Source organism: Carya illinoinensis, chromosome 14 (assembly GCF_018687715.1).
Source record: "Carya illinoinensis cultivar Pawnee chromosome 14, C.illinoinensisPawnee_v1, whole genome shotgun sequence".
In the NCBI taxonomy this organism is placed as follows: domain Eukaryota; kingdom Viridiplantae; phylum Streptophyta; class Magnoliopsida; order Fagales; family Juglandaceae; genus Carya; species Carya illinoinensis.
Window position 1 is genome coordinate 7,371,533 of NC_056765.1, and position 61,232 is coordinate 7,432,764.

The 61,232-nt window shown below is 34.1% G+C and overlaps 1 protein-coding gene, 1 long non-coding RNA gene and 2 pseudogenes across 2 annotated transcripts; 1 reads left to right on the forward strand and 3 right to left on the reverse strand.

The window, feature by feature from the left end:
• Positions 1–8,660: 8,660 nt before the first annotated feature.
• On the forward strand, positions 8,661–15,541 carry LOC122294820. The gene is made up of 3 exons (XR_006237745.1): positions 8,661–9,708; positions 9,859–9,973; positions 15,343–15,541. It is a non-coding gene; the product is annotated as an uncharacterized LOC122294820 (long non-coding RNA).
• Positions 15,542–15,609: 68 nt separating this feature from the next.
• Positions 15,610–18,203, reverse strand: LOC122294817 (annotated as a pseudogene).
• A 9,325-nt stretch (positions 18,204–27,528) lies between these two features.
• Positions 27,529–30,841, reverse strand: LOC122294818 (annotated as a pseudogene).
• A 12,619-nt stretch (positions 30,842–43,460) lies between these two features.
• LOC122294816 (cytochrome P450 714C2-like) lies at positions 43,461–46,044 on the reverse strand. Its single transcript, XM_043103802.1, has 5 exons — positions 45,668–46,044; positions 45,294–45,520; positions 44,752–44,999; positions 44,307–44,664; positions 43,461–44,134 (listed from the first exon to the last, which is right to left on the reverse strand). Exons 1-5 carry the CDS (start codon positions 46,035–46,037, stop codon positions 43,709–43,711), a joined length of 1,629 nt encoding a protein of 542 aa, XP_042959736.1. The 5' UTR covers positions 46,038–46,044; the 3' UTR covers positions 43,461–43,708.
• Positions 46,045–61,232: the final 15,188 nt, after the last annotated feature.

Below are 61,232 nucleotides of genomic sequence, written 5' to 3' on the forward strand. Positions count from 1 at the left end.
AGATAGACTGGACTTGATATGGAAGAAGTGATTGTGGTGAGGGAGGAGATTGAAGTGACCATATGGTCAGTACCTCCTATGTCAAGTATCCAAGGGCGAAGTGAACAAGATGCAGAAAAAGAGTAGGAAATACCTGAGAGATTGGTGGGAGTCTGAGAAGAAAAAGGTTGTAAACTACCTGCAGCGGCATGATTAACCATAGGCTGTGGAGAGGAGGTATTGAAAAGACCAAGAAGTTGGTCACATTGCTCCTTGGTGAAAGGAAGTTAAGGTATGGTAGTGGTAACATCAATACCTAAAACTTGATTAATTGAAGATGGTTGATGAAGTTGATGTCTAGGAGGATAGCCATGAAGCTTGTAACAACGATCAGTCGTATGGCCATGAATACGACAATGATTGCAAAAAGGCGCTCACGTTTAGAGGTGGAATATGAAGCATCTCATTTAGACTCAGAGTGAGTTGTAGGTTGATTGATGTGGCTGACTAGAGCAGCAGGTTCCACAGCAGAAGCACTGATGGAGGCAACTTCATGTGGACATTCTTACAAAACAAGGGAGAAAACTTTATTGATAGTTGGAAGAGGATCCATCAAGAGAATCTGTCCACGAACAGAAGAAAAAGACTCATTGAGCCCCATTAGAAAATACATGACCTTCTCCTCCTGTTGATAAGCTAGAAGTGTTTTGGAGGCACCACAAGTGCAGTCTAGTATAGGCCGAAAATTATTAATTCATCCCAAAAACCTTTGAGTTGAGTGAAGTAAAGGTTGACAGATGTTTGATTTTGAGACAAGGAAGAGATAGCCTTTTGGATTTGAAATATATGAGGAGCATTGCTTTGAGAGAAACGTTCCTTGAGATCATTCCACATAACAGTGGCTGTGTCAATGAAAATGATGTTGGCAGCAAGGTCTTTGGAGACAGAGTTTAAGATCCAAGAGAGAACCATGTTGTTGCAATGAGACCAAATGTCAAACAAGGGATCAGTACGTTGAGAGGGATGAGGAAGAGAACCATCAATGAAACCAATTTTGTTCTTGGCACTAAGGGCAATGAACATGGAGTGGCTCTAGGTGGAGTAATTTTCACCAATTAAGGGTTGAGACACCAAAAGTGTGCTTGGGCTATCACCATTGTGCAAGAAGTAGAGGCTAGAGGGATTATCAGTCAAATTGTTGGAAAGAGAAGCCATCTATAGTAAGGATCGACTCTTTGATACCATAACAAATATTGAAACTTGTGGAGAAAACTCTTACTTTCTTTATTGTGAAGTACGTACAAATATATAGATGTTATAGATCATGTAGATCTTGAATGTACATGATAAGGCATAAAAACTGAAATACAAAAGAATATGTTTATTTTATCACAACTAAGTTTGTTAGAGATAATGTCTAGAGAAATATGGCTTAATGACTCTAATAGCTCATGTGATCTTGATCGATGGCAACCATTACTTAATGGCACATAGTTTATTGAAAAAACTCCAAAAAACTATATTCAAATTAAAAGGGTTATTGAAAAGATGAATGCTACAGTTACAAAAATATTATACAAAAATAATTTCATAAACTAACGTAACTTCATGTGATATGTCAGATCTGCTTTACAATAAAATTAACTTTATAATCTAACAAATTATATCAAGTTACGTTAGTTTATGTGATTATTTTTGTGTGATCATTTTGTGATAGATTATTTCAATTTTAAAAATACAAAAGAGAAAATTAAAATTCTAGACTTTCATTACATTTTTTGTATTTAGATTTTTAATTTTTTTTAATGGACCACTTGATCACATCACATGATGGTAGGATCCATTTCAACAATAAATCCTAAATAGCCAAAAATGATTATTGTATTAAATTATTATATTCTTTGGTCTTTTCTTTCCTTGAGGTTAGTTGGAACGAATTATTGTATTAAATTTTGGAATAATTTATCTATTCAATCGGTTCTTTGAACTAAGAGAAAAAGAACATTAAATTTTAAAAATATTTTTATAGTTTGATGAATCACTACATCAAGACACATTAGTTTGTGAGATTATTTTTATATAATTTCATTGGGGCTAAAGTATTTTTCAACAAATAGTTGTGCATCTACTCCGTCCACTCACTCTACATATATAAGATTAAATGCAGTAACATGATTTGTATGATTTGTCTATTCTTTCTCTAAAAAGAAATAGATCATTCAATTCCATACAAATAGCTAGCAATATGTTAATGATTATTGGATTCAAAGATGAGATAGTTTTAGATGAAAGTTGAATAAAATATTATTAGAATATTATTTTTTAATATTATTATTGTTTTGAAATTTGAAAAGATTGAATTGGGATTTGAAAAGGTTGAATTGTTCATTATATTTTGTATAGGAGTTTGAGAAAATTGTAATAATGAGATGAGATGAAATGGTCTCTGAATCCAAACAGGCTTAATCTACTAATAATAGTTTGGGCCACCACATAATTTTCTTGCCTCACTTTTCAAACAGTGGCCCACATTACCAAAGAGGTGAATTATTGGTTACACAGATGTCTATGTTATTATAGAAATATAGTTTTAAATGCTAACATTAACAACTTAGCTTCATGATTAAATGTGGAACTATTACAAGGCGACAAAAGTCTTGTACACATAATTTATTTATGTGTGATTTAATGATTAAATTTTGTGTGAAAATTTGAATCTATGCTCACTTTTAACATTGTTCTCTTTTTAATACGATGATAATTAATTATAACATAGCAAAGGAATTTGCAAAATCTTCTCCTTACTCTTCTTCTCAGGATGTGCAGTCGCCAGAGATGTAGGGAAATGAGTCAAAGGCCATAAAGGGGGCTGTGGATGTTACAACGGATGATGGTGGTGGGTTTTGTTAGTTTCAAATTCAAACTGTAACAGATGATGCGGTTACAACGACTTTAATGGACGAAAGGGTTGCTGAAATTCAGGAGAACATGGGTGCTAAATTAATGGAGAAGGGGAGTAGGCAAGTTGATGGGGGCGCGTTTACATGGTTAGTTGTAGAAGATAAGGGATTCAGAAAGGTGGATGTTTGTGTAACTGACTTGAATAATGTTAATATTGATCCTGGGCTGATGGGTTTTTAAAGATCGAATTTAATGTCGATAGGGATGAGCTTAACAGGCCCGTTGAGAACAAGCTCAATGGGCTATCTAGTAGGAAATGGAAGAGAGTGTTGTCTCTTAATGAAACGATACACCCATTGTCAACAATTGTTTAACCATCAAAAGTTGCTAGTAAAGTTTCTTATCAGATGAATGTGGATTTGACTAAGGAGTATAATGCTGATGATGTGAAGGAAACTTTGCAACAAATGAATCCTACAAAGGCCCCTGGTCCTGATGGCATGCTACTAATATTTTTCCAAAAGTATTGGCATGTGGTTGAGAATTATATTACCTCAGCAATTCTACAAGCTTTAAATTTAGGTGTTTTTCCTTCTTCACTAAACCATACTCATATTACCCTTAGTCCTAAAAAGAAGTGTCATGTTAAAGTTGCTAACTATAGGCCCATTAGTTTGTGTAGTGAGGTTTATAAACTCATTTTCAAGATTCTTTCTAATAGATTGAAAAATGTCTTATCAAGGGTTATTAGTGAGAGTCAAAGTATTTTTGTTCTAGGCGCCTCATTTCTGATAATGTATTAATTGCTTATGAATTGGTACATTATCTTAAACAAAAAAGGAAGGGGGAAAAGCAATACATTCTTTAAAGTTAGATATGAGTAAGGCTTATGATAGGGTGAGTGGGGGGTTTATAACATCTGTTATGGAGGTGATGGGTTTCATCAGAGTTCGATAGAGTTGGTCATGTGTTCTGTTAGGTCTGTCTCCTTTTATGTTTTTATCAATGGAGAGCCTAAGGGTCCTATCATACCAACTATGGGTTTGAGACAAGGGGACCATTTTCCTTTTATCTGTTTCTCATTTGTACTAAGGGTTTGATCTCCCTTTTAAGTTAAGGACTGCTAGGTTTTGGAAGGATATTTCTAATATAAAAATCTGCATATGGGTTCCTCATATTAATTATCTACTCTTTGCCGATGATAGTGTTGTTTTTTGTAAGGCTGAGGTGGATGAGAATAAAAAAGTGCAAAAATTGTTGGAGACATATGAATTTGTCTTAGGTCAGAGGATAAATAAGGAAAAAGCTATGATTGTGTTTAGTGGTAATGTAAGTGTGGAAGCTAAGAAAGAAATCAAGAATCTGTGGAGTAATTGTGAAATTCAACAATGTGAGAGGTAGCTTGGACTTCCACCTGTTATTGGGAGGTCAAAAAATAGAGTTTTTTAGTCTATAAAACAAAGGATTTGGCAAAATTTCAATCTTAGAAAGAAAAGTTGCTGTCACAAGGTGGTAAGGAAATTTTATTGAAAGCAGTAGCTCTATCAATCCCAATATACACAATGAGTTGTTTTCTTCTTCCTTTTAGTTTGTGTTATGAGTTGGAGGGTATGATGTCAAAATTTTGGTGGGGCCAAAAGGATAGTGAGAGGAAGATTCACTAGTTGAGCTGGAATAAAATGTGTCAAAGGAAATCTCAAGGTGGGATGGGGTTTAAAGATTTAAGAATTTTCAAGTTGGCTTTATTAGTAAAGCAAGGGTGGAGATTATTTCAAGATGAGAGCTCTTTAATGCACATATTATTAAATGCTAAATACTTTCTTGATACTAGTTTTATGCGAGCAAGATTGGGTAAATGTCCATCTTATACATGGAGGGGCATTTGGGAAGCTAGAAAATGGCTTGTGGCAGGGTGTAGGTGGAGAATAAGAGAGGAAAGCCTGTTAAGATTTGGCTGGATGAGTGGGTTCCAGGGCATCATTCTTTAGTTTCTAAAGGGGTTGTGGTTAGGGAGGAAACTAGATTTGATTTAGTAGACTCTCTTTTTGTGGATAATGAAAAAATGTGGGATATTCATAAACTTAGATCTCTCTTCAATCCAACTGTGGTAGCTGATATACTTAAAATACTGTTATGTTCTGCTGATGTCGAATATAAGAGGGTTTGGTCTCATGAGAGAAATGACATGTTCAATGTTAAAAGCTGCTATAGGTTTATTTATGCTCAGGTGGGATCTCAGATTGCAGAAACCTCAAATGTGCAGGGTCAATGTGTTCTCAGGAAGTAGTTGTGGAATATGCCAGTTCCAACCAAGATAAAAATCTTTGCATAGCGTGCATGCAAAGATGGATTACCTACTGGAATGAACTTAGTGCAGAAACATGTGTTAATTGATGCAACATGTACATTCTGCTTATCAGAAAGTGAGGATCTTCATCAGGCTTTGGTGAGTTGTGTTACTCTCCAGAGGATTTGGCAATCTTATTACCCTGGGCTAGTCATTGACAAAAGGATGATAGTATTTGAGTTAGCTCTGAAAATTTGTGAAGGGACAATGAGTGAAAAGTTGCCTGTGTTTTTTGCTTTGGCTTGGAGTTTCTGTTATAGAAGAAATAAATATGTGCATGATCAGTTGTTGCTTAGTCCTAAACATGTAGTTGATAATGCTTTAACTATGTTGAGAAGTTATGATCAAGTGAAGCCAAAGAATTGTTTACAGATTAATCAACATTACAGATGGTAACCTCCTCAATTTGACTGCTTGAAGTTAGATGTTGATGGTGCAGCTTTTACAGCTTTGGGAAAAATAGGTGTTGGTGCTGTGTTGAGAGATGCTTTAGGCCTAGTGCTTATGGCTGTGAGTAAATCTAAGGTTGAGGTTGAAGACACTGCAGCTATAGAATTATTGGCTTTTCAGAGGGTTGCAATTGTGTGCTAGTATGGTAATTTCATAGCTTATGGTGGAGAGTGAGAGTTTGCTAATCGTGGAAGCCTTGCAGGAAAATAGCATGGATAATTTTGGGTTGGGAGTGTTATATCATGAAATTAAAAAGCTTTCCTTTTGCTTTGGTAGTTGTCTTTTTTCACATGTTTATCAGGAGGGCAATATGGCAGCACATACACTGGCTAAAAATGCTTGTAAAGTTGAAAGTATTAATATGCGGTGGGATTATATTTCAAACTGTATTTCTCAAGTCATATGGCTTGATAATTATCTGTAATCGTTTTTCCTTTTGATTAATGAAGTTATAATTCCTAAAAAAATATAAATAAATAACAATCGAACTTCTTAAAAATCCCTTACCCTCTCTCTCTCTCTAAACAATAAAAATAAACACATAATTTGGCCTTGCCGTACTGCATTCATAGTACTCCATGTAAATCTGCTCTTGCACAATTCATTTTCCCCTATTTCATTCATCCTTAATTCCCACAAAATTATCTACATTATAGATTTATTTTGGGAGTACTAAAATTACGATTCCCAAATCAATATTTGATGCGGCATTAGAATACTCCATACTGTTTGTTTGTCGATCAAGCTAGATCTCTAGTTGAAAATAAATAAATGAATAAAATCTCTTCAGTCTTACTAGTTGTTTGAATTATACAAGTTCATGAGACACGTGGGTTTGACAAAAAAAATAATTTGGTATAAATATCTTTTAAGTTGTATAATAATGATAAGGAATAATCCTTAATCCCAAGGGATAATCCTTAATCAAAAGTCCAACTTAAAGATGATGCAAGAGATCGTTAATAACAATCTAGGAAAAGCCGATAACAAAAATATTGTTGACATAAATCTGTTGGTATTCTAAAGATGAAAAAAGAAATTATCGATTTTGAAGTCTAGAACCCAAATTCAGAGAGATCCACAACTTAGCCATAAACTCGGTGCAAGATTGGAGTTTGTCTGAGCCCATAAATTACTTTCTTTAGTTTGCAGACATGATGAGAAAATTGAGGGTGGGCCACTGGGCAAAGCTTGGTGGTTGAGTCATGTGCAAAAACTCAACAAAAGATCATCATACAAAAGGGCAATATGCTCGTGGAGTTGGATTGTCAACAATATATACAAAAGAGGGTTAATGAGTCCCATGATTCTTGGGATACTTGTCTTTTATATGATACAATATAATAAAGAAAAGCTTGCTATAATTCCATAAACTATGGGGGATTCCAATTAACAAAAGTAACTCGAACTCTTTCATGCATTTCCAATTTGAAGACCCATGTCACATAGGAGGCACGTGTGGCCCATGGTTACAAGCATGTTGGCATGGCTAACGCCATGGCCTGCCGAGCTGCACTTTACTATGATCAGTAGCTTGACTTCGTTCCAACCCACGGAAACCATAAGGCCAGTACTCCATGATATATTAGTGAACATAATTCACTACAAAAATTAAGGCATTTTGCATCCATGTACTTTCGCCACAAATGTCTACATTTCGCCGCAAATTAATTCACCCAACCCAAATCGGTTGTCGGGAAAGTGGTCAAAAGTAAAATGTCTGGGTTGATCAATTGCGGTGACCTTTGGATTGCGTCTGATGTAATAACTTTTACCACGAAGACAACTCATGTTCATGCCAGGTTTACTTTTGATCAACAGTTAAAAAAAGGAGGAATTAGGATTCACCGCAAATAAAAATTGAAAAGCAGTGGTTCTACACAACACTACACCTAGAGGGGAGTGAATAGGTGTAATCCAATTTTTATGGCCTTTTGAAAATTAGTCAAACAAGCAGTTAATAAATGAATCAAATAACACAAATAATCAACACATGATTTGATCACGAAGTGGAAACTCATTTGAAGAACATGTTCAAAATCTAAAACCACTCTGGGTGTAAGACACCACCTCAAATCCACTATAGAAATTTTAGTTCGTTACAACCAATTTAGATACACTCACAAAACCTTTGTAGTAGCTAAACTTGGCTTGCAACACCACGAGTGACCCACTCGATCTCTACACACATGTAGTGTCGGAACTCCGACCTTCTTATAGCTTCCCACGAGAACCTCTCGATCTCTGCATCAACAGCAGCTTCGGACTCTTCCGGCCAACAAATATGTCCACTTCAATGGACTCAAGTAAGAGTTGGTGAGTGTTTTGTGGTGGATAAGTGTTTATCCAAGAGAGAATCAACCAAATGGGGGAGAGTTTGCTCTAAAAAGATCTTGGAGGCCCTTAGGGTTTTAGCTCTGATTCTCCACCCTTAGAACAGAAGTTAAGTTGTTCTATTTATAGTTCCCATCAAATGAGGCGCTTCAAAACCCTACATTGTAAGATATCTGAAACATTGGCTCGAGCGAAGGTCGAGCACCACAATCTGCCTGAGTTCACTCGAGCTGAGCGTCGAGCGAGTGTCAAGCGACACACTCTGCCTGGGTTCGCTTGAGTTCAGTGTCGAGCGAGGGTCGAGCGGTTGACTCTGCCTAAGTTCGCTCGAGCTCAGTGTTGAGCGAGGGTCGAGCGGTGCAATCTGCCTAAGTTCGCTTAAGTTGCATGTCGAGCGAGGGTCGAGCGGTGCAATCTGCCTAAGTTCGCTCGAGCGCCCTGTTAAGCAAGGGTCGAGCGAAGTCACGTGTTCTGACCAATAACAGGCACACTTCAAGCACGCTTCAAGCCTTTCCTTAACAACACTTATTACAACACTATTTTACACAAATTTTCACAAGAATATGCCAATACGCTCATTTTTTCCTCAACAAAAATTATCCCAAAAATATATATATATATATGTTGTAAACCAACTTGTATTATATGATCACATTTAACCATCGTAATTGATCAAGTTGTAATCGTCAATTAAGATCTTTATACCCCTATATATATGAGTGTTTCTAAGTTTGGAATATACCATTACTACAAGAAGCTCTCTCGTTCTCTCTACCTCTTTGAGCTCTCTCTCTTTCTTCCTCTTTTTCATATATTCACAATACGTTATCAGCACGAGCATAAAGAAATTTCCACCTCCCAACTTCAATTTCTCTCTTATCTCTCTCCCCGGGTTTTCTAGTAAGAGATTTGAGAAGCAGCTCGAAACATTTGATGTTTTTAATTCTGTAGTGTTTGAATTGCTTTCTGGGTTTATTTCCCAGATTGTTTTCATTTTTCATTTTCCCATTTTTCTTTCTTCGAATAATCTCTCTCCATTTCTAAACCTTTACTCGGTTAGTACTACTCAAGGCTCAAAACCAGCTCGCCTTTAGTACGTAGCACAAATCCAACTTTAGTAGCCCAAACCTCCCACCGGGCAAGACCGGTTACCCCATGATCGGCGAGAGCCTCGAGTTCTTGTCCTCCGGATGGAAAGATCATTCGGAAAAATTCATCTTCGACCGCATGGCTATTGTTCTCGTCCAAAGTTTTCAAAACCTCTCTGAGCTAATATTGACCGCTCGGCGTGGTGATCTGGCTGCCATGAAGCAGATCCACAACGGATCCGCAAAAAAACCAGCTGCTGATTATAGGTGGTGGCCATAGCCACCAGAAAGTCGGCGGTGAAGGTGGAACTCTCGGAGTCGGACCACCTGGTGCCGATTTAGTGTGGACCCCGTAAGGGCCGGGAGAGAGGATCGGACGGTGGAGGTTGAGCAGTCTACGAGGAGAGATCAGGCCGGCCTCATAACACCCATCGACGCCACATCGTCGTTCCGTAAGCAGCTCCTATACCTGAAAAATTGCAAGCACCATGACCCTGGACGAGAAGAACCCACGTCGGATTTTCGAGGGTGAAGCTCTTCTCAGGAGGATGAACAGTTCCCAATTTTCTTCACGAAGCTGCTGGGATATTTTGAAGAGAACCTGTGCGGGTACGGGACGGTTTTCAACGATGCACTTGGTTTATGTCCAATTTCTTGAACCAGATTTTTGGTTCTGGTTTCTAGTGACGTGGATTCCTCGACTACTATTAGCTGTCGATTAAAATTAACCATCTGATCTCTTCACCTCTCCGATAACAGGAGCGGGAATTTAAGGAAGAAGACCCAGGCAAGTCTCTATTTTCATTGGCTCACCAACAAAGGATTTCAGGTCTCGAGTGATGGCTGTGAAAGGTAAAGTCAAAAATGGCTTCAGGTACATACGTCTCTTTCATCCCATCATTTCAGGCACCATGAAATCTGCTGAAATATTGCTGTGTATTATTGTCGTTATCCCTTGTATTCTAAAACTTTGGAAAGTTCAACACGTTACGCACGCTTTTAACACGTGGGGGCCTAACTTTGTTAGGCATCAATATTAAAATCAAGATGAGGATAACGTAAATATTAAAGAAAGATAAAAGTATAGACAAAACTAAAGACTTTTGAAGGGATGACATGAGGGATGACGTCATCTTCTCCCATTTATCAACCTAGGTGTCAGATTTCTTCACAATTGATTAGATGGTGATACTATCAACTATGTTAGCCTCTGAATATGCTTGTCCACGTAGGAATAATACACCTTAGTGGCTAAACACGAGCTTCAAAGATGTGATCAGATTCATTAGTCAAATATAGCATTATAAAATTTTATATTTATTTACATAATTTACATGTCAGTTATATCTGGTGAATTAAAATTTAGATAATTTATATTTCAGTTATATTTATAATAAATTTTTATTCACATAGTTTATATATAAATTCTATTTATTTTTTTATACTTGTTATGAATTATTGATGTTAAATTTTATATTGAAATAGAAATTGAGCATCCCTAAAGGATCGCTTTAAATCAATAATTTTATTGAGTATCTCATAGTTTAAATGAGTGATACGTGTACCAAAAGCTCATTATGATTAATGCACTTGAAGTTGTATGATTGAAATTGTGTATTGAAAAGCCACTAAAAAAGATATGTTTATAATGAATGTCTCGAATATACTCCTGAAGTAACAATATTGAGTATGCTCCTGAAGTAGCAATATCGAGTGTAAAAGTTCACAATATATTCTAAATCTATATCTGGTCTTTTAGTGGCTAAGCAAAATAATAAGCTTTTGATAAGAAATCATTAGTCACGTCCTAATAGTTCCACATTATTCCCTGAAGTGAATGATATTGAATTTATATCATTTTATTCCCTGAAGTGAAAAGAATGATTCATTTTATTCAAAGAAACCAATAGATTTGACGTGATATGATTTCGGGCCAGAAGCTCGTATTAAAAAAACTACTAGCTTTCTCTTTGAGATGATATTATACGATTATTAATATATGCCTCGAATATATGTTTATAATGAATGCCTCGAATATACTCCTGAAGTAACAATATTGAGTATGCTCCTGAAGTAGCAATATCGGGTGTAAAAGTTCACAATATATTCTAAATCTATATCTAGTCTTTTAGTGGCTAAGCAAAATAATGAGCTTTTGATAAGAAATCATTAGTCACGTTCTAATAGTTCCACATCATTCCCTGAAGTGAATGATATTGAATTTATATCATTTTATTCCCTGAAGTGAAAAGAATGATGCATTTTATTCAAAGAAACCAATAGATTTGACGTGATATGATTTCGGGTTAGAAGCTCGCATTAAAAAAACTACTAGCTTTTTTTTTTAGATGATATTATACGATTATTAAATTAAATATTATGATGCATCAAAAGTGATATAATTAAAAATATTTGTATCCTTTTATGATTATCTTGATCATCCAAAATCAATTACGATAAGTCGAATAAAATTTCATATGGAAGTCCATAAAAGAACGAGAAGATTCTTTTACTATAAACTCTTACCACCAGAAGTGGAAAGAAAAATTTGTTAGAAGCAAATAAAATGAAATAATTCGACGTTATCTTGATTATTATATGTGAACTGGAAGTTCACATGATAATTAAATTATGGATGTAATAAGATAAAAATGTCTCATATTTTAGCTGCAAAAATCCCAGCGAGGATTGAAGTCCTTATAGGACAATTAAGAAATTCAACAATCTAATGAACATAAGACATGTCTAAAGACATGTGAGACTTATTGATACAAAATATAGGACATCTCGAAAGAGAAAAGCACAAATAATTTGGTGCTCCTGAAGAGGCCATACCCACAAAACAAGCAATAAAGTCCATCCAAATTTTCTGTATAAAATTCTCCTATATAAACTCTTGAAGAGTATAAATCTCCTAAAAAGTGCCTCCTGAAGAGGTTTTTCATGAAAATGTCTTTCCTTGAAGAGGGACAGGTACCTGAAAATAACAAAATCTCGATACATTTCATGAGTAATGGAGAAATTATGGATAGAAATAAAATAGTTGTCGACAACATATTTCCATATAAGATGGCAATTGACATTACCAGAAGTAACGAAAAAAGTGAATCTAGAACCATCGAAGAATACCGACGTAAAATATTGGCCAAATTTGAAAGAAACAATTCCTGTAGAATTGATTTCAGTAGTAAAATATGATGCATATGGACTTGTAGTCTAAACACCTGAAGAGGTGATGCTTGTTGAATATCAGTGGGTATTTATATAAAAGAAATGAAAATATGATATATAAATCACGAGTCAGTTTCTCACAGACAATTCTCGCAGAATTGATATCACTAGTAAAATGTGATACATATGGACTTCTAGTCCAAACACCTAAAGAGGTAATGCTTGTTGAATGTCAATGGGTATTTATAGAAAGGAAATAAAAATGTGATATATAAATCACGAGTTAGTTTCTTACAAACAATTCCTGCAGAATTGATATTACTAGTAAAATGTGATAAATATGGACTTGAAGTCCAAATACCTCAAGATGTGATTTTTGTTAAATATCAGTGGATATTTATATACATTATATAAAATGCCTGAAACTTTTAATCTGAAAATGTGATATAGAAATCACAAGTTAGTTTCTCGAAAAAATAATATTGATATGCTTTTAAAGTGGTTGAAATTATATTGAGATTTTTATTAGCTTGAAAGTTACCAAGAGTTTGGATATGCATGAGTAATTGCATATTTATATAGATCATTGGATCATGACATATATATGAAAATCCCTGAAGGATAAAGAATGCCTGAAGCTTCTGATCTGAATACATACAGAAATATGTATTATATCTGGAACAAGCTATTGTCAATATATTTTCAGTATCCATTGCAGTTTATATATATGATTTAAATGTCATTGAGGCTCCAGAAGAGCTCATGAAAACTGCACATATTTGAAATATAAATCTGAAACCCTTGCAGCTTCAAGGGGAAGATGGATGATATTATTAGTTCTAAAATACCATCTTTTAAATATAATTAATATTTCAGATTCATATTACGGGTTTGATAAGAAGTGTGTATTATTAAAGAAGAAATAAAAATGAGCACACAAAACATCTACCAGAAGATAAAAACACAAATATGAATATTTGTGAAATATTATTTTATTATATCGAAGAAAAATTACATAAATTTAAGGCATTTCGCCTCATTTTTTAAACGCTCTTGTTCTTCAAGAATCTGCATGGCATCCTTATCAAAAGAAGTAGGTAATCGAAAAGAAGATTTAAGTAAGGATTTTAAATTCCTATTATCTTGTTTTATTGCTCCTATCTTCATGTTGGACTCTAAAAGAAGTCGTTGAAAAATAGCAATATTCTCGTGGAGTTTGTCACTACAAGTTTTGGATTGCAATCGCTGAGAAAATGCGACAATTGATGATGAGTATCGGGTACCGAGACTCACAAGCTCATAGATAGCTTCATTATCTGACTTATTAGTCAGATCATTATTATATTGCATTATAGCACCTGTGCTAGAAGCAGAAACAGCTGATGAACGAGGTGCAGAATACCTCATATATTGGCCATGAGAAGATTGCTGAGCCATTACAGAGTAAGAATGCAGAAAGAAATTGCAAGATAAAAATGAAGAAAGAGATTGCAGAATAAGAATGCAGTATGATTACAGAAAAGTGAAGAATATGAGATTCGAATGAGATGAGCCGAATATCTCTTTTATAGAGAAAATTATGACAAATTACTTCACAGCATCTCTCGTGAAGTATCTCTTTACAAGAGACAAGAAGATATAGTATTATAGCTCTGCGGCACCTGACAGCTATATAAGAGTTGAAAAAGCTTGCGGTGCTTATCTGATCTAAAAAGCTGGCCACCTTTTTTGTTGAAAAATGAGGTTAGCGGTTTAATATTGATGAATTCTTCACTTACTGTGTTATTTATGAAAACTCCAGAAGAGCACAACTCCAGAAGAGTAGTGAATTTAATATTAAAATGATCTTGAATCAATATGGTGAATTTCACTATAAAGTCTTGAAGCACTTCTATATGGACAAAACTCATCCCCTGAGTACTCCAATGGTTACTCGATAATTTGATGAGCAGAAAAATCTATTTCGTCCTTGTAAAGACGATGGAGAATTTTTTGATCTTGAAGTACCTTATCTCAGTACAATTGAAGCCCTGAATATGTGATTATTTTATCAACATGGATCAAGTCCACAGTTAGTTGGATATACAGATGCGGGTTATCTTTCAGATCCACACAAAAAGATCATTGCAATTCATGAGAAGAAAAATGAAATTGATGTCAAGAAGATACGGTCAAGTAATTATCTGGCAGATTTATTCTCTAAAGCATTACCAACTGCAATATTTAAGAAAATTGTACATAACATTGAAATGCGGAGAGTTGAAGACATATTATCATGCACTTTTCAGGGGAAGTAATGTCTTGAAGACTTGTACTGATTGTACTCTTTTTCCTTTGCTAAAGTTTTATCTCTCTGGGTTTTCCTTTGCAAGGTTTTAATGAGGTAATCCTAAAACACTTGGCGGTACACATGAATACTGTACTCTTTTTCCTTCGCCATTAGTTTTTTCCTACAGGGTTTTTCCTTGGCAAGGTTTTAACGAGGCATATTCTTTAAATATGGTCATCCAAAGGAGAAGTGTTGTAAACCGACTTGTATTGTATGACCACATTTAGCCGTCGTAATTGACCAAGTCATAGTCGTCAATTAAGATCTTTGTACCCTTATATATATGAGTGTTTCTAAGTTCAGAATATACAATTAATACAAGAAGCCTCTCTTGTTCTCTCAACCTCTTTGAACTCTCTCTCTTTCTTTTTCTTTTTCATATATTCACAACAATATATATATAAGCATAAAACCAATTAGTAGAAATCCAAGCCAAGAAATCCAAGACCAATGGAAAATCAATAAAAATACAAGCACAATAAAAATTAACCAAAAGAATAAAAAAAAAAAAAATGTCCTCCAAAAGGTAAAGATCATATAAAAGTTGAAGATGCAAATATGAGACATGGATTTGACCTATATCATTGACAAAACATCCTCAGAGATATGTTTGCAATAATCATTGAATTTGAATTCGACCAATGTTTTCGAACCGTTTCATCAAGAATGAATTATGTTCACTAATATGATTGCATCAACAATTCTAACCCAGCTCTGCCGTTGTGTCGCCCTTGTTGCTGCAGGTTTAGCTTGGTTAGGTGGTGGCCTTTGTCAACACCGACAAAGCACGCCTTCTGGAGCAAGTGTCTGTGCGCGAGAAAGATGGAAGCAGGGCAGAGGGACTCTGGGGTCTTGCCTTACTAGCACGATAGGAATTGTGAGGTTGGAATTTGGAAGGCCCCGAAATGCCTTAATTGGAGGCTATGTATCATAGACGAAGTGTCCATGTTATATTTCGTGATAATTAAGTGAAATCACTGCTTGTTCTATAAGTTTAAACAACAAAATTGTAACAATAAACATGAACATTATAACATCATTCTTTCTTATTTAGAAATCAACAACTATTTTACAACTTGTAGGCAATAAGAAGTTGTAGGAAGGAACTTCACTTCGGACTTCAGAGTCTACCTGCTGTCAAATGAGGCGAGACAATTTTCAAAGACAGAAGTTACTACATATTAATTACATAGAAACAAAAACAAAGATAAAAACAGGGTACGTGAGTGTTATTTTTTATTTCCTTGTAGATATCGAACCAACCCAATCACGAGGCATATAATATATAGCTTACAACTTCTTCACCAAGAGATGTACTCCATTTTCAGGTTCTATCACCATCCTAATAGTAGGTGCATGGCTGTACTTTGGGGAGAGGGAGAAGGAGAATTTAGAGAGAAGTAGTGCTATCAGTATCTTGAGTTCGACCATGGCCAAGTGCTGCCCAGCACACACACGGGGCCCAAATCCAAATGGCACGTACAAGTGCGGATGACTGCAAGCACCCTTAATTCCATTTGCAAATCTAGCTGGCTTGAACTTTAAGGCATCCGGTCCCCATATCTCTGGATCAGTATGTGATGTCAACAACACTGTCCAAATGTTGACACCCTTTGGGATATTAAGGTCCCCCACTTTCATGTCCTTCAAGGCCTCCCTCGACACCACAGGGACAGGTGGATAAAGGCGCAACGATTCTTGTATCACCATCGTTAGCTTCATACCCAAAATGATCAATTATGTGCTTAGAAATGCATTCTTTACTCTTTGTGCTTAAAGATTCAGATATACGGTTTGCACACAGTGTAATTATTAGGTACACTAGAATACATAAATGTGGTATTTATCTCATATCGGCATACGATTACCTGTTTCATCTTACGAAGCATATCGGCATCGGGTGTCCCACCAGGGCAGATATCGAGAACCTCAACACGAACACGGTCTTGCCATTCTTGATTTGAAGCTAAGAGCATGAGGCACCATGTGGCAGAAACTGCAGTGCTCTCGTACCCAGCCAAGTATATGTTCTTGCAGTTGTCAACAATGAAACTTTCGGTAGCGTCCTGGCTTAGGTCACTGTTCTTAGCTCCCTCAAGAACCATATGCAGGAAATCCTTCTCATGATCAAAGGCTTTCTGTCTCTCCTTTACTCCCTCTAGTATCAAACTACGGACTTCCTTTTGTAACCTCCATCCTTCCCTATTGCTTCTCGTAGGAAGGTACCTGAAACATGTAAAGTAGATATGTCCAAGCTGTTGCTTTAAATGGTTCTGTAAGCAATGATATAATTTTAGAAATATCATTATTTTACCTTAAGGCAGGTATCCCAGTAGACAAACCTCTCCTGGACATGACCCCCATTAGAGCTCTTAATTTTAGGAAAATCTTTTACCCTTGCGCATAGTTGCTGCCAAAACAGGCCCTTGCGATCACATCACCAGAGAAACTTCTCATGTAATCGTCGATGTGTATCTCTGCAGTTCCACCCTCAGTCTCAATCCTACTCCTCCATGAGTTTAGCAGTGGTGTGGTCGACTCGATAATTAAGTTTATCATTCCCTGCATGGGTTTAAGATCCAATCGACTTGTGTGTATGTCAATTAAAATTTGCTAGATTTACAAAAAAAAATCTTATAAGTTAAAACTGACATAATTTTAAGTAATATGTCAAATTTATTTTATAAGAAAAATTTATTTTCAAATTTAATGTTTTGTATTAAGTTATGTTAATTTATAAACTTATTTTTATAAAATCTTTTTGTAGATCATCTAAGTACTTTCTTGTATCAATTACCTACTAATTCGGGAGGCAACCAATATTATTTAATCTTTGCTAAAATAATCATACCTTGACCTTCTCCATGTAAAACTCAGGAGCAAGGATTTTGCTCTGCCTAGCCCATATAGCCCCATTTGAAGTGATAATGCCCCGACCAAGCAAAGGACCAAACTCTTCTTGCTGTTGCGATGGTTTCCCAAAGTCCAAGGATGTGCATGTGGTTATCTCTCTCAAAATGCCAGGTTCGTTTATGAATATTTTTGGTGAAATACCCAGAGAAAAGACAAATAAATCACCTGTTCAAACATAAAACATACAGCAAATAAAAGAGCTTATAATAACTTCTGCATCTTTGGCAACTATCAATCTTCTTTCATAACACGAGATCGAACTGAGAATTTGAGATAAATATATAGGATAGTGCAAGATGATGGAGACACACCATATTCTTTCCTCCATTGCTCTAAGAATGGAAAGATGAGAGCAGCACAGTTATGGGAGACGGGGATTTCTCCGGCGGGAGCCTTAACTGTGGTGGATAGGGCCTTCTTTATCTCCCAAATATTTCCGAGAAGCAAAGTCGGCGGTGGTCCGGTGATGCCTTGCTTTCTCAGTGCAGAACGAAGCCTGTCCGGCTTCAGCACCAGCACATTATACAGGCGTACTAACACCCCGGCGAAACCAAGAAATGCAACGGCAATGAATATCTTTGCCGCATCAAACTTGAGCTGATCCTCCATGGCCCTAGTCTTCTTTGTCTTTCACCTTTCATGTAGAAATGAGCTTGGTTGAGTTGGTTTGTTTCCTCATACGCACACATATATATAGTGATGATCATGAGTTTGGCGAGACAATTTGGTCAGGAACTTACCCGCGAGCCTCTTAACATAGCTTCATCAATATTTTTACGTGATTTATTAAAAAAAATATAAAAATATATTAAACTTAAAATGACTTCTGAAAATATAAAAAATAAAAATGATTCTCTTTATGATCATTTTTATATTTGTGTTTTTACTTTTCTTAATAAATCAGATCGCATCACATGATAATGTCACGTTAAGAATTAATATTATCAACAGCCAATTTTAAATGACCCAATAGCATTATTGTATTAAATTATTGTATTCTTTCGTTTCCTTTTTCACTAAGGCCGTTAGTTGGAACGAAGTATTGTATTAAATTTTGGATTAATTTATCTATTCGGTTCTTTGAAAGAAGAGCAAAAAAAAAAAAAAAAGCATTAAATATTAAATACTGATAATGATAGTTGTCTACTTATCGTTTTTCTTTTATCTTTTATATAGATATCCGAATCTTTTGAGTTTTGACATAAAAAAATTAGAAAAATAGAACAACGTACTTTCAATATCTTATTTTTTTCAATAACTTCATAAGTTTCTCAAAAGATATCAAAGACCCAAACGCAAGAAGACTTTGGTGCAATACCCTTGTTTCAATGCAATGATTTATTGTGCTATTTGTCGGTGGCTATAAGAAAAAGCGTCCTTTCCGGCCATATCTCCTGGCCGCATCTCTTTGTTGACGGGAATGAAAATACTGAGGCAATGGCGAGTTTGCGGCGAAAAAAATCGTCGACGGAATTGGCCATTTGCGGCCTAATTAGTTTTTCCTAATTTTTTTTGACCTTTTAAATGTATATATTTGTGGCGATTTCTTACCCACCAGTAATAGCTTAAAGGCTGTAATTGAGCCCAGCCGGTCTTCGACTTGTCAAGTTCGACTCGATTTAAAATATTCGAGCTTGAGTTTGAGTTTGAGATTTTTTTTTTATTCTTTGTTTGAACTCGACTCGATTAGCGAAACTTTCAACTTGAGCTCGAGCTGAAACTCGTCCCACAAACAAGTTCGAGTCGAGTCGAGCTCTTTTTGTTTATTTTTTGAATCAAATTTAATAATTAATAAATAAATAAAACGTCTAATATTGAATTTATATAATTAACAAGTAGAACCTCAATTGAATTATAAAATTTTAAAAAATTTATAAGTAATTAATATCTAACTAGTTGATATTTATCTAAATTAATAATATATTATATGCCTACATATATTATTAATACATATACTTGATATGATAGTATTTATTTATTTCATATATGGTTCCCACATACTAGTATATGAAATTATTAAATTTTATCAACTAATTATTATATAAATTATAAAATAGACCTATAAAGTATATTCACTATATAAATATAAGTAATTAGATTGCATATTACATATTTAATTATAAAAGTAGTGTGCTCATATTATTAACTAATACATATATATATATATATGTGTGTGTGTGTATATACACATAGGTGTATGTATATATATATATATATATATATATATCAATATATGATTGAGTTTTAATCGAGTCGAGCTAACAAGTTGACTCAAGCATAAACGAGAGGGTCTTAACAAGCCTTAGCAAAGTCGAGTCGATCAAGTTTTCTTGGATATGTGTCATTTGCCAATCGAGCAGGTATCTATTTTCACGAACAAACTTTTTTTTTTCACTAGTCAAGTTCGATTTGAGTTTAACGAGGTGATTACCGAGCAAGCTATCAAACATATTGATTTATTTACTTGAGAGCTTTTTATTATTTACGACATTTCCTTGCTCACCGAGATAAGTGTGTTGCGGCAATTCTAAAAGTTGTTTGACAGTGAATGAGTAGTCGCCGGGTTTGGACATTTGTTGGTATATATTTGCTTTCAGCTAAAATCAAATTACATAAATGTAATTCCGACAATGCCAATTAATAACATGTCAATTGGACATTTGTTGGTATATATTCATGCCAAAACATACATAAGCATCGTGAACGGCATAATAACCACAAACCCAACACCATAATTTAATTATCGGGAACGTAAGTTATACACAAGATGTCATATATAAGATGAAAAATTATATACACTATACTATTATTTTACTTACATTCAATTAAGTAAGATGTACTGACATATTTACTACAATTAAATGATCATTTATTACATGCTTCTTTATCATCAAATAATGATAAATACGTTACATTATATATAATAAGATACAAATGATATGATGTTATGGTATATAGCATTACGCATATAAGATTAAATGCAATAATATCTACATGATTTGTCTGTTTCTTCTAAAAAGAAATAGATCATTAACCAATTCCATACAAATAGCTAGCAATACGTCAATTCTATTTAGAAACAATCTGCCAATAATAGTTTGGGCTCCCACATTATTTTCTTGCCCCACTTTTTAAAGAGTGGCCCACCTTACCAAAGAGGTGAATTATTGGTTTGTCTATATTATTTTTGTGTTAGCATATATAGTTTTCGATGCATGCTAACAACTCAGGTCATGTCACTTATGTGAGATAGCCTGCAGTTACGTGAATTTGTAAATGGATTGCAAATAATTATTTGTTTTAAAAGTCAAAAAAGTAGATTATTAAGTGAAATACTTGATTAATTGGTGTTAAAGTGTAGAGTTAAGATTTGAATTCTAGACTTCTGATATATATATATATATATAATACAATGCTGGTTTGTCTATATTATTTTTACGTTAGTATATATGGTTTTCGATGCATGCTAACAACTCAGGTCATGTCACTTATGTGAGATAGCCTGCAGTTACGTGAATTTGTAAATGGATTGCAACATAATTATTTGTTCTAAAAGTCAAAAAAGGTAGATTATTAAGTGAAATACTTAATTAATTGGTGTTGAAGTGTAGAGTTAGGATTTGAATTCTAGACTTCTGCTATATATATATATATATATATAATACAATGCGAAATGATTACCTCTTATCAAAAAAATTTCAATGAATAGAAAGAGATAGATTCTTAAATATTCCACAACGAATATTTGTGGAGGTTACTGTGGTCCGTACGCAAGCTGGGTGCTCGTGCCGTTGAGGCTCGTGATGCCGATTGCCTGTGGAAGGTGTGCTGTCGGAGTTCATGCCGTGCTCGTGGTGGGGCTGTTTTTGTTGGTTTTGTTGGTTGTCTGGTTTTTAGTTTTAATATAGGTGTTTGTTGGTCTTGTTGGTTGTCTAGTCTGTTGTTTTAGTATAGGATTATGCTATTGAACTGTTTTTGTTCATAGTAATTGTCTCCGCATTCCGCCTCCTTGGAGGTTGGAGGGGCCATCAAATCTCTGGTCATACAGAGTGGTTACTCTCTCTTTTGAGAGTTTTAAGAAGTTTTTAGACAATGTCCGTCACTTTGTGTACGGGGAAGCTCCTGAACAGTTTGCGTTAGTTGATTTATGATCCGGTTCTCCTGATTTATAAATCACAGTTGTAACTTCGTTTACTAATGAATACAATGAAGCATATTTCCATCAAAAAAAAGATTCTTAAATATTATATCTTAACAGGGATCAAGTGATCACCGGATTGAATAAAAAATGCCGAAGTTTATCGTCATCATTTTTCGACTTCTAGTGACTAGTGAGAAATGGATTGAGACGTACGTTTAGGTTCTCAAACAAACCGACAATGTAACAGTAAAGTTAAACTAATATATAGAATCATTGGCTTGTAACTAGTTACATGTGTTGCATTTACTATATAGTACCAAAAATTTATATACATGGACTTACTCCGTTGTATATATATTGCACATATAGAAGAGCTGTCGAGAGACATGAATTCATGCACGTAACACTTTCCATTAACAACAAATGAAAAGAAAAGTGTTAATAGTTATAAAAATAAATTTACAAATTAATATAATTATTTATATGATATATTAGATTATAAAATTATTTTTATTATAAATTAAATAGATTATTTAATATAGATATTACATGAAATTATGTCAGTTTGTAAATTTATTTTATAATTTTTTTTTCTTGTTGGGAAGTCATACATATATGATGAAAGGGTATGAATAGAACCCCCCCTTCACAATCAAAGACTCGTGGTTAGCCTCTATCGTATCAAAAAATAAAACAGATTATGATAAATTGTATTATATATATTCTAATTCAACGATCAATAACGTACAAAAGAGGGATTAATAAATGATTCCCATGATTCTTGAAAACTTGACTTTTATGTAATAAAAAAAGAGCCATAAATTATGGTGGAGCAAATGGTAGCCACTAATTCCTTTGTGGACTTGGCATGATCTTTGGGATGACAAATGGTACTGTATCAACGTGGCCCTTCAAGCTAGCTCAAAGGGGCTTGGATGGTGAGCTTGTCACGTAAAGGAGAAATTCTGCGTAGGCACTTAATTTGCATGTTGGTCCTTTTCAGAAATGAATCGAACGCGCAATTGCCCATTATGGTTCAGCATTCGCCAAGAATCTGCCCAAGAGCTACACACATTCACAAACAAAAGAAAGAGATAGGTGGCACCAATAATATTGTCACATCATAATGTTGGTAGTTGTTAGAGAAAAATACAAGGTTCTTGAAGAAGTCCTTGTAAACATATATATCAACTCACCTGTGGAATTTTCTAGAGCCTGATATTTAGTTTCAGTGCTTGAACGAGTATTATTTTGTTATTTTTTTAGAGTTTTAAGAGATTCGACTATTGCCAAAATAATTAAGATCATATCTTATGATAAAATGGCGATCATGAGTTTACTATGCCCAATCAACATAGAAAGCTTCTAAATGGAATGATGAATTGTGAGTGATTTGAATTTCAAGAGAGGAAGTGAATTTGAGATAGAGTGAAGGACTCGCTTAAAGGCATTGTAATTATTACTAGTAAGACGCTACATAATAGTCTAAAATAAAAATCCAAAGGATCCTTAATCAAAAGTCCAACCCAAAGATCTGCATGCTGCAAGAGACCGTCAATGACAATGTGGGAAAAGTCGATAACAAAAATACTGTTGACATAAATCTATTGATATTCTAAATACGAAAAGGAAGTGATCAACTTTTAAAGCCTAGAAGCCAAATTCAAAGATATCACAACCTTAGCCATGAACAACACGCAAAAGAAGTTTGCCTAAGCACGTAAATGACTATATTTAGTTTGCAGACATGATCATAAAATTAAGGGTGGGCAAAGCTTGATGGTTGACCCATATGCACAACTCAACAAGATCACCATCCAAAAAGGCGTCATGCACGTGGAGTTGGATTGTATATTTCATTATAAATAATGTACCATCAAGTCAACCATGTATACAATATGTAAAACCCAATCATGTAGAAGGCCAGCCTGTGTAGTAGTCCAAAGCAGCAGCAAAAGGGCCCATCGCTTAGGCTCAAAACAACGCCGTTTTGACTTATGCCTCCAAACGCTAATACCCCCTTTGAAAAATGCTTGGGTCCCAATTTTGGGTTTCGACCATTTCTACCAAAACCTTTTTTTGTTACTTAGTAATTATGTAAGTTTTTTTTTAATAATGTTTTCAATTTAAAAAAATATATATTTAAAGATATAAAAAATATATATATATGAAAAAAAGGCATCTAGCCTTATCAAGACTCATTCTCGAGCTACACTCTCGATAAGTGTAGCATGACTCTATCCCATTTTCTTGCTTTTCCTTGACTTCTCTCTCTTCCTCTCCACGCCTTCGCCTTCCTCTTGTGAGCTCTGCCCACGGCCCTTGTGCACCCAACTGCTCGCGCCACACGTCGTCAAACTCGGCCCCATCTCTACCATCTCTGACTGCTGCTCACCTCCTCCAATTTGAGCCAAGCCTTGTGACACCCGTGAAGAGGGCTTTTTGGCCTATAAATAGGCCGAGACTCCTCCCCCCTTTGATCATTTCTCTTTTTCCTCCGACAACCTCACTCCCTCCGTCACCACCTTCTCATCTTTTGGTCTCACTCACCTCTCTCAGAAGCCTCTTGTTCTTTATTTACCTAGTTTAAGGCTTCACTGTCGCAGTTTGCCACACTCTGCGCACACACACCACTGTAGATCCTCCACCACCAAGTCACTCTTCGATCATCACTCTCTCTCTCTCTCTCTCTCTCTCTCTGTGTTCAGGTTTAGACTCACCAACCACCCAACTCCACCTTCCTCTCGACTTTTCCTCCTTGTCTCTCCCTTGTGTTCACTATCTCTCTGTCCCAGCAATGCACACACACTCACTACCCCCTCTCTGTCCAAGGCTCCCAAGAGTACTGGAGAACCACCTCGACAACCACAAACGGAAATCACCACAACAAGCAAGCATGGCTCGGGATGCTTCAATCATCTAGAAAACTTATCTATGCACTGTAAGTGGCTTTCAGATTGACCTTGGAATGACTGTAGTTAGAATTGTGAATTATGCTTTGATGTTGTGAACTGTGCGCTATGTAAAGTGTTGGTATAAACTGTGTAGTTCTGATGTGGTTATGCGTCGTGTGAACTGATAGGATAAATTGTATAGTTGTGATATGGTTGTATGCCGTATGAAGTGTTGGGATGAAATGTGCAGTTTGAGATGTGGTTGTGCTATGTGAAGTGATAGGGTAATTGTGTGGTTTGTGATGGGATATATGTGCAGTTCTGTGACATGCCATGTGAAGTGCTCTTTTTTCTATTTAAATGTTGTGTTTTGTATATTAAATATTGTTGTTTATGTCATTTCTCATGTAATTAATTATTGTATTTTTGGGTTGCATCATACTAAAATCTATAAATTGTTGGATTCTTGTATCAATGGATTTTGTAGGTGCATGCATTTCACAACCCCAAGTCTAGATGGGCATTATCTTGATGAAGCTCATTTGATCATTTGAGAGTGCATAAAACTAAGTAACATTTACTGGGTTGTCGTTGGGGAACAATAGACTTGGGCAAGACGGTAACGCTCTTAGGTCAACATCGCTACCTCTTTGTTGGTGGAGGCTAGAGAATGTTTGGTCACGAAACATCAAGTGATGAAGTAGGCATCTCTTGTTACGAAATCATACACACGGTCTTTACTCATGGTGTGACAAAAGAAGTCAGAATATGTGGACGGTCCATAAAAGAGACCATTGTGCATACCTTAATAAAACAAATCTTTTCAAAATAAGACGTGATTTTTGGGTGTATAATGTCGTGTAAAAGATTTTACGTATACTTGAATTTGGTTAATTGCAAAATGTCAAATATTATAAATCTTTATATTTTCCTTATTTGCATAACTTTTCTTTTCCACCTGCATGTATTGAGTGTCAGGCTTAGTTCCACTTACTAAATATCCTAGTATCCAAACTAGCCTTTAGAGAGAGAGATGGAAGTAGTGCGGAGGGACTCTGCATATAACATATTAAATTTAGAATGTACAAACTTTTTGTTCAAGATCTTTTATTTTTATTTTTATTTTTAAAAAACCAGTAAAAATTAGAAACAAAAGAAAACCACATAAAATCAAAATTTTTCAGAAAATCAAAATGATTCAACTTACAAACTAAAAAATATATATATTCTATTTTGAAAATAAAATAAAAAAATTTTAAAGATCAACTATACTAAAAATGAAATCACATAAACTTTAAATTTGTTTGAAAAACTTTAGAACCAAAAGAACAACTCATAGTCTATTCTTTTCTTAAAAAATAAAATCAAATATTCAAAACGAAGCAAAGTTACATGTTGAAAAGATTAAAAAAAAATCAAATAGATAAACTTAATATTAGAAAAAAATCAAAGGCTAAAAAATGATAAGATGTGAATAAAAACTATAAAAAGGCCCACCCATACGTACGTGGCGGACGGTAGGGCCACTCTCATAGTTATCCAAGTTCTGTAAGGTAATTTTTCATTAAAATATAAGAATAATAGTGTTTTTAATATATAAATACAAAATTGTTATTATTAATAATTTTGCTAGACAATAATTATGTATTTTTGAGAACTATTGTAACTTTAAAAAAATGAACTCAACAATCATTGTTCAGCATAATTGAGATGGAGAGTTTTCGTATCAGTGGTAAGGCTGGGTAAAAATTTGAAATTCTGATTCTGCACTCACTCTGTTCCGACTTCGATTCCGACTTCGATTCTAATTGTCTGACTTCGATATTCATGTACATATTTTATAAAAACTATAACTATAACTTATATAATTAGTTAAATTAAAAAATATATTAATATGAGCAAATTATTAAAAATATATACTATACTTATATTATAATATAAATTGACTAATAATAATTTAGTAAATCTAAACATCATATTATTAACTATTACTACCATGTAACACTAATTTATAAAAACAATTAATGTATGCAGTAAAACACTAATGTATAATAACATCTAATACTAATTATATAATAACTAATGTATAATAACATTTATACTAATGTATAAACATTAATATTTAATAACATATATAATAACATTAATTTGTACAATGATTTATTTTTTAATTTTGGTTATGTTTTAATAAAATTAGAAATTTGAAAAAATATTTAAAAAAAAAAACTAAAATCTGGAAGCTCAAATCTGATTAGTGAAAGTTCAAAATTGTCAAATTAAAATTGTAAATGAGCTAAGAAAAAAAGCTTGAATCTGACTCGCTCCTACAAGTCGAAGGTAAGTCAAAATCGAAGTCGGAGGTAGGATACTCCGACTCCAACATAATCAATGCTCAGCTCTAATAAGTGGTGTGTTTGGTGTATAAAAAATAAGATTTCTAAATAGATTTTTTCAATTGTTAAAAATCTCTTAAAATGATTAAAACTAAAACTATTAAAAGAAATAAACCGTATGAAATCATATATATGATACCGCATATATATTAGTCTATTAGCACAACTCCAACTGATACCCCATGTCATGTTATAATTTGAGGCTGGCCAGGCCCATGGTTACACACGTCATGTTGGCATTGCTCTTGCCCTGGCCTGCCAAGCTTCAGTCTACTGGGATCAGCGTCTTCACTTTGTTCCACCCACGAAAACCAAAAGTTTATCATCGATCCTCATTGCCGACACCGACAAACCATGCCTTCCGGAGCAAGCGTGCGCGTGTGAAAAAGATAAAAGCAGGCCCGCGGATGGACCTCTGGGTTCTTGGCGTACTCGCACGTACAAGAGGAAAGGTGAGACCGGATTAGGCCCTGAAATGCTTTAATTAATTTGAGGCTTTGCCATTGCCAAGGTCTCCACCTTATTTTTTGTGGGAACTCATGTGAAGTCACTGCACGTCCAAAAATTTAATTGATGGAGTCGGGAGAATTAACAACATATATAACATCATTCTTATTCAGAAATCCACAACGATTTCTCCAGTTTTACACAATGAGAAGTTGTAAGACTGAACAAATTCACTTCGAACTTCAGAGTCTACCTGCTGTCACATGAGGCAAGACAATTCTCCACCACAGAACTTATTACATATACAAAAACATAAACAAAAGTAGGGTACGTGAACTTTATTTTCTACTTCCATGTAGATATCTAACCAACTCAATCACGAGGCATATAATATATAACTTACAACTTCTTCAGAAAGAGATCTACTCCATTTTCAGGTTCCATGAGCATCCTAATAGTAGGTGCATGGCTGTACTTTGGGGAGAGGGAGAAGGTGAAGTTGGAGAGAAGTAGCGCTATCAGTATCTTGAGTTCGACCATGGCTAAGTGCTGCCCAAGACACACGCGGGGCCCAAATCCAAATGGCATGTACAAGTGTGGATGACTGCAAGCACCCTTAACTCCATTTGCAAATCTAGCTGGGTTGAACTTTAAGGCGTCTGGTCCCCATATTTTTGGATCAGTATGCAATGTCAACGACACTGTCCAAATGTTGACACCTTTTGGGATATTAATGTTCCCAAATCTCAGATCATTCAATGCCTCCCTAGGCACCGCGGGGGCAGGTGGATAAAGACGCAACGATTCATGTATCACCATAGTTAGCTGCATGTCCAAATCAAATTTTGTACTCAGAAATGCATTTACCCTTTGTGCTAATAGATTCAGATACGGTTTGCATACCGTATAATTATTATAAGTAATCTCATAATACGTACGCGTGGTTTTTATTTCATATCATAGAATGTTATGTTAATTCAAATTTATATGATTACCTGTTTCATCTTACGAAGCATATCAGCATCAGGTGTACGACCTTGGCAGATGTCGAGAACCTCAGCACGGACACGGTCTTGCCAATCTTGATTTGAAGCTAAGAGCATGAGGCATCATGTGGCAGAAACTGCAGTGCTCTCATACCCAGCCAAGTATATGTTCTTGCAATTGTCAACAATGAAATTTTCGGTAGCCTCCTGGCTCAGGTTACTGTTCTTAGCTCCCTCAAGAACCATATGCAAAAAATCCTTCTCATGATCAGCGGCTTTCTGTCTCTCCTTGACAACCTCCAGTATCAAGCTGCGGATTTCTTTTTGTAACCTCCATCGTTCCCTATTGCTTCTCGTGGGAAGGAACCTGTAACATGTAAAGTGGATATCTCCAAGCTGTTGCTTTAGATGACTCTCTAGTCTACAACATTGGGATTGGCTTAGCCAAAATGTCAGTGCATCTCTAAAATTTGCCTAAATATCAATAAAATGGTTTTTATTAGAATAGTCAAAATAAGGAAGCTCTACATATGAGCTACAGTACCACCAAACTTTCCTTCAAATTTGGAGATACACTGTTCATCTTCAAAAAAATTATTTTTTTCTTAAAATATATACCAACTTCAGATTTGGACATTGCTCATTTTCCTGGCCATTCGATTGGGCTTTTCACATTGGGATGCTGGATAAAATATTGGATTATTAAATTATTAATTAACATATGATTAGTGTAGTTGCAAAATATGAAAAAAAAAAAGGTTAAAAATATTATTATTAAAAAAATAATATCATATTATTATTTTGACTAATCTAATGTAGGGTTATATGGGTGCAGCTACTATGCCGCCCAGCGGTAAGCCAGACAGTTATTCTTTTGTATTTTTTTTCATATTTTTTAATCACTTTCGTAGTCACTAAATAAAATAAAAAAATATACACAATATATAATTAAAATCACTTCCTTAATGGAGTGGTATGCTCCAGGTGGCATACTAGTATTTCTCATCTTGAATAGTTTTGATTTTATGCAAAACATATACTTTATTGAAACCAATGTCATAAATTTTAAGAGGTTTCATCATTTATCTTTACTAAATTACTAAATTGAAGAACCATCCTTATTTTTTTCTTGGATAAAATAAAAGAAAAAACTCATGAAAGAATTCAGCTCGCACCTTAAGCCTGGTATCCCAGTGGACAAAGTTGAAGTGGACGTGGCCCCTATTAGAGCTCCCAGTTTTAGGAAAATCTTTTCCCCTTGGGCATAGTTGCTGCCAAAACATGCTCTGGAGATCACATCACCAGAGAAACTTCTTAGGTAATCGTCGATGTGTATGTCTGCAACTCCACCCTCAGTCTCAATCCTACTCTTCCATGAGTTCAGCAGTGGGGTGGTCGACTCGATAATTAAGTTTATCATCCCCTACATGGGTTTAAGATCACAATCTACTTGTGTGTATGTCAATTGAAAATTGCATGATTTACAAAAGAAAATATTATAAAAATAAATTTACAAACTGAAATAATTTTACTTGATGGTTAGATCTAAGTACTTCTGGTATTAATTTTAATGTTTGCTAAAATAATCATACCTTGACCTTCTCCATGTAAAACTCAGGAGCAAGGATTTTGCTCTGCCTGGCCCATGTAGCCCCATTTGAAGTGATAATGCCCTGACCAAGCAAAGGACCAAACTCTTTCTGCTGTTCGGATGGTTTCCCAAAGTCCAAGGATGTGCATGTGGTTATCTCTCTCAAAATGCCAGGTTCGTTTATGAATATTTTTGGTGAGTTGCCCAGAGAAAATACAAATAAATCACCTGTTCAAACATAAAACATAAAGCGAAGAAAAGAGCTTACTTCTGCATGTTTGGCAACCATTAAGTTTTAAGGTATTTTCTCCCCCATCTTCAATATTTTTTTAAAAAAATATTTATCACAAACTCTATCGATCCAAACCTATCAAATCGTAATTTTCATAAAAACTCATAAAAATTATTTTAAATGATCAATCTTCTTTCATAACAGATCAAACTGAGAATCTGAGATAAATATTGCAAGATGATGGAGATCACACACCATATTGTTTCCTCCATTGCTCAAAGAATGGAGCGATGAGAGCAGCACAGTTATGGGAGACGGGGATTTCTCCGGCAGGAGCCTTAACTGTGGTGGATAGGGCCTTCTTTATCTCCCAAATATTTCCGAGTAGCAAAGTCGGCGGTGGTCCAGTGATGCCTTGCTTTCTCAGTGCGGATCGAAGCCTTTCCGGCTTCAGCACCAGCGCATTATACAGGCGTACCAACAGTCCCGCTAAACCAAGAAATGCAAAGGCAATAAATATCTTTGCTGCATCAAACTTGAGCTCCTCCATGGCTCTAGTCTTGTTTGTCTTTCACCGTTCCCGTAGAAATGAGCTTTGTTGACTTGATTTGTTTCCCCATACGAACGTACACATTTGATATAATGAGTTTGGCAAGGCAATTTGGTCAAACCTCAACGATTCCTACAGCTCATTTGATCTTGACCGGCACCATTACTTAATGGCACATAATTTATTGAAAAAAGCCTAAAAATATATATTCAAATTAAAAAGATTTTAGAAAGAAGAGTGTTACTGTTATAAAAAATTTTTGTAAAAATAATTTTATAAATTAATATAATTTTATATAATCTATCAGATCTATTTTATGATAAAAATAATTTTATAATCTTACAAACTATATCAAATCATGTCAGTTTATTGAATTATTTTTATATAATTACTTTTTAAGTAGAGTATTTCAATTTTATAAAAATAAAAGAGATAAATTAAAATTCTAGATTTCCATTACATTTTAGTATTTTGATTTTTAATTTTTTTTTAATGAACCACTTGACAATCACATGATGGTAAGATCAATTTGAACAATAAATTGTAAATAGCCAAAAATGATTATTGTATTAAATGATTATATTCTTTGGTACTTTTTTTCCTTGAGGTTAGATGGAACGAATTATTGTATTAGATTTTGGAATAATTTATCTGTTCGTTTCTTTGAACTAAGAGAAAAAATCAATAAATTTTAAAAATAATCATATAATTTAACGAATCATTGCATCAAGATACGTCAGTTTATGATATTATTTTTATATAATTTTTTTGTAATTAAAATATTTTGTAAGAAATAGTGGGTGCATCTACACCATTCACTCATTCTACATATATATATATATATATATAATTGCAATAATATCTATATGATAAATCTATTCTTTCTATAAAAAAAAAAAAAAATAGATCATCAGAAATGCTAAACCCACCAATGTGGGTCTCGAATTTGTGTTCCGATTTTTTTTTATTTAATAATTAATGAAATATTTTTTAAGTGATATTGTGAATTTTTTTATCTTTTAAAAAATATTTAAAAATTAAAAAAAAATAAATTAAAAAATTAAAAAAACTTTTATTACTTTTCTCAGTAGATCCTTGGGCTACATCCCTCCCTCTGGAATGTAGCCCTACTCATGGATCATCCCATTCCATACAAATAGCAAGATATCTATTCTATTAAGAATTAATCTACCAATGATAGTTTGGGCTTCATGTACGTAATTTTCTTGCCTCACTTTAAGATAAGGGACCACCTTACCAAGGAGGTTAATTATTGGTCACACAGATGTTGGGTAAAAGTCCCAAATCTACAGGCCTTATACAATCATTTTGTAATAGTGTAGGTTCTGACAAGAAAAAGTGAGTTTTTGATATTTTTTTTTTTATAGTGGGATCCATTTTTTATATCATTTTTCTTGTATAAAGATAGTTTTCAATGCTAACATTAATAACTTAGCTTCATTAAATGTGACATCTATTAATTTTCATAGTTATAAATGCCTTGATTAGATATAAGTTTTAGTAGTAAGAAATTTCCTTTGTTAAAACGGTAGATTATTAAAAAATAATATTTTTTTAAAAAAAGTTTTCATAATAAAGTTTTTTTTTAATAAAAGACATATATTTGAGACTTAAATAAATCATTATTCAATTAAATGAGATTCTTTACTCGCCTTATCATATTTTTTCCACTCTCCTACGTGGCTACGGAAGTCTTGTACACATTATTTATTCACGTGTGATTTATCTAAAGCTATGCTCATTTTTAGCATCGTTCTCTTTTTAATACGACGATAATGCGGAGTGTTCCATGCCCATACAAGGTCAAGAGTTGTGGCTTGACCAATAGCTTGGCCAGGAGTCGCAACTCTCACCATCCAAGATAAGCTTCTAAGCCTCCCTTTGTCAAAAATGGTGGCTGGTTGTCCTTTCAAACCTTACCTATAAGGAGCCTGCTACTCACACACACCGAAATCTTATGCCGATAAGTGCAAAACTTTTTTTTTTTTTTTTACTATTTTTTTTACCATTTTTTTAAAGTATTTAAATATTTTTTTAAAAAAAATACATATTCATTTAAAAACACTTACTTAATCACTAATTAAAAAAGTTTTCAGTAAACATTTTCGATAAATATTTTCTATGAGAATAGTATTCCCCTACCTATAAAAGGAGTTGAGTTGGTGTGGGGGAAAATTCAACGAGAGCTCAGTGAAGAACAATTGAAAAGAGAGAGAAAGAAAAAGAGAGTAAGGGTGAGCTCTTAAAAAAAAAAGAAAAAAAGTTGAGTTAAATGAATTGTGATTTTACTTTCCTGTAATATTTTTTGTGTTCCACTATTTAATAGTGAAACTCTTTCTCTATGGACGTAGACGGTTGCCAAAACATGTAAAATTCTTCATGTCACTAAGTGCAAGTGTATCTTGAATTCTGCTGTGTAATTATTATATTTTCTTTAATATTATCTCTGGATCATTACGATTTTCTCAACAGATAATTAATTATACCAATGGAACTTCTAAAATTCCTCTCTCTCTCTCTCTCTCCTCTCTCTCTCTCTCTCCAATAAGAATAAACATATAATTTGGCCTTGCCGTACCGCATGCATGGTACTCCATGTAAATATGTTTTTTAACAATTTATTTTCCCCCATTTCATTCATCCTTAATTCCCACAAAATTATCTACATTATAGATTTATTTTGAGAGTACTAAAATTACGATTCCCAAATCAGTATTTGGTGCAGCATTAGAATACTCCATACTGTTTGTCGATCAAGCTAGATCTCTGGTTAAAAACAAAAACCAATTTCTTGATCAGTCTTACTAGTTGTTTGAATTATACAAGTTCATGAGACACGTTGGTTTGAAAAAATAATAATTTGGTATAAACATCTTTTAAGATGTATAATAATGATAAGGGATAATCCTTAATCCGAATTAGAGATAATCATTGATCAAAAGTCCAACCTAAAGATGGTGCAAGAGATCATCGTCAATAACAACCTAGGAAAAGCCGATAAGAAAAATACTGTTGGTCTTCTAAAGATGAAAAAAGAAATTATCTATTTTAAAGCCTAGAACCAAATTGGAAGAGATCCACAAGTACTTAGCCATAAACTCCGTGCAAGAGGAGTTTGTCTAAGCTCATAAATTGCTTTCTTTAGTTTGCACATGATGAGAAAATTGAGGATGGGCAAAAGTTGATGGTTGAATCGTGTGCACAAACTGAACAAAATATCAATTATCCTAGTTGGATTGTCAACAATATATACAATAGAGGGTTAATGATTCCCATGATTCTTGGGATACTTTGTCTTTTATATAATAAAATATAATAAAGAAGAGCTTTGCTGTAAGGATAAGGAAAATGATATAATGATAACGTTGGTGATATGCCATTGTCCATTCCATAAACTATGGGGAATTCCATTCAGCAAAAGTAACTTCACTCTTTGTACTTCCAATCTAAAGACCCATCATGCACCCATGTCACTTAGGAGGCACGCGTACTTCCAATCTGAAGACTCATCATGCACCCATGTCTTTTATTGATCAGTAGCTTGACTTCGTTCCAACCCACGGAAACTAGAAGGCCAGTGCACCATTATTCTCGTTGCAGGTTAGGTTGTGTTGCAGGTTAGGTTGTGTGGGCTCTGTGGACACCGGAAAAACACTCTTTCTCGATTGAGAGAGATCTTCGGTGTGATTTGAATTCAAAGATAAGATGATTATTGATGAAAGATAAAAGTTGAATAAAATATATATTGTTAAATATTATTTTTTAATATTATTATTATTTTGAAATTTAAAAAAGTTAAATTATTTATTATATTTTATGAAAAAAATTGAAAAAAATTATAATGATGAGATGAGTTGAAATGACTTTTGAATCCAAACGAGGCCAAAAGCAGTGTGGGGGAACTCTGCATATCAGATAAAGATTTAGAATGTACAAGATTTTTTTAAAACTTTAAAATTAAAAACAAAATAAAAACTCATAAAATAAAACTTTTTCAAAAAATTAAAATGATTCAAATTACATTTAAAAAAACTTATAAATGTGTACAAGCCACTTATAAACTTACATTTAGAATGGTCAAGCTGAGCTGACTGCTTTTGCTTTTACCGTAGCAGATGAAGTTGTAAAAATGGATCCTAGATCCTACAAGGAAGCTATGGAAAGTATTGAGTCTCATAAATGTGTACAAGCCATGGATGAGAAAATGGATTCTTTGAAAAAGAATCATACATGGAAAATGGTTGTTAAGCCTGAAAAGGCTAAGCTGGTAGGGTCTAAATGGATCTGCAAAAGGAAAGAGGGCATACCAAGAGTTGAGAGTCCTAAGTATAAGGTTAGGTTGGTAGCAAAGGGATTCACTCAAAGTGAAGGGATAGATTTTAATGAAATTTTTTCACCTGTTGTTAAACATAGTTTAATAAGGTTAATTCTATCCTATGCTGCTTATGAAGATTTACACTTGAAGCAATTAGATGTAAAAATAGCTTTCTTGCACGGTGAACTGGATGAGACTATTTACATTCAACCCCCTGAGGGTTATGTAAATGAGTCCAACAGTGGTCATGTCTGTTTATTTTAAAAATCATTGTATGACTTAAACAGTCTCCAAGACAATGGTACAAAAGATTCGACTCTCATATGTTGGACAATGGGTTTAAAAGGATTCATTATGATAGCTGTGTATATTTTAGGCATTTCGGGAATCACATTATCGACCTACTCTTGTATGTCGATGACATGCTTATAGCATGTAGAGATCTAATTGAAGAAGTCAAGTATATATTGAAAATAGAATTTGAGATAAATGAACTTGGGCCAGCTAAGATGATATTAGGTATGGAAAGAGTTAAAGATAGGAAAAGAAAACTTCTCTATCTATCTCAAAAAAACTATATCGCCAAGATCCTCAATAGGTTTGGTATGTCTAATTTAAAACCTGTTAGCATACCAATAGGACAGCATTCAAAACTATCCATAAGTCAAACCTCTAAAACCAAGGAAGACATTAGATTTATGCAAGGTATACCCTATGCAAGTATGGTGGGAAGCATCATGTATGCTATGGTATGCTCTAGACCTGACTTAACCTATGTTGTTAGCATAGTAAGTAGGTTTATGAGTAACTCTGGGAAGCCACATTGGCATGCTATAAAGTGGGTATTATAGTACTTAATTGGAATACAGTGTCTAAGTTTGAAGTTTGGAGGGGATGTGCAATAGGGGAGTGAGTTAAAGGGATTTATGGATTGTGACTATGCTGCTAATTTGGATACCAGAAAATCTTTGTCTGGGTATGTATTTACAACATTTGGAGGGGCTATCAGTTGAAAAGCTAATTTACAATTTGTAGTTGCTTTATCAACAATTGAAGTTGAATATATTTCTATGACAGAAGTAATAAAAGAGGCTATGTGGTTAAATGGTTTTTCATATGAGTTAGGCATATTTAAAGGGGTTATCACAGTTTACTGTTATAACCAAAGCACTATACATCTTGCCAAGAATTCAGTATACCATGAAAGGTCTAAACATATAGACATTCGACTTTATTTTGTAAGGGATGTAATAGCATCTTGAGAGGTTAAAGTAGAAAAAGTTCCAATTGAAAAAAATCTTTATGATATGATGACAAAATCCCTACCAGCTATTAAGTTTAGGCATTGCCTAAATTTGATTAATATGGGGAGCTATCAGAATTCAGATTACTTTGTAGGAACGGTCTAGAGGATGAAGATCACTTTGTAAGGATAAAAGACTTGACAAGGTGGAGATTTGTTGAAGATGTGCCAAGTTTTTACTTCAACGACTTGCCATTTTTCATGTATTTGTATTTCATTAATGACATTTTTGTAATATTGGTTAAATGGCAAACTTGTAATTATGTAGTTTCATATATAAAGTGCCTTTCGTGAAGTGATGAGTCTGAATTTTTTTACTTTTCGTTCTTGGACCTGCCATTGTCCTGGAGAGAAACAGAGAGTTTTGAAATCCTAGTTTTATCAAGATTAAATCAGCACTTAAGGTGAAGATCAAATACAAGAAATGTATGGTTTCATTAGAGGATAATACGAGGAAGTCACTCCCTATTTTATACTGTGAAAAATGGTTGAAAGTAATTGTAAAACTCTATTTTGAAGCATTCTTCAATAATAAATACTCATAAACTATTCCTGTCGTGGATATAGACCATTAGGATTGAACCACGTAATTTCTTGTGTTGATTTCGCATTTCTTTTATTATTCTTGCTCTTATTTTGATCTTGCATGAGTATATACTATGATTTCAGATTTCTAAAGTGTTTAAAATGGAAAACTAAACTGATCACGTTAATCATATAATTTTCTTGGAGTTTTGGTTATCTCTTGTTTCAAATTAATTGCATATTACAACCAGTTACATTAATTTGATTATTTAAGTATTTGTTGTGAGAGAGTTGAAAATATAACATCTTTCATAACAGATCAAACTGAGAATTTGAGATAAATATATAGGATATTACTAGGTGATGGAGACACACCATATTGTTTCCTCCATTGCCCAAAGAATGGAAGGATAAGAGCAGCACAGTTGTGGGAGATGGGAATATCTCCAGCAGGAGCCTTAACTGTGGTGGATAGGGTCTTCTTTATCTCCCAAATATTTTCGAGTGGCACAAAGTCTGCGGTGGTCCTGTGATGCCTTGCTTTCTCAGTGCAGAACGAAGCATGTCCGGCTTCTGCACCAGCACATTATACAGGCGTACTAACAGTCCAGCGAAACCAAGAAATGCAACAGCAATGAATTAATATCTTTGCCCCATCAAGCTTGTGCTCCTCCATGGCCCTAGTCTTCTTTGTCTTTCACCTTTCACGTAGAAATGAGCTTGGTTGACTTGGTTTGTTTCCCCATACGCACACATATATATAGTGATCATGAGTTTGGCGAGACAATTTGGTCAAACCAGAACAATTTCATCCTTGAGCGTTGCTCTGAACATCTGAAACTTACCCGCTTGCCTCTTAACATAGCTTCATCAATATTTTTACCTCATTTATTAAAAAAAATCTAAAAATATACTAAAATTAAAATGACTTCTGAAAATATAAAAAATAAAAATAATTCTCTTTATGATCATTTCTACATGAATTATGCTAGATACAGTTATTTTTGTGTACTCTTTGTACATTCCATTGACTTGATTGATCAAAATAATTATTTTATATTAAAAATAAGTAATGCAACCGATCATATTAGTGAAGTGCGTAAAAGACTACGTAAAAATGATTGCATATAAAATTTTTGTTTTGAAAAACTCATGAAATTATTGAAAAAAAATAAGATACTGAAAGTACGTTGTTCTATTTTTCTATTGTTTTTTATGTCAAAACTCAAAAGATTCGGATATCTATATAGAAGAGAAAAGAAAAACGATTATAAGTAGACAACTATAATTATCAGTATTTAATATTTAATGCTTTTTGTCTTTTTTTTTTCCTTTGCTCTTCTTTCAAAGAACCGAACAGATAAATTAATAAAAACTTTAATACAATAATTCGTTCCAACTAACGGCCTCAATGAAAAAAGAAACGAAAGAATACAATAATTTAATACAATAATGCTATTGGGTCATTTAAAATTGGTTGTTAATAAGATGAATTCTATTATCATGTGATGCGACTTAATTTATTAAGAAAAGTAAAAATACAAATATAAAAAGAATTTTGTTATATATAATTATTTTTGTGTACTTTTTATATACTTTACTAATATAATTGTTTAAAATAGTTATTTTATATAAAAAAAATAATCCAACCAACCATATTAATAAAATACGAAAAAATATATAAAAGTGACTGCATATTATTTTTTTTATTCAAATAATGGTCCACCTTACCAAATGGATTATTGGTTAAAAAATTCGGCGGGTACTGATAAGTACCACATCATTTTCAGTTTTTAAATTTCTAACTCAATCTTCTTTCTTTTTCAAACTTTTTGTATTTCGTTATTGACTTATAATTTTTAAAAGATTGGAGACTAACTTGAAAAAGAGAGGATTTGATTATATTTATAACAAACTTGGAAAAGATAGGAGATTGACTTAGAAATTTAGAAAGTGAAAAAGACGCTATAGTCATCGGTACCCACCGAATGCCATTCCAAGGTGGTGGCCATCAAGAGGCCTTCAATTCCATAGTGGTGGCCACGGCCTCCACTTTTTTATAGTTTTTTTTTTTTTTTAATTTCAAAATTAGAAATAAATATAATGATACTTTGATATTTAAAAAAGTCATTTTATGATATTTTTATAGATTTTTTTTGTTTTTTTAGATTTGAAAAAAAAAATTATTTTGTGTTTTTTCTTAAATAGAATCTAGTTATGGATAACCAGTTACATAACCAAATATGTAATCGGATCCGGTTTATCTTATCCTTACACCCAGATTCAATTCAGGTGGATAACCATCCAAATTCGTCTAGAATAAGAAGAAAAAAAAAAAAAAAAAAGGCTCGGCTTGGTTGCACACCCCTATCTATATATATTTTTGTGCTATTATAGTTTTTAACTTCTAACGATTAACAACTTATATTGCTTTATTAATGTGGTTACTATTAATTTTCATCGTTATAAATTTATTAAAAATTTTATATGCAGTTATTTTTACGCATTTTACTGATATGATTGATTGCATATTAAAAAAATTAACGCAACAAATCATATTAATGGAATGCATAAATAATATATAAAGAAAAAATCTTCACAACCTCCCAACACCCCACATTTTTTTTTATTTTTATTATTTTATCTTTTATCAAATATTTAATATATAAATAATGAATAAAATAATTAAATTAATTTAAAAATAATAAATTCAAAAAAAATATTAAAAAAATTAAAAAATTGAAAAAAGGTGGGGTGTTAGGGTGTTGGGAGGTTGTGTAGCAAAACCCATATAGAAAAGTGATTGTCTATAACAAAAATCTAGAAATATATATAGATAGGGGTGTGTCATCGGGCCAGATTTTTTTCTACCTCGTCCAGATCCTAAGAATTCGGAAGGTTATTCGCCCGAATTGAACCTGAGTGCTTAGGCATGATAAACCGGATCCGATTATAGATCCGATTATGTAACTGGTTATCCATAACTGGATTTTATTTTAAAAAATGCAAAATAATTTTTTTATTTAAATCTCAACACAAAAAACAATTTTTTTAAATATCAAAATATCATTATATTTATTTTTAATTTTGTAATTAAAAAAAAGAAGAAAAAAAACTAATAAAAGAGTGGAGGCCGTGGCCACCACTCTGGAATTAAAGGCCACTTGATGGCCACCACCTTGGAATGGTATTTGGTGGGTACTGATGACTAATGCGTATTTTTCAGTTTCTAAATTTCTAAGTCAATCTCCTATCTTTTCCAATTTATTATAAATATAATCAGATCCTCTCTTTTTCAAGTCAGTCTCCTATCTTTTAAAAAATTATAAGTCAATAACGAAATACAAAAAAAAAAAAAAAAAATTAAAAAAAAAAAAAAGAGAGAAAATTGAGTTAGAAATTTGAAAACTGAAAATGATGTGGCACTTAGCAGTACCCGCAAATTTTTTAACCAAAAATCCACATCTTTAATTTTTTAAGATGGACCATTATTTGAATAAAAATTTTATGTAAAGTAATGCTAGATATAAGTATGTGCCTTAGTTGTACGTAGTGCAAAATTTTTGCTAAAAGTGAACTCCATAAAAATAATTTATTTATTTTTTTAAAGTAGATCCGCTCGATCTTGCACAATTTCTTTCCCATAATATTTCATTCATCATTCCCACAAAATTATATGCATTCTAGAGTTATTTTAGGACTAAAATTAGGATTCCCCAATCAATCCTTATTGTGTTGGACCCCTCACTTAAATATGATATAAAAAAAGTCAAAACATCCATTCCATGCAGATTATACCGTGAGACAATGAATAGGACGTACGAACGGCCTTCACCATCCAAAGCCTCAAAGTTAGGCTCTATATATGATGTGAAAGGGTAAAACAGAATGAACTGATTACGATAGATTGTATTAAATGTCAACAGTCAATAGTATTATATGTTCAACCGTCAATAATGTACAACAGATAGGGAATAAACGATTCCGTGATTAGGCCTAGTTTGTTTATACAAAACTTTTCGACCCATCTTATCTAATATCATCTCATTATTATAATTATTTTAAATTTTATATAAAATAAAATAAATATTTTAATTTAATTTTTTAAATTCTAAAACAACAATAATATTAAAAAATATTTTTTAATAATATTTTTTTTAATTTTTAACTTTAATCATATCAACTCATCTCATCTCATTTATGAATATTAATTCTTGAAAACTTGTCTTTTAAATGATGTTTATGAATAAATGAACTGATGACTAAAAGGAATAGAAAGGAAATGACTGAATGAATGAATAGAAATAAATAAATGTTTTATTGTATGAAAATACGTAACGACCATGATTGAATGAATTATGGTATCAAAGGACATGACAGATTACAATACCTGGTAAGGAGTACTAGTAGTGCACCCAGTGCTACCCTCTAACTGAAAGGAATTCCCAACCTATGACCATGGGCTAAATTTGGGTCTAAAAGATATCTAACCCCAACACACGGAGCGTAACAATTTGTATCAGTCAGAGAAAAAGTGAAAAGAATAAATGAATGCATATATGTTTTAGTTTCTTTATGAATGAATATACAAGGTGTGGGAATATTTAATAAGAAAGGAAGACTTTTTTAAATAAAAACCTCACCTTGTATTACTTTCGAATGAAATGAATACTTATATAAAGTATGTAGAGAATGCATGATTAAAAATCTATATTATTATATTTTGACTGTATGAAGTAATACTTACTAAGTATTCAACTCATTTTAATTTTTATATATGTCTAGGAAGAAGTGAGGAAGAAGCGTTAAGATAGACATGGCCCAATGGGCGAGTGACAAAAGTCTAGGTGGGTTTTTATGTAACGTATAAAATGGTAATTTTGTAAAATGACTTTTATTTTAATTTAAAAATTTCCGCTACAAACTCTTTTTTATTTTTTATAATGAAATATTGTTCATTTATTCATAAACGGACGTTATAACTCTATCATGAGAAATACAAGCCAACTACTAACTTTTCGAACCGTCCAGTATACAAATTTCTTTGTGACTGACATGATCTTATACAGTACTGTGATAACCTCTCCAAACAAACCGTCTGAAAGACAACACTCTATCTTATAACACTATCTAAGACAACAACAAACGTCACACTCCTATAGAGTGGAGAACATACTCTACGAACCCCTAATGCTTTTCATTTTGTGATTTTTTTTTTTTTTGTTTTTCTTTTTCCTAATACAACCTACAACAAAGTAAAAAAATAGAAAATATAAATACATGAAAAGCAGACAAACAAAGCATAAAATAGAGACCGACTTGGTGCTTGAGGGACACACGCCACCTTGGAGTATGATGGACAGTCTAGTCTAAAGCAACCTGTGGTCCTGGACTAAGAAAAGCCGAGCGTGGCGGCAGAAGAACACCTTTAACGGAGACACGTAGGATTCATGCTCCAACTTTGGATTGAGTGTGTGATTCACGTGTAGCACCATTCGGCAAACTTTTTTATCCATCTAAAGGATCAACAGCTTGGAAATCCTACAGTGGAGCGCATAGTGGTTATTGGACGTCAAAGAGCACCAGATCGACCTTTTGCCATACTTTGCGTTGAAAAACAACAAAGAAAAAAAATGGAAAGAAAAACTAAAGAGGAAAGGGAAGAGAGATAAGGAAGGGTGAAGCTCCTCCCCCTTGCGCAGTTTCTAATCTAGGGGTTGGTTTCTAGAGAAAAGGAGGAGCCTCTCTCTCTAAAACTAGAGTCGGCTCTTAACTCTCTTTTAATTTATAGAGTAAATTTTATCTTAAAATTAGAACCTTTCATATATTGGGAAGGAAAGAGAAAAGTTTTAAAATAGTCAATAATTTTCGTCTCCTTTTCTAAAATCATTTTCTAAAGTTCTACCATAAAAACAAGCGTTACAAAAACTCTTTCAAAAAATAAGCCACCAATCATTTTTTAGAATAGTATCAACTAATATGTTGGGTTTGTAAAATTATTACTTCTAAATAAATTTTCTCTATTATTAAAAGTCTCTTAAAATGATTAAACCATATAAGATCATATATAAGAAGGGCATCATGCCATCATCCTTGCCCCAAATTTACTTGAACTCTAAGCACACTTCCAACTGACAATATTCCATGTCATGTTATAATTTGGGCCTGGCGAGGCCCTTGGTTACACGCGTGTTGGCATTGCTCGTGCTGTGGCTTGCCAAGCTCCACTGTAATGGGATCAGCGTCTTCACTTTGTTCCCACCCACGAAAACAAAAGCCCATTGCATCATCGATCCTCGTTGCCGAACACCGACAAAGCTGGCCTTCCGAGGCGAGTGAGCGTGCACGAGAAAGATGGCAGAAGGGGCGGAGAGACTCTGGGGTCTTGGCGTACTCACACGAGAATTCTCGAAGAAAGGTGAGAACGAAAATGCCTTGAAATGCCTTAATTAATTTGAGGTTGTGTCTTTGCCAAAGTGTCCACATTATTTTTTGTGGTAACTGTGAAGTCATTACACGTCCCAAAATTGAAGTGATGGAGTCGTGAGAATTAACAACAGATATAACATCATTCTTATTCAGAAATCCACAACTATTTCACAAGTTTTATGCAATGAGAAGTTGTAAGAATGAACAACTTTACTTCGTACTCCAGAGTCTGCCTGCTGTCACATGAGGCAAGACAATTTTCCATTACAGAAGTTACTACTTATTAAACAGAAACAAAGCAGGATCCGTGGATTTTATTTTCTATTTCCTTGTAGATTTGAACCAACCCAATCAGGAGGCATATAGAGCTTACAACTTCTTCACCAAGAGATGTACTCCATTTTTAGGTTCTATGATGATCCTAATAGCAGGTGCATGGCTGTACGTTGGGGAGGGGGAGAACGAGAAGTTGGAGAGAAGTACTGCTATCACTATCTTGAGTTCCATCATGGCTAAGTGTTGTCCAGCACACACGCGGGGCCCAAATCCAAATGGCATGTACAAGTGCGGATGACTACAAGCACCCTTAATTCCATTTGCAAATCTAGCTGGGTTGAACTTTAAGGCATCCGATCCCCATATTTCTGGATCAGTATGCGATATCATCGGCACTGTCCAAACGTTGACACCCTTGGGGATATTAATGTTCCCCAACTTCATGTCATTCAAGGCCTCCCTAGGCACCACGGGGGCAGGTGGATAAAGACGTAACGATTCATGTATCACCATCGTTAGCTGCATATCCAAATTGAATTGTGTAATCAGAAATGCATTCTCTATTCGTTGTGCTAATGGATTCAGATACGGTTTGCACACAGAGTAATTATTAATTAGAAATCTCAAAATACATATGTGATTCTTATTTCATATCATAGGATGTTATATTACTTCAAATTTTAATGATTACCTGTTTCATCTTACGAAGCATATCCGCATCGAGTGTACTACCTTGGCAAATGTCGAGAACCTCAGCACGGACACGGGCTTGCCATTCTTGATTTGAAGCTAAAAGCATGAGGCACCATGTGGCAGAAGCTGCAGTGCTCTCGTACCCAGCCATGTATATGTTCTTGCAGTTGTCAACAATGAAACTTTCGGTAGCCTCCTGGCTTAGGCCACTGTTCTTAGCTCCCTCAAGAACCATATGCAGGAAATCCTTCTCATGATCAGAGGCTTTTTGTCTCTCCTTTACTACCTCTAGTATCAAATTACGGACTTCCTTTTGTAACCTCCATCCTTCCCTATTGCTTCTCGTAGGAAGGTACCTGTAACATGTAAAGTGGATATGCCAAGATATTGCTTTAAATGGTTTTGTAAGGAATGATATAATTTTAGAAATATCATCATTTTACCTTAAGCCAGGTATGCCAATGGACAAACCCATCATGGACATGACCCCCATTAGAGCTCTTAGTTTTAGGAAAATCTTTTCCCCTTGCACATAGTTGCTGCCAAAACAGGCCCTTGCGATAACATCACCAGAGAAACTTCTCATGTAATCGTCGATGTGTATGTCTGCAGTTCCACCCTCAGTCTCAATCCTACTCCTCCATGAGTTTAGCAGTGGTGTGGTCGACTCGATAATTAAGTTTATCATTCCCTGCATGGGTTTAAAATCACAATCTACTTGTGTGTATGTGAATTAAAATTTGTGAGATTTACAAAAACAAATATTATAAAAATAAGTTTACCAACTGACATAATTTTAAGTCTATGTCAAATTTATTTTATAAGAAAAAATTATGCTCCAATTTAATTTTTTGTATTAAGTAATGTTAGTTTATAAACTTATTTTTATAAAATCTTTTTTTTTAGATTAAGAACTTTCTTGTATCAATTACCTACTAATTCGGGAGGCAACCAATATTTATATTTAATGTTTGCTCAAATATACCTTGACCTTCTCCATGTAAAACTCAGGAGCAAGGATTTTGCTCTGCCTGGCCCATATAGCCCCATTTGAAGTGATAATGCCCTGACCAAGCAAAGGACCAAGCTCTTCTTGTTGTTCCGCTGGTTTCCCAAAGTCCAAGGATGTGCATGTGGTTAGCTCTCTCAAAATGCCAGGTTCGTTTATGAATATTTTTGGTGTGATACCCAGAGAAATCACAAATAAATCACCTGTTTAAACATAAAACATACAGCAAATAAAAGAGCTTATAACTTCTGCATGTTTGGCAACTATCAATCTTCTTTTATAACACGAGATCGAACTGAGAATTTGAGATAAATATATAGGATATAAGTGCAAGATGATGGTAGACACACCATATTGTTTCCTCCATTGCTCAAAGAATGGAAAGATGAGAGCAGCACAGTTATGGGAGACGGGTATTTCTCCGACGGGAGCCGTAACTGTGGTGGATAGGGCCTTCTTTATCTCCCAAATATTTCCAAGTAGCAAAGTCGGCGGTGGTCCGGTGATGCCTTGCTTTCTCAGTGCAGATCGAAGCCTGTCAGGCTTCACCACAAGCGCATTATACAGGCGTACAAACAGTCCGACGAAACCAAGAATTGCAACGGCAATGAATATCTTTGCTGCATCAAACTTGAGCTGATCCTCCATGGCCCTAGTCTTCTGTCTTCCACCTTTCACGTACGTAGAAATGAGCTTGGTTGGCTTGGTTTGTTTCCCCATACATACGTACATATATAATGAGTTTGGTCAAACCTGAACTCTTTCATGATCCTTGAATTGTTGGATTAAATTTTGGATTAATTGATCTGTTTGACTCTTTGAATTAAGAGGAAATAAAAAATAAAAAAAGCATTGTATAGTAAATACATCCGATGGTCCATATAAAGAAGACAGACATATTATATATATATATATATATAGTTTTGAATATTAATGTTGGTGCATCGATCTACGTCGTCCATCAGTAATTCTGCATGGATAATATATTAAATGCAATAATATCTACATGATATCTGTTCTTTCTCTGTAGAGAAACTGATCGACCATTGAATTCAATGCAAATAGCAATTAAGATGTCTTGCATTCTACTTGACCTGCCAATACACATAATTTTCTTGCCCCTTCAAATAATGGCCCACCTTAAAAAATTAAAGATGTGGATTATTAGTTGAAAATTTCTAAGGCAATCTTCTCTTTTTTTTCGTTATTGACTTATAATTTTTTTTAAAAAGAGGAGATTAGTGATTTCGAAAAGAGAAAATCTGATTATATTTACAAAAAAAAGTTTGAAAAGAGAGAAGATTGACTTAGAAATTTAAAAATTGGAAAAGTCAAGTAGTCGTCAGGACCACCGAATGCCATTCCAAGGTGGTGGCTATCAAAAAGGCCTTTAATTTCAGGTCCAGTTGCACGACCCCATCTACATATAATATGTCTATGCTATTATAGTTTTCAACTTCTAACGATTAACAACTTATATATATAGCTTCATTAAATGTGGTTACTATTAATGTCCATAGTTATAAACTTATCAAAAATTCTATGCATGTATAGTCACTTTTACTCTATTTTTTACGCACTTCACTGATATAATTAGTTATATATTTAAAAAAATTAATACAGTCAATCACATCAATATAATATGTAATGAGTATATAAAAATGATTGTATGTAGCAAAACTCCTTATTATAAATACTATTGTGTCCTTGGAAGTCTTGGAGAGTGTCTCTTTTTCTTTGCTATATATTCTTATAATTAAATGAAGAAATGCTAGATATAAGTAGCCTTAGTTGTACCTAGTGTAAGCCTTTTGTTAAAAAGTGAACTCCATAAAAATAATTCATTTTGTTTTTTTTAAGTAGATCTGCTCTTGCACAATTTCTTTCCCATATTTTATTCATCATTCCCACAAAATTATCTACATTCTAGAGTTATTTTAGGAGTAAAATTACTATTCCCCAATCAATTTTTGGCGCGGCATGATTAGAATAGTAAGATGGGTGGCCGCCTCGTAGAAAATCCTTATAGTGTTGCACCCATCACTTAAATACGATATAAAAAAGTCTCAAAACATCCATTCCATGATTATAACGTTATAGAGACAATGAATAGGACGTACGAACCTTCACCAATCAAAGACTCAAATTTTTTTTGATAGAAAAGACTCAAAGTTAGGCTCTATATATCACGTCAAAAAGTAAAACAGATTATGGTAGATTGTATTATATGTTCGGCAGTCAATAGTATCATATGTTCAACAGTCAATAATGTACAACAAATCAGGGCTTAAATAATTCCCATGATTAGGACTCGTCTGTTTTTATAAAACAGAGCCATAACTTATGGGGTCTGCTGATTTGACGGATCGGAGCATATGTGGGCGTGGCATGATCTATATATGGGATGACAAATGGTGTACCGTGTACGTATCAACTTGCCCCTTCAAGCACAATGGGAGAGAGCCGATGGTGAGCCAATGAGCTTGTCATGCACGTAAAGGAGAAACTTTGGACCCTGATTAGAGGTTTGGTAAGCACGTTTACATATTGGTCCTTTTCAGAAATGAATATTCGAGCATGCACTAAAAAAAATAGATTTTTACGATTAATTTATTGCAACGAAAAAACTATTAGCAACTAGCTCTCTCTCTCATTTTGATATTTCAAAACTCAAAGCATTCATCCCTTTGCGCGAAGGGAAACTCAGAGCCGTCCCTTTGGGGAGGTGGGAGCCTCGGCTCCCTCCTCCCTCCCTCCCTCTTTCGTTTTTGTTCTTCTAGTTAGTAGTTTTTTCTGCTTTGTCTAGTTTTGAGAATAAGGTTGATCGGTGATGGACTGCGTTGATGGCGTGACGCCGTGGCTCATCCATCTATCTCTCCCTCTTTCTGGTTGTAAACAGAGGTGAAATGCAAAGGGGACGGAGAAAGAAAGGGATGCATGACCCCTGTTTCGGAAAGGGGAGGTTGTTTTTTCTAAGTCGGTTGCTCCCAGTCGGTTGTTCTCGCTGTAAATGCTATGTTTTCAGAGCATAAAACAGAAGATTAGGTCCTCTTGCAGACGTGGAAGTTACCGAAAGGTAACGACGGCCTTTAGAGTGGCGGTATGCGATGCAGGGTGGGATGGGTCTCAGCGGGTGAGGTGCGAAAATGTTTTACTTGTGGATGTGCAGAAACCAGTGCTCCGGCCGAAGTGCAGTTCCTGTGAACCACGACGGAAGCCAGTGCTTGTGCGCTGGTGATCTCGTTGAGGGAAGGGAGGCGACGACAGATTAAAGAGGAAACCCTAATGTGCCTTCATGCAACCAAACGTGATCCAGGGGCTTTTGTTTATATGGGCCAGACGTGATCCACGGGCCTATCGTTTAATGGGCCAGACGTGGTCCATGGGATTTGGTGTTTATTGGACCCATTTGTTTTTGATTTAGAATGGATTATGTATTTTGTTTTTTAAGCACTTTATTTGTTTTATTTTATAAAAAAAAAAATAGGCTATTGGACTTGAGGTCCATAGCAGTAAAGTCCCACTCCTCTTTAGGAGGAATGTGGGTGACTATCTCACTCCTCCATTGGAAGAAGGTGAGTGTTTGTACTCCTCCTCCTTGAAAGGATGGAGCGTGTTAGTATCTCTCTTTTTCGGAAGAGAGATCGTTTCAGTTCTGTTTGTTTAAACAGAGCGCTTTCTCAGTTTGACTGTAGTCAAGAGAGAGTATGTAGAAGTTAAGACAATGTCCGCCATAAAGAAATTTATAGGCGGAAGAGCCCCTCACAGTTGAGCAGTTTGGCTAGTAATTTGGGTTTTCCTGTATTATTTAGTCACAGTTGTAACTTCGGTTTTATTGAATGAAATAAAGTCTATTTCAAAAAAAAGAAACTATTAGCAACTAGGTGCAATTGCCTATTATGGTAATTTGACCATTCGCCCTTTGAAACAAGAAGAATGATCTCTTCACATTATGCATTAATAGAATGAATTTGGAAAGGTAGACTCTGCCTCAAGAGCTACACATTCACCAAGAAAATGAAAACCGACGCTTGATAATATCGTCACATCGTAATGTTGGTGGTTGTGAGAGAAGAATTCAAGGTTCTTGTAGAAGTTCTTATAACCATATAAAACTTGTTGTGGAATTTTCTAGAGCCTATATTCAATTTTGGTGTTTGAACGAGCAATATTTCATTGTTTTTGAAGTTCTAAGGGATGAGATTATTTTCAAAATAAATAAGATATCTACAAATATTACAATGATGATCATAAATTGACTTTGCCGTATGAGCATCAAAGAAAACTTGTAGATGGGATAATGAATTGCGAGTAATTAGAAGCATGAGAGGAAGTGAATTTCAGATAGTCTGAAGGATTGGCTTACTGGGAATCTAATGATGATTACTAGCAGGACGCTACATGCGAGTCTAAAACAAAAACCCAAAAGACAATCCTTAATCAAAAGTCCAACCTAAATATGATACAAGAGATCATGAATATCCAAACTTGCAAAGGTGTTTCATTTTCTTTGCACGGCCATTATGACAGAATTTTGCCAGCATCAAATAATCCAACATTCTTCTTTTTAATAGCTATATTTATTTTCTCGAAATTTATACACTTTTTAACAGTCTTTCAAAGAATAATTGGTTTGGTTAATAGAGATAGTAAACAAGAATTTGGATTGATATTATCCATCTTTATGTGGCCCTGCAACAAAAACTCCTATGCTGGACAAATGAAATCTTTATGAATGACGAAATTACTGAAGTTTCTCTAATTGAAGATTTATTGGCTACTTAATCTATGTGGATCCACATATTGGATGGATGTGTTTGGAAAACTTTCAAAGCTGAAAGAGCTGTAAGTTGTGCTAACATGGAACAATTCTTTTCCACCTTTCGTCTGTTTTAAATGGATGTGTATTGCATTATCTTATTTGTAGCCATTAGAGGAAAACTTTCAAAGCTGAAAGAGTTATAAGTGTTGCTAACATGATTCAATTTGTCTAACTTTTTCACCTTTATCTGTTTTTAAAAGGATATTGCTTTCTCTTGCTTGCAGGCATTTGGTGAAAATATTTGGAATTGTATTTGGCATGGAGCCCGTGAGGTGAGGGAAAAAAGAATTTGGGATTATATTTTGCATTTGCCTTTGAGCTTGGGTTTGGTTGTGATTTCTCTTTGATAAGCAAAGCTTATCATACAAACCAATACCATTGTTTTTTTTTCCCCCTAGTTGTAAGGAATTGTAGACACTTAGACAAGGACATTTAAGATTTATGTTGTTCTGCAGATTTATTGTAAGGAATTTTTCAGTCTCAAAACATCCATTCCATGATTATACCATGATAAACAATGAATAGGACGTACGAACCTTCACCAATATTCAAAGACTTCAAAGTTAGGCTCTATATATCATGTCAAAAAGTAAAACAGATTATGATAGATTGTATTATATGTTCAACAGTCAATAGTATTATATGTTCAACAGTCAATAATATTATATATTTGTTCAACAGTCACTGATGTACAAAACTTCTCAATCAATTATTACAACTTTTCTTATAAATTTCTATATAAAATAAAATAAATAATTTAATTTAATTTTTCAAATTTTAAAATAAAAAAATATTAAAAAAATTTATTCTAATAATATTTTATTTATTTTTTAAATTTTATCTCAACTCATATGATGATGTCATCTCATCTCTGAATATTAATTCGGTAAAACTTGTCTTTTACGTAATGAAAAAGAGCCGCAAGTTACGGGGACTGCCGATTTGACGGAGCATATACATGTGGGCGTGGCATGATCTTTGGGATGACAAATGGTGTATGTATCAACTTGCCCCTTCAAGCACAATGGGAGAGAGAGCGGATGGTGAGCCAATGAGCTTGTCATGCACGTGAAGGAGAATTTCTGGACCCTGATTAAAGGTTTGGTAAGCACATAATTTGCATATTGGTCCTTGTCAGAAATGATCGAGCATGATGCAATTGCCGATTATGGTTTGATCATTCGCCCTTTGAAACAAGAAAGAACGATCTCTTTACATTATGCTTTAATATAATCAATTTGGAAAGGTAGAATCTGCCCCAAGAGCTACAGTGCTACACATTCACCAACAAATAAAATGAAAACCGATGTTTGATAATATTCTTGTATTGAATAAGAGATAGACGACACCAATATGCTCACATCATAATGTTGGGGGTTGTGAGAGAGAATGCAAGGTTCTTGGAGGGCCACCTCTTCCATTAGGTCCTAAGCTCCCCAGTGGAAGAAGGCCCAAAACAAATTCTAAGTAAAATTAATTAAAAAGAAAAGAAGACCTAATTAAAATAAATAAATAAATTAACTCAATGAGAAAATATTAAAAGTATCGAATAGATATTATGTCATTATTAGTTTTAAAAGTATCTCCACTTAATAATTATTTCTCGTACTCTCCTTGTAAAAATACACTTCTCTTTTGTCATTATTAGTTTAATATATAATATAAAAATTATAAATAGTAAAATCTAATTTTTAAATGTTTATAAAATATTTTTGTATTTTCCTTTGAATAGGCAAGAGTCAAAATTTTCCCAAATACATAGATTGTTTATAGAACTTTATTAAAAATAATGATTATAATTGCTTCTAAAACCCGGTTTAGATTTAGAAAACATTCCATCTCACATTATCTCATCGTTACAATTTTTCTAAATTTTTGCACAAAATATAATAAACAATTCAAAATTTTCAAATCTCAATTTAACTTTTTCAAATTTTAAAACAATAATAATATTAAAAAATAATATTTTAATAATATTTTATTCAACTTTAATTTTTCATCTAAAATCATTCCATCTTAACTCTGAATCCAAACCAGCCCTAAGAGTCTAAAGCACGTCTTATAAAATTAAATTAGATCAATTCCTCTCGAAACCGATAATTTTTTAACAAAGATTAAGTCGATTATTAGTTGAAAAAGTGATATAAAATTCTAATCAGTAATTTACTTTATAAAAGGATGGGAATTATTTTTAAATAAAAAAGTAATGTAAAAATTAAATTTAAAATTATTTTATTTTATTTTATTTTATTTTTTTAAATAAAAAAATTCTCGCTTAAAATTTCCGTTTTAGGCCCTACAACATATTGAGCCGCCTGGGTTCTTGTAGAAGTCCTTAGAACCATGATATAAACTTGTCTATGGAATTTTCTAGAGCCTATATTAGTTTTGGTATTTGAACGAGCAATATTTCAGTGTTTATGAGGTTCTAAGAGATGAGATTATTTTCAAAATAAATAAGATATCCACAAATATTATAATGATGATCATGAATTCATTTTGCCGAATGAGTATCAAAGAAAGTTTGCAGATTGGATGATGAATTGTGAGTAATTAGAAGCCCATGAGAGGAAGTGAATTTGAGATAGTGTGAAGGATTGGCTTAATGGGAATCTAATGATGATTACTAGTAGGACGCTACATGCGGGTCTAAAACAAAATTCCAAAGGACAATCCTTAATCAAAAATCCAACCTAAAGATGATGCAAGAGATCATCAATAACAATCTGCGAAAAGCCGGTCACAGAAATGTTGTTGACATAAAACTGTCGGTATTCTAAGGATGGAAAGGCCGAAATCATCAGCTTTCGATCAAGCCTAGAAGCCCAATTCAAAGAGATCGATCACAACTTAGTCATATACATGGGCCATGGCCATGCAAAAAGAGATTGCCTAAGCCCTTAAATGGCTTTATTTAGTCGGCAACATGATCCGAAAATTGAGGGTTGGCAATACTTGGTGTTTGAGGCATATGCACAACATCGACAAGATGACCCTGCAAAAAAAACATCATACATGCTAGTACTGGTTTTGGATTGTATATTTCATTAACAACAATGTACAATATATTCAAATCAACCATAATATATATATATATATGATTCCCACGATTCTTGGTATACTTTTCTTTTATATAATAATACAATATAATAAAGAAGAGTTTGCAGTAATTTCAAGATATGCATATAATTATTCTCAAAAGAGATTAAGATGTTTGGGAATAGAGATGGTTTCATCTCACCTCGTTTCAAAATTTATCATAATTTCCTTTCCAAACATCACCAAAATATAAATATTTTTTAATTTCAAATTTTTAACTTTTTTACCTAATCATTATTCAATCATTACAACTTTCCTAAACTCTCAAATAAAAAATAAAAAATAATACTACTTTTTCAATTTTTAAAACAAAATTAATATTAAAAAATTATATTCTAATAATATTTTTAACTTTATATATTTTTATTTAAATTTTTCTCTCTCATTTTTCAAAACTCAATAAAATATCTTAACTCAAAACTCAATCAAACTAATCCACTATTATTCACAGATTTTTCATCTCATCTCCTTCACAAAATATGTTAGCTTTTGTAATCACAAATTGCATCAACTTTTGTGGTTCTATGCTCCCTCATATACTGTCAATCTCACAATGTCTGAGTGGCTCAGATCAAAATTTCAATAAATCCACTCTGATGAAGTCCCCTATATCCATCTCATTACACTCACCCATCCAAAACCTTTTGTCTGTCTTGCTTAGGCCTGTGCAAAAAACCTAAAGACCCAACCCACTCGAATAGACCTGTTCGATAAAATCAATTTGGATTAGATTTTGGGTCAAACCCACTAAATATTGGTTTCAATCCGATTAACCCAACTAACACGTTTATAAACTCTTAAGCTTGTAGATCAAACTCTAGCCGCCTAACCCTCCCTATTCTCTTCATCATCACCATTGCCTCTCATCCCCATTCTCTTAAATCTCATAGGATAGAATGATCAAGAGAGAGTGGACCTGGCTAGTATCAAATGGACAATCAACGTTGTGAAGCAAGAACTCACAGGTGTTGGCGCGTTTCTTCTTTTCACCAAGAGTTCCAAGAAATATGGCTCTCATGCCAGAGCCATTTTGTTGACACTACTACTAGTGCTTTTGCTAAACCTGCTATAAAGGGAGCCATGTAGAAGCTGACAAACCCAAAAGACCATCATTTCAATCTCCACATACTCATTGTTCATACCCCAATAGACCATCTGTTGGGTTTGCTACAGTTGGTATCTTGCAGTCGCTTTCACTTGGGCATCCCAACCTATCCAACCATGTTGCTTCAAAATTTGTTGCTCTCTAAACTGTTGAAGGACAAATATTATTTAGAGATCCACTTTCTACTGCCAAGGTTAGAAAATCCTTTTTTGTTGGAAAGGTTTTTTTTCCCAAACTTAAGGTTCATTGATGTAGATAAAAGCATGGTGCAAAGTGGTTGTATTCTTTAAAAATCATGATGGTCTCTATGTCTAGAAGTAAAATCATATGTCTTTCTACGGTTATGTGGGTTTTTCTAGTTGGACTTGGTAGGGATGTTTTATTTTAATTTCTTCTATAAGTGGGTTTTTGTATGTAATTAAGCAATTTTCAACCAAAAAGATCCTTCATTAGTACATCATATGCATGGTTGGAAAGTGGCAATCACTTTTTTGTTGATTTGTGGATGGCATTTAAGGGCTCAATTAATGGAAAAAATCTTGAATATATTTTTTAAAAAGTAATACACACACACACACACACACACAAACCTTAGTTTGACCCTACCCAAATTGGCCAAATTGGTGGTCTCTTGCTGTCAGATCGGGTCAAGTCGAATCCAAACCCAATCAAAGAGTTTGGCAAGGTCACAGCCCTACTTGCCATAATCATCATCATGTTTCTCTTTCCCATTATCGTTATAATATCCATCACATAGCTTTTTCTTGGTTTTTGCTGGTTCTGCTACAGATTGAGAAAGGCTGGTGCTCTATAATTCGAGTAGCCTGCTGTAATTGATCTCTTGCCTCTGCAATGAAATGGATCACTACAGCAGCCTCAGAACAACAATACCAACCATCCATAGAAGGCATTACAGTATGCATGCAAAAACAGATGGAAAGGAAAGCACACATGGCAGCTTCCAAACACAACTAATATCAGATGAGACTCTTTTTAATGAAGACTGCGCAAGGAATACCTTGATGGCCTGGGGTATCTCTCTGCAAGATCAACACAATTCTGATTGTCCCCCTCTCACTTTGCACAAGAAAATCCACTCCCTTCATCAAAACAGTGAAGATCAAATGGTGAGTATCATGCCATCTTCCTTTAATATCAACCCACACTTATTAACATCCATCAACTCACATTCACTTGTGAAAAAATCAACAATCATGTGGATTAGAAAACCCAGACCAAAACAAACTTCATTTTCAAGAGTATTATTACTTAGTTTGAACAGTTGAAAAGTCCAACATAACTGACCCCAAACCGGTCATTGTAATGCAATCGGGCTCACACTCCCTGTGCAGCAATCCCTCACAAACCCAGCTCATTAAATTCTTAGCCCAACTCACTACTCAGACTTGGTCCCAAATCAATCAACGAAAACAACTAGAACCACACAAATGATTTCTACACCACATCTCCCAACCAACTCAACTCACGAGGACTACCCTCATCACCTCCATCACTGAAACAACAAACAAAAACAGAAGACACCCACATCTAAAAATTTGAGAAATGAATCAAAGAAGAGGCGAATTCAAGAGGGACAAGGAGAGTCAGCTTCTCCTAGAGAGGGATCAAAATTTTCAAACATCAAACAAGACAAGTCAAACCATGGAGACTACTCCAATTCTGAGACTGAAGAGGAAATCCCAATAGCCAAATACCTACAGAGACTAAGACAACAAGAAATGAAAATCCAAGCAGATAGATGAAGACCACAGTTCTCCCCTTATCACAAGGATGTCCAACACATGGGTAATGCGTCTCAGACCAAAAATCAAATTGTTTATACTCTTACTAATGAAGTCGAAATGGCAAGGCTTACGTTGCCACCAAATGAAAAATGAAGACTTTATATTGGAACTGCATGGGTCTAGCTCAACCCCGTGCATTAAGAAATTTGAGGGCAAATATCAGGTTTCTAAAACCTAATTCAGTCTTTCGAAGACAATCTTGCTTGATGTAAATACTCTTGCAATTGTGAATAGATTAGGTTTTAACTTATATATAAATATCCCACCAAATATTAGATGGGGTGGACTTTTGTTTATGTGGAACCAAGGGATGGATGTAGAACCTGTGTTTTTTAATAGTAATGTAATGTCTATGTTTGTGTATTTAAATCTTTCTCATAATCCGTGGCTATTAAACCTTGTTTATTGCCCTGCTCAATACAGTAAAAAGTAGAATTTTTGGGACACTATAAAGAACATAACCTCAAATTTCAATGGTCTTACTATTAGCATAGGGGATTTTAATTCTATGATTAGACAATCTGAAAAAATTGGAGACAGGCCCTTTGCTTGTTCCTCTAAACCGATTAGGCTTAGAGCTTATATGGAAACAAACAGGATAATCAACATTGGCTGTCATGGTCCAAAATACACCTAGACTAATAATAGACATGGCTATAGGAATATCAAAGAAAGATTAGATAAAGGGGTTGCCAACCACCAATGGATGAATCTATTTCTCAATGCCACTCTTCAGCACCTCCCTATCACCTTCTTGAACCACTCTCCAATCTTATTGGACACTATGGGAAGAAACTACGTAAGGATTTCCTTTAAGTTTGAAGAATTTTAGATCAGAGACCCTACCAGCCAAATGGTGATTCGTAAAGTTTGGAGCATTAACTTTGTTGATACTCCCAGTTTCATCTTTTCTAGAAAACTAAAAGAGGTGAAAAAAAAAACTCTAAAAACTTGGAACATAAATCATTTCGGACACATTCAGACCTCTATAAAAAATTTGTTCATAAGCCTTGTCCGAAATCCAGAATAAAGATCCCACTAATCAGGAAACTCGTCTTGAAGCGAACTTTAAAGAACAGCTCAATGAACAACTTAGGAGAGAAGAAATTCTATAGAGGTGGAAATCTAGACTCCAATGGTTAACTACAACCGATCTCAATACAAAATTCTTTTTCTTGTCAACTACTATCAGAAGGAGATCGAACTCCATTGAAAGCATGAAATTGAACCACAACCATTGGACATCTAATCAAATGACATTCAAAACAATTTTTTGGAATATTTCAAAAATATTTATAAATCTTCCAACCCAGCCACACAAGTGGTTTTAGAAGAACTCTTCCCCAAAAAAATTTCTGAGGTAGACAATAATTTTCTTTGTGAAACCCCTCCAAGGAGGAAATCAATGCCACATTAAATGGTACTCCTTCAACAAAAGCACCTGGTCCTGATGGGCTCATTGGTCTCTTCTAGAAAGCAGTATTGGGACATTATCAATCTTGATTTTATAGCAGCCATAAAAAAAAATTTCATTCATGGTAAGCTGCTAAAAGAATTTAGCCATACTTATATTGCTATCATCTCGAAAACAAGCAACCCAAACACTGTGAATCAATTCAAGCCCATCAGTTTCTCCAATGTTTGCTATAAAGTTATAGCAAAAATCCTTGCAAACAGGCTCAAACAAATTCTTTCAATGATCATTTCTCTCCATCAAACTGCCTTTGTTCCAAGAATAGTCATCCAAGATAATACCACCTCGTTCAAAAAGTTTTTCATCACTTAGAAAAGAAAAGAAGGAAGAATGGCTTATGGCGGCTGTTAAAATTGACATAAAAAAAAAAAAAAAAATCTTTTGACTTCATGGAATGGAACTTTATCTTGAGCATTTTTTCAACTCTTGGTTTTCACATAAACTAGATCAATTGGATCAAGTAATGCATCACTACTATTTCTTATTTTGTGATTATAAATGGGAACCCTTGTGACTTTTTTCACCGCTCCCGGGGACTCAAGCAATAAGATCCCCTATCTCCTTTCCTTTTCATCTTGGGGATTAAAATCCTTACTAGTCTCATTTATAGAAATGAAAACATGGGGCTCCTTAAGGGTATAAAAATTAGTAGAAACAATACACCCATTTCCTATCTTCTGTTTATAGATGACCTCATCTTATTTGAAAAAGCCTTTCATCAAAATGCCAAAGGTTTTCTAAATTGTTTGGAAAAGTATACTTCATGTTCTGGCCAAAAAAAAGTCCACACCAACAAGTCTTACATTCAATTCAATAATAATACTTTGCTTCATGATAAAATGGGGATAAAAAAATCTTTTTAGATATAAAATTACCTCATCAAAGATAAAATATTTAGGTCTCCCCCTTTCCTTCAAAGTCTAAAAAAAGTTTCACTTTGAATAAATTTAAGAAAGATCTTTGAGAAACTTGCAGGATGGAAGGCAAAATTACTCTCCTAGGCTAGTAGAACTACTCTAATTCGCTCTATTGCCAGTTCCATCCCCTCCTATGCCATGTTTACTCTTATGATCCCAAAGAATGTCACCAAGAAGATTGATAAAGCATTTTCCAGATTTTGGTGGAGCTTTCCCCCTTAAAATCCAAAATCTTTACACCAAAATCATAAAAATCCATTTGCATGCTCAAATCTTTAGGGGTCTAGGTCTTAGACAAACTTCTAATTTCAATAAAACTCTTTTGTGCAAATTAGGTTAGAATATGATAAATGGGAACATTGCCATTTGAAAAAAAAATGCTCTATTAGGAAAATATCTGTACAACTTAAATTTCTTTAACACTCTCCCAAAAGCTTCTGATTCTTGGATTTGGAAATGCATCCTTCACCAAAGAGATTTTCTAAAAAAGAGTATCTATTTTCAGATAAATAATGGTACCAGCACAAAAGTTTGGAATGATCCTTGGATTCCTACCCAACCAAACTTTCAGCCAAATCCAAAAAACATGTCCATAGAAAAAGACCTCTCCATGACCATTGCTGAGCTTACCATAGAAGAACCTACAATATGGAATATCATTCTTCTACCAGCTCTCTTCCACCCCGATACTATGAAAAAAATTCTAAAAATTCCCTTAGCCCAAACAAACTTTCACAAATCAGAATAAAAAATTAAATGGATGGACCATTGATATGAACCCGCGGGAAGAGAATCCCTTGAATCCACAATCAATTTGAAAACTTACCCAAGAACTCCAAACTCAATTCTATGAATGGAGAATTTAGACCAGTTGAGAACTCGTTTCAAGAACCTAGATTATATCAAAATCTAGACCCGTTGAAATCACATATCAAGAACCCAAATTACGAGAAGGAATGCCACAAATGTTGTGATTTACCTTTTATAAGTTCAAGAGTTCAATTAAGAACAAGAGGAGAAAACTCACTCACAATTAAAATTCAAAATAAAATAATGTCTGCCTTGAAATGGCTGATTACATCATTTAAATACCTTCCCCAAAACATGATAAAACTCTAGACTAAAATTTGAGACCCTTTTTCTAAAAAAATGCCCTTAGTGAACAGTAGTCGCGAGTACTGTAGCGTGAACAGTGTCATGCTACAGTACTTCTAAACCCTAGTTCAAATAAGTAAGACATATGTGGGTTAAGCATCCTCAAACCCACTTATTCAAAACTAATAATAAAAATCTTTTAAACAAATTGAAAACCTTAATATCTAAAGGCCATATTTATAAGTCAAGTCTTCCACAACTTGGATCAAATGGATCAAAGTTGGTTTTTCGTCTTTCAAGCCCATCTTGAGTATTGGGCTCTTGCTAGCTTCTTCCCAAGTGGTTTGTACTAATCCTTGCATTGCTTCCTTGATCTTCTTGGCTCTCGATCTTGTAATTGGCCCATCTGGAACTTGCAAAGGATCTTTAAGAGTAGGCCTGCCTTGGTTCCCATCAACCACTCTTCAAGAAAATTTTCAGTTAATTCAGCCTATACAGCCATTAGCAATAACCAAAACACCTCTCATGAGCAACAAAAAATTTGGAAAGTCAAGGTTCAGGATAGAATCAAACTTTTAAGTTGAAAAATCCTTAATGGCATTATTCCCACTAGAGCTTTGATCAAAAAATCATTCCTTTGACTGATAATGAATCTCAATGACCGATTTGTAAAAGTGAGGAGGAAACTCAATCTCATTGGTTCTTTTCCTGCCTCTTTACTAGAATCCTTTAGAGACAGTCCCATTGGCCATTGAACATTTCACAATTTGCAAACAATAAAATCAGTCATTGGTTAGAATGCATAATCTCCCCTACTAAGAAACTGAACATTCCAAGTAAAGATGAGCATAAATTCCAAATATTTGCCTCAATGCTATGGACAACAAGATGCTTCTTAGAAATAGGGTTGTTCATGATTCCTTGGCCTCGAATATTAATACATTTATTTCTGATACTTTGAAGATTTATAAGGAACATTGTAATGTATAGAGCAATAAACAAGTGAATGAAAGCCACAATTGGAAAGCTACATCTAGAGGGCATTACATACTATTCTTTGATGTTGCTGTAAGAAATACAGGTAGTACAGCAGTGGCAATTTGCATATTAGAAGATGGTACTCCAATTTTTGTAATCACAAAACACATCAAAAGCCATAATTCAAATCAAGGTGAGGCCACAACAATGTACATTGGTCTAGAAGAAATACATACCAAACAAATTAAGAAATTAGTCATTGTAGGAGATTTTCTAGTGGTGTTGCATTCTCTCGAAAGTTGGCAAACCAGGAAAATACATCGATATTTAAATCGATGCGCGCATTCTATTGCACAATGGGCAACTTCCACACTCTCCTATGGAAGCATATCTCTTAATTTGATTTTACCCTGTCTTTTGGATTTTCATAGTGGTAAAGATCCTCCCTTTAGTTTGTAATGTGTATGTACAAAGGACAATGTATTTTGATTTATTAATGAACGAGCCTTGTTGAAAAAAATAAAAAAAGACTTCTAATCCACTGATCTTGTTTTCCAAAACAGAAAATATTTTTGTATCATACTTTCATTTACGAGATTGTTGTAATCAATTATATACAT

What these genes read in the sequence shown, in the direction of transcription:
- LOC122294816 (XM_043103802.1), bottom strand. Translation starts at nt 46,037, where the DNA reads ATGGGGAAACAAACCAAGCCAACCAAGCTCATTTCTACGTACGTGAAA. An exon ending in TTTACATGGAGAAGGTCAAG is followed by an intron (nt 45,000 to 45,293) that starts GTATATTTGAGC and finishes AAACCCATGCAG; the next exon opens with GGAATGATAAACTTAATTAT. An exon ending in TGCTTCGTAAGATGAAACAG is followed by an intron (nt 44,135 to 44,306) that starts GTAATCATTAAA and finishes TTGGATATGCAG; the next exon opens with CTAACGATGGTGATACATGA.